Source organism: Gossypium hirsutum, chromosome D11 (assembly GCF_007990345.1).
Source record: "Gossypium hirsutum isolate 1008001.06 chromosome D11, Gossypium_hirsutum_v2.1, whole genome shotgun sequence".
Taxonomy (NCBI): Eukaryota; Viridiplantae; Streptophyta; class Magnoliopsida; order Malvales; family Malvaceae; genus Gossypium; species Gossypium hirsutum.
Window position 1 is genome coordinate 51,267,757 of NC_053447.1, and position 72,089 is coordinate 51,339,845.

At 32.3% G+C, this 72,089-nt stretch overlaps 4 protein-coding genes across 4 annotated transcripts in view; 3 read left to right on the forward strand and 1 right to left on the reverse strand.

Moving 5' to 3' along the window:
* LOC107913717 (uncharacterized) overlaps positions 1-1,513 on the forward strand; it is a 1,757-nt gene extending 244 nt beyond the window's left edge. The window contains exons 2-4 of the mRNA XM_016842390.2: positions 178-412; positions 514-569; positions 1,162-1,513. Coding sequence (XP_016697879.2) covers positions 178-412; positions 514-569; positions 1,162-1,332 — 462 coding nt within the window. The 3' untranslated portion in view covers positions 1,333-1,513. The remainder of the gene's footprint in view (positions 1-177; positions 413-513; positions 570-1,161) is intronic.
* A 14,621-nt stretch (positions 1,514-16,134) lies between these two features.
* LOC121223198 (uncharacterized) lies at positions 16,135-16,524 on the forward strand. Its single transcript, XM_041104317.1, has one exon. It carries the CDS (start codon positions 16,135-16,137, stop codon positions 16,522-16,524), a length of 390 nt encoding a protein of 129 aa, XP_040960251.1.
* A 3,006-nt stretch (positions 16,525-19,530) lies between these two features.
* Positions 19,531-25,357, reverse strand: LOC121223092 (cationic amino acid transporter 2, vacuolar). The gene is made up of 14 exons (XM_041104087.1): positions 24,851-25,357; positions 24,048-24,249; positions 23,806-23,890; positions 23,500-23,640; positions 23,268-23,386; positions 23,092-23,188; positions 22,837-23,009; positions 22,677-22,743; positions 22,205-22,363; positions 21,263-21,533; positions 20,835-20,943; positions 20,245-20,357; positions 20,067-20,142; positions 19,531-19,960 (listed from the first exon to the last, which is right to left on the reverse strand). Exons 1-14 carry the CDS (start codon positions 25,008-25,010, stop codon positions 19,804-19,806), a joined length of 1,929 nt encoding a protein of 642 aa, XP_040960021.1. The 5' UTR covers positions 25,011-25,357; the 3' UTR covers positions 19,531-19,803.
* A 1,531-nt stretch (positions 25,358-26,888) lies between these two features.
* LOC107904096 (uncharacterized) lies at positions 26,889-33,028 on the forward strand. The gene is made up of 4 exons (XM_041104088.1): positions 26,889-27,126; positions 27,285-27,349; positions 31,785-32,155; positions 32,231-33,028. Exons 3-4 carry the CDS (start codon positions 31,850-31,852, stop codon positions 32,357-32,359), a joined length of 435 nt encoding a protein of 144 aa, XP_040960022.1. The 5' UTR covers positions 26,889-27,126; positions 27,285-27,349; positions 31,785-31,849; the 3' UTR covers positions 32,360-33,028.
* The last annotated feature ends 39,061 nt before the right edge of the window (positions 33,029-72,089 follow it).

A 72,089-nucleotide genomic window follows, 5' to 3' on the forward strand; every position in this document is an offset into this window, starting at 1 on the left:
GCAATTATCTCCTATAACTGTGAAATTGATTCGAAAATTTGAATTTTGATGCTAGTTTATCAATGGGTTTTGTTAATACACTACATGTTCCATAAAAAACACGATTTTTATGTTGATTTTACTTTCCGGAAGCAGTCAAATCGATTATCATTTATTTATTTGTGTTCGAATGTGTAGTATTTAGAGGTTTTATGCAAAAGTTCCGGCAAGAAAACCCGGTTTGCAGCCGGTACTAAGGCCGGATTTGCAGTGTCATTGATAAATAGAAAGTTAGGTATCGGAGCTCCGGTTGCCTTGCATATTGAATCCATTAGAGAAGGGGAGGAACCCATTATTTTTGGCCCTGATGCTGTTCTTGTGAATTATGGCAATGGTTGGAATTTGCAAACTGTTTCTGAAATGGATTTTCCTGGTACTTGACTTCTTATCAGTTTAAAATATAATTATGCTTTTGGGTGTTGGGATTGTGTAGGTTCTCATTTTCTTACATCCTTGTCCGTGTTTCCTGTTTAGGCATTGGAAAAGGCAAACATGTTCGGGGATTTCCGACACAGATTCCTAATGGAAAGGTAATAACATCCTCTAGCATTCCCTTTAATGTATGTTGTCAAGCGGTTTTCAGATTGAACAATTGTCAGGATGATTTGATTAATGTTTTCATGACAAGGAAGAAATAAAATTTTGTAAGCATTACGTGCCTCCAGTAAGCTGCTTTACGTCTTCAGTTGCATATCTGCAGTTCTAAGACTAGTTTGGAATTATAGTGGTTGTGTCATTACATGGATGAAGTGTTGTAAAAAGGGAATGCCAAATTGAAAACCTTCCTAGTCCAGGTGCTATTTCCTCATGATCTAGTTGCTGTTACTGGAAATTAGTAATGAGAAATCAATTTTGTTTCAAAGTTTTTAACATTTTCAAATAACCATACAAACCCATATCATTTTCAACAAATATATGCTTATTATAAACATTAAACTAGATTATATTTTTAACAATAAAAATCTTGATTTACGTAAGTCATTTTATTGTTTCAACTCTCTAGTACATGTTCATCTCATATTCTTGATTGATATATATTTTATTATACTCATTCACTTTAATAGAATTTTGATGTCTCTCTTGGCTAACATGTTTTATTATATTTGTTTTCATTCTTAACAGAACGTTGATCTTACTAATTCTCGCAAAATGGTTTCAAAACCAGGAATAAGTTTTCTTTACATTGCAAAAGTTTCGTTAGCTTTTGTTTTGATGTTTATGTTGGCGGGAGTTTTCATGTTGGCTCTTGACAATCTTCCTAAACTAATTTTGCTCTTTAACTCTTCCATGTAACTATGTCAGATTTGAAAAAAGTTATATTTGATTTTTATTAAAAGCAATTAATGCTTGAGCATGTGTAAATGAAATATATGTAATTGCAAAAACTGAGATATATGTAATTGCAAAAACTGTTAAAGAATTTACTTCTATACTGCTCTTAGTATAAAAAATAAAAAATCTCATGATTCAGTTATTCTTTGGTTCAAATAATAGCATTTGGTTTGGTGATTTTAATTTGCTCTTATCATCTTTCTCTTAATTAATGGCTATTTATGTTATCATTTTCGTTGTTGCGGTTAGTGTTTTCTTTTTTCAACTAACACCATCGACTTACTCTTTTCATCTTTTCTAAGTTTAAATTGAGTTAAAATAAGTCTTGTCTTTTCTTTTTTGATTGATGTAGTTTTCATTTATTTTTTGGGTTTTCTTTTTAAAATTTTATTGATTTGGATTTTTATTTATTATTTGTTGTGTTTTTTGGATGAGTTTTGATTTTGTTACTGTTTAGAAGGTAGTTTTAGATGGTGAGATAAAATATAATATTTTGAGGTGGTGAGATAAAGCATATTTAGGCAATGGGGAGATTTGTTGTAATATAGATTTTTAGGTGGTAAGATTATGCTTGAGGATAGTTTTGATTGTTGGTAAAATATTATAGTAATGGTTAGATAATAACAAGGTTGATGTTTAGATGTTGAAGGTAATGATAGTGTAGGAGAATAGAGAGGTGTTTTAGAAGAAAATATTATGGCTTTACTAATTAATGAGAATGGTAAGAGATCATACAAGAAAATTTGGACGTTACAGAATTCGGGATATAAAGTTTAGATAGTTTAGATTTGATATTTAGGGGAATTGAGAAATAATTGAAGTGACTAGGTTTGTGTTAGCCATCTAGGTGTTTTGCAGTCTAAGTACAACTTTTGATCTTTCTCGGAGACGCACTCTCTAGCTTCTAGGTTTAGACAAACACAACAAAAGAGTACACCTAGACAAACACAACAAAAGAGTACACCTAAGCACGCAAGAGAGTTGGGAGAATGTTGGAAGTGTTGTTCTCTTAAGCTAGCTTCAATTACAAATGAGGGAGGGTGTCTTTCTTTATATAGCCAAGGCCTTTTGATTCAACTATTGAAATTGATTCCAATGGACAATCAAGATCATATTTCTAGAAAAATCTATGCAATTCTATACAAGTCTCTACATTTTTAGAGTATTCTAGACCTTTAGAAAGGTTCTACTCGGTTCCATAAGGTTTTGGCATCGTTTTTAGACTTTTGGACTCTTTTGGGGCTTTTAGAGTCTTCTCATATGTTTTAGAGACTTTTGGGATGTTTTAGGAACCTTTGGACTCTTTCTTGCACATGCACCATTCTGAACTTGTTCAGCTAAGGGGGCCTCCTTAGGCCCTTGATGGCCTTTATCTACACTTGGAGGCTTTTGCCAACACTAAAAGGGGTTTACTTCACACCCTTAGTGGGTTGCTCAGGAGCAGATTGTTGCTAAAGGAGCTCCACACTCTATTCTCTAAATTGTTTCGATGCCTATGACATGAACAACACCTTTGAGGTCCCGACTCTAAGTGCTCTACCCGCAAATTGTCTATGACCATGTTTTATCTCGATGGAACTTTCGCTCTTGGTCCCATCGTTCATTCACTTTTTGCACTTTTCCATTACACTCTTGCATAAGAGGGGTCAAACTTCACCACTTGTCTCGATGTAGCACTCTCCCTTGGTGCTTAATTAACCTTCGCCTTTTGAAACCCTAAAATGGTACCTAGTCTAAACACTCAACTTCTTGTGGTGCATAACTTCCACGGCTCTAATCACGCCAAGCCTCCCTACTCGAGGCTTTTAATTACTATCGCTACCCTCAGCTTTCGATTCGCTCAAAGATTTAATGGATGACAACTTAGCTTTGGTGGGGCAATCTCGCACCTTATGAGAGCCCTTACACAAGAAGTAGCTAAGGGGCTTCCTTTCGCCCATACTTGATCAACTGCTTTGGACCTTACCTTCTCACATTAGGGCTTCATTGTAATGTCCTCAAATTTTCGTTGTCGATAACAACATTATTTTAAGGTATGAATAGTAAATTTCAAAAATACTAGTAACTCTAGAATAAATTGCATTTGAAAGCTTTAAATAATGCCTTGGAATTATGTGAAATCTGGGACTAAACTGGAAATTTATTTTGTGCCTAATTGGAATTGTTGGAGGCTTTAAAGAGGTATTACACCATGATAAAATGAAATTGACCTTTAGACCATAAGCTTAAATTTGTTGTAGGAAGTTTGATAAGGGCATTTTGGTTATTGCACAAGTGTATATATTATGTGTTTTAGGTTAATGGGTAGTATCTTTAACGATAGTCGACTATATATGTTATATTATATTTACACCCAAAAAAAATATCTTTGGTTTTTAAAAATATTTACCAGGTTAAAAAATTATTAAATATTAAAGTGAAAAAGTAGTAGAAATTAAAATAATGTATTAAAAATTGTCAATTTGTATTTGTTTACCCTTTTATCGAAGGTTTTAATTTTTTATTGACATTTTAAATTTCAAAACATCAAAATCAATTAAATAAATTATTGAAATTTTTGTATCCCTTGATAGTGTTAGCCGATTTATTAGTATAATATTGAAATTAACTAATTTAATCTCCTAAAATTAAAATTATTTTATTTTATGTTTCCAAATTAAAACCAACTTAAATAATTCATCTTTAATATTTTTTTTATGAAACTCAAATTTCTTTTGATTATATGATCTTGAATCTTCGATGTAAACTAAAAGCAAAGGAAAATCATTTTAACAACTTTGAATAATTTATCAACTTAATAACTTAACTTTAGAATGATTTTTGAAATGGTCTTGAGGATGATTATGATGCTAGTTTTAATTATTTAATTCTTTTTATAAATGTTTAATGAATCTAGAGCATGTATTATGATTGTTGTGAAAAAAAAAGAATTGCAATATTAGCTTCTTAAGCCCAAATGTATATATTGACAAAGTCCAAATTTGTCAAAAACTGTCGAATCAAAGTGAACTGCAATTACCGCTATACTCTTATTTAAGATCGACTCTCTAGTTTATGTAGTATTACGGAATTAGCAAATGCAAACCCTTGAATAAAGGTAAGAAATGGACCAATATTATTTTAAGGAGATCTAAAATAGGTTGGAAGCTCATCCCAGCTACTAACGACATTAAGAATTTGACACAATTGTAGATGAATAAATTTTTTGGACCAATTATAAAGCGCCATTGATTGCTTGTAAACGCTCACTTCAAACACACAAATAATATTAACAGTGTAAGCACGATAAGCACAACAATGGAAAATTGTAATATAATAGTTATAATGGAACACTTAGACAAGTATTCCAAGGATCTTTCTTCCACAAGGATTGATAAGGGAATGCACAAGTCAATTAACCTACTCACATTGTAATTACTAGTTTAATCAATTCAAAGAATATTAGTGCCAACCACATAGGAATTATAAAGGTAACTAATCTATTTTAACGTGCAAGTAACCTAACTATTTACCATCTTCCTTGTTTAGACTATGCAAGTGATTAAGGCGATGGTCAATTAATCATTTAATTGATTATTAAGCCACTATGTGTGCTCGACTATCCTAGCTATTATTCATAGCTAGGAATCTCTTTTTTGTCTCATCCTAACACAAGAATCACTAATTAGGATCTCCACTCGTTCTCATCTTGTTAATAGCTCACCTCTCGATCTTACTACTTAGCTTGATTGTATCAAATTTAACACACGATAGGTTTTCTTCTCAATTTCACCTATCTAAGTTTTCAACTAGAGTCGTTAATTCTATTATACTGAGTACATCGAAACAATTGGACATTTGATCAAGTCAAGCATTTATGATAACATCAATCGATAGTTAAAATGACAGTCAACCATCATAAGAAATCAACTCAACACCATTGAAATGATACGAAATACCATTATAAACATATTATTAATGAAGAATATGAAGTTTGAATTTAGAATTTTCTCCAAAATAGCATGGAGTTGGAAATTGCATCAACTTCACCCTTACAATGTTGTCCACAAGAAAGAAATGAAGAAAATTGTAATGCCCCAAAAATCTAAGTTTTTAATTTTTGCATGTTTTGACACAAATTGCTTATTTGCTTTAATGGCTAAGTGATTTAGGTGTGTATGGGAGTGTTTAAGAAGCCTGGGTTCAAGTCTTGGCCTTGGCAGAATTTTTAGTTTTGCTCTTAAATGAATCTGGGCATAGGCATATAGGCCTTATAAATATTAGTGTTGGTTTTATATCACAAAAAGAGCTTGTGGTCAAGTGGCAAGGTGGCATGTTGTGTAACTAAGAGGTTTATAAGGTTCAAGTCTTGGGTCATGCAATAGAATATTTATTTTGCTGCTTGAGCTGTGTAAGTAGTGGAGTTGGACTGAAACACAACTAAGGGGAGTTTGAATGGAATTGTTAGGGGAGTTAGAGCAGAAATTGGTGGAGGGATAATGGGAGAGATTTTAGGAGAAAATCAAGGAGTTGTTTGTGAGGAAAGTAGTGCCATTTTGGGAAAACTTTAGCTAGAGGTTTCGACTGGGGGTTTGCTTGTGCTAAATTTGGTCAGTAGGAACTAAGGTAATTGATTTTTAAAGTTATTTACTTTCTGTCAGTTTTGGTTTCGTTCAGTTTCGTGTTCTTGTCTTTTCGCTTTTGGGTGCCGATTTTGCTAAAACTAGGTGTTTCTCTCGGGTGTGTTTGATATCTTTTTCTGCTCATCTCTTTTTTTTGTGTTGGCCGAATAATTGTGGTTGCCTCTGTCAAATACACTTTCCTCTTCCTTCTTCTTTTGTTGCTGAAGTTCCCTTCTCTTTGCTCCTCATCTCTTCTTTGTGGGCTGAATCTCTTTCTCTTTTCCTCTTCTTCCTTGACCGAATAACCCTCTCTTTCTGTCCTTGATTTTTACTTCCTATTATTTCTTTTTGATAGATAACTATCCCCCTTTATTGTCTGTGGTTCAATTGTATATCACTCTTCTTTATCGGTTCGAACTCCTCGAGGATTGAGGGAGTATCAAGTAATATCAAGTCGTCAAAACCTTTCTCTCTTCTCACGATCTAAGGTAGGTATGTAGGCTAGCATTCTAGGGTTAGGCCAAATGCTGGCTGTACTTCTGTAAGTTTTCATGAAGTGGATTTAAACCACATGATTAAGCAATCTTGTCTAATAAATTCGTTTGCAATGCAGATATCCGTCAAGAAGATTCTAGTCAACTTTCGTCAGTGGTATAGGTGGGCTAAGCCACTTTTGACAAGCAAGGCAAGTATTAATTTAGTTTTGGTTTAAGAATGTAAAAGGAGTTTAACCCTATTGTTTAGCGACTAATGGAAAACTTGTATGAATGTAGATTTTGGGTGCTTGTGGATCTTCGTGCGTTTTCACAATCAGATGTGTAATCGCCCCACTGCAACCGTAGATCGACGAAAAGCTGAAAAGTCGTAAATACGGCATTTGAGATCACACAGGCATGTGATCGCTTGAGTGGTAAGCCCAACTAGCGATTCGTGGGTAAAATGATCGAAATACCTTTGAAGGGTAAAATGACAAAAATACCCCCGAAGAGTAAAATGATCGAAATATCCTCGGAAGAGTAAAATGACCGAAATACCCTCAAAGGGTAAAATGACTGAAATACCTCGAAGGATAAAATGATCGAAATACCCTTGAAGGGTAAAATAAACGAAATACCCTCGGAGGGTATAGTGACCGAAATAACCCCGAAGGGTAAAATGACTGAAATACCCCCATAGGGTAAAATGACTATTATACCCCTAGGAGATGAAATGACCATTATAGCCTTATGATATGTATGGCTGATTTGTTCAATGATATATATATATATGATTGTTACTGAGTATGACGTTCTGCATTCACGTATGATTTATGACATGACATACTGCATGAGGTTGGGATATTGATATGGGGGAAGTATACTGTACTGGTGGCTTTGCCACATATACTGTTACTGGCAACTTTGCTGCGATTCTGTTACTGGCAGCTTTGCTGCGATATTGGTGTGTTGGCTAGGTAGGTCGATTTTATCCCTACATTGTGTGTTGGTGGTACGGAGTGGTGTGTTGGCTGGATTGGGATGGGTTGCATTATTGCACTGTACTGGTTAATGTATTGGGCTAAGGCCCACACTGTTACTATTTTGGGCTAAGGCCCACACTGTACTGTTACTGTATAGGGCTTAGGCCCAGACTGGTACTGCATGATTACTGATTGACTGTTAGGGAATTACACCCTGAGTTTCCTAAACTCACCCTCTCCTTTTAACTGTGCAGGTAATCCTCAACCTTAGGCGATTCGGTGCTACGAGATACTCGAAGGTGGCCATACGCTGCTGCTATTCACGCCTGCTTTTATTTTAATTTAAATTATAAGTTGGGTTTTGTTTTTGTAATAAGGCCTTTGAGTTGGTTTAAATTTTTTATTTTGCTTTTACTTACAAATTTTAAACTGCTAGTTAGGAGAAGACGATTTTTTAAAATAATTATTGATTTCAAAGGCACGAGTTTTAAACAATAGAATTTAACAAGCTTCCGCGATTTTGGACCAACTTATTAAAACAATATCAGATAACAAGACAAACGTTTTGTCTAGTTGATTTGATATTTAAATAATAAAGGGGTTTATCTTAAGCTTAGAAATAAACTTTTACCAACGAGTTAAATTTTTGAAAGACACTTCAACGTGACACGTCAGATTCGACCATAACGTCTAGGCCGAATTTGGGGTGTTACAAAAATCCACCGAAAATGAAAAATCTACAGTAGCTGGTAAGAATACTTTACAAAAAGACAAAGAAAATTCTGTTCAATCTCTATTTTTCCCTCTAATTCTCATCTTTATTTTTGATTTTGATGCCAAGAAGTAGTTATATCAGGAAGTTGAATGACTTAAATGCCCTCATTTAAGTTTCAGCTTAACAAAGGTTAAAGGGAAAAATTCCTACAAAATACCCTTGAGTAATCGTCATGGTCTTTAGAACTAGGACTTGGCATCGCGACATCACACTGACACGAACGAACATCTCCTAAGTAGGGTGCAGGGAATCCATGTCGTGGCCTCAATGTTTCAACTCTATCACTTCAATGAATAATATTGTGACTTTCAACATCTCCACGTCACGACATGACTCGTTGTCTAACACTCCTCTTGGAACTTGATCAAACCACATTGCACCTTAGGCTTCTCCAACGTCACAAAACTTTATGGAACCTTTAGTCGTTCAATTCCAAATAGTGAGTTAGGTGTAACACCCTATACCTGGCCCGATCACCGAGGTCGAATACTAGGACGCTACACTACCATTACGTATCATTTACTTAGCAAATGGCTTCTCAAGTAACCAGTCGTCATCTTGATTTAATCATATGCATGAATAATAGCCGCACAACCACTTCTTATCGTTAAAACATGCCATACATACACTAAGGGTACTAAAAATTTCAATCAAACTTGCATATGGGCCAAATTTCAAAATTTCCCAAACTGTTACATAGGTATCGATACTAAAGAAGCGATATCGGTATTTTCTTAAAGTATTATTGATACCACATGAAAAATTGATACCAAACTTGCATTCTATTTCTCACCAAAATTCTCAAACGTCGAAAACTATCGGTACCTTTCACAATGTATCGATAAATTTACCCCGAGTATTAATACTCGGGTCAAGGTATCGATACCAATTCGATATTTTATCTTACTACACTTTTGAAATTACAGAGGTATCATTTTTAAAGCCCCAATATCGATACCTCAGCTCCAGGTTACAAAAATTCAGCATATGCAAGCATTAAAACTATTCAACTTAATCCCTAAACATCATGCTTCATTCACCTAGTTTAAGAAAAATCAAAATATTCGAAATAGTAGTCCCAATATTATATTCAAGTCCACATACTTCCAAGCATAAATAACATGCAAACGAACTAAGAATTAACTTAGCAAAACCAAAATAAAATCTACCACATTGCCTTAAAGTCCCATATAACAAATAAACCAACTACACCTATTATAGCAACTAAAATAATGACTTGGACCAATTCCTCGAAGGCCACACCACTCACACCAGGAATGCAACTACTCTGTAAAGGTTAAAATGAAGTGGGTGAGCTTAACAAACTTAGTGAATGCTCAGAATAACCACTACGTAAATAAGCCATCATGCATCAACGAAACATGCATACATGATACTTACATGATATTTTACTCTTATGACATATTTTACACATTAATCATCTTACCAGACTTCATTCACACAATAGTCACATTAATACTTAAGCATATATTTCAGCATATAATAATAACATTTAAACACATTCAGTCACTTTTTATGATAATTTGGCTCTTGAGGTTATGAAACATAAAGTGGACTCTATTGCCATACATCAGATATGTGAATCTCCATCGCACCATAATGACTCAAAGAGTCAAACATGTCCCATAAGTGAAGCATATATCTAACACTTTCCAACACACCACACATACATATCCCGACGAATAGAGCTTAGCTCACATTCTCTTATCTCTCTAAAACTATCCGTGGGCCTTAACGCCCCACATATATCACAACATAAAGGTGAGTACTCATAATCCTATGGCATGTCAGCTATATCCAATGGTCTTATAAGGCCACAAGGCCAAAATATGCACATTATTATCATATATTTACTCACTGATTTTCCGCACATATTCACTACATATTCACATTAACACCATATAATCTCTGTCATATGGCATGGAAACAAATCCACATATTTACTGTCACATGACATGAATAACATACCCTCATATTCACTTTCACAATGCCCATTACAAGCTCATAGCATATATCATAACATCTCATATATGTTCATAATTTCACAATTTCACAAGTTCACAAGCAAACATATTTCACATTTAATTATAGGTGTGAGAACACTTACACTCAACATTTAGAGTAAGAGTTTAGGCTACATCTAAATTTCCAATTACACAATGAATCATCTACGAGCAACGATTCCAAAACACTCACGATTATCAACTTTCGTCGAAAACCAAGAGCTTAAACTAACTCTTCCTTCAACTCGTAGTAGGCTCTAATGAATCTGAGGCTTCACACATAACAATCACACAATATACACAGTCAAGTAACAGCCAAGGACTCACTTAAACCAACTAAAATACAAGTCTAAACTACATTCTCATGTAACTAAACACTTTAGCAGGACAAAGTTAAAATTTGAATAACTCAGCCTACACTTAATATTTTCGTATGAAACGAGCTTCATTCATCTACATGTTCATCTACGACTAATTTCCAACTTTTAAACTATACAAAGCTACACGTTTCAAGGTGTCAAATTTTTTTGAGAAGCTTTGGCCATAATAATGAAAATTCATTAAAACCCGAGAAATCATTCATAAAAATTTAAAGTAACTTTAGAAAACTTCTAATCAAGTTAAAACGAGTTGAAAAACACTTTAAAACCAAGTTTTAATCCACCAACCCAAAATCCACCATTAATGACCAAAATTTCAGCTTTTATTTAAAATATACAATTTCATAACTAAAAACTCAATTTAAAAGTCTAGATAACATTAAAAACTAATGGGAAAGTGAATGGTTACCTTTGATAGAAGATTAAATGAGTTTTCAATGCAAATTTGAAAACCCAAAAGTGAATAAGATGATGAAATCTATGAAATTTTGGGGTGCTTCCTTGAATATTTGTGAAGGTTTTATGCTTGGAAATGATAGGAAATCAAGTAATTATAGTTTGGATATCAAAAATAAATTAGAGGAGCAAGGGAGAGCAAGGGACAATACAAACAAAGGGAGGAACAAAGTTATCATGAAAACAAACAGGGAAGGTGGTTTTTAGGTTCAATTTTAAAAATTGGCTAAACTGCAACATAAATGCCCACAGTTTTGACCTTGTTACAAATCAGTCCATTTTTCTAAAATTAAGGCATTTAAAACTCATTTTCAGAAATTGACTCAATTCCGCAATAGCTATTGTCGAATCGAATACGAACCTTACGAAATTTCAAGCACATATAGGCTAAAATTCCCAAAATACCCTTGAAACTCTAAGGCCCTATTTTGGGGTGTTAGATTAGGTCGTGACCTCCAATCAATCAGCGTCACGACCTTCACCTTAGTCACCTTATGCCATCTTAGCCTTTCATGTCGTGGCACCAAGCAACCTCATGTCGCGGTGTGACTATTTGTTTCCACAGCCTTACAGCCGTAATGCACTTAGTCTTCACCTACACATTATCAATCTTACTCTTTCAGCATCCTATACTGCCAAAACTCTAAAGTAACATCAAAATGATAAGAAATGACACCAAAATACAAACATTGTTGGAATATTTTCAAAATATATATAGTGTTCCAATAGTTGCAAATGAAAAGTTATAAGTAACCAAAAGTTAAATCACTTGGTTATTAACCAAGAATTATCACATTTCATAGTGATAAATCATGCCCCTTAAATTCAAAAAATTATATCACTTTATTATTAACAATGAATTATGATTATTCAAAGAGTCATCTATTGAATAATTATGTTTATTGTTAAAATATGTGGCTATCCATTTAGATAGTTGTTTTCCTATGAAGATTCATGAGAACTCCTATAAATAAGAGCCAAATTTCATTTGCCTAACACACAAGACAAACACATCAAAAGTTTCGTTCTATTCTCTCACAATCTTTTATATTCCTACACTGTTCTATAAAGAATAAATACAGAAATTGTTTATAGAAATTGACATTCTTGCTATGCTCTGCTCAATGCTTAGTGGGTTATTTTCGTCAGTGCAAAACTTCGACAGTCATTGGGCTTTATTGTATCCTCGATGTTTATGTGCCAGTAACTTTTTTGCCTACCAAAATATAGGTGGGGCAAATAAAACCTTAAAGAAAGTGGCATTGATACACACCTTGAAGCCTTTATTAATTTCTCATAAGTTTATTTTATCCCCACACACCAACAAACATATCTACTAATAACCAAAAACTCAATTTAGCCCTAAAAAGAATCGGTTTTACTCAAAAGTAAGCTAAAATGAACATGAAAATGTTGGACGTAGTGCCCTTAGTGTAGTATTTTTGTCTATGTATACTTGTATTTTTCAAACAAGTTGGTTTAATAAAATATTCATTGGTTACATTAATATTCATTGTATATAGTCCTCAATGGCTTTTGCCTACAAAGCAAATATTGACTTACCAATTATCTAATATTTAACTAATACTAAACGATATTACATGATTATATCACAATACAAAAAGATAAATTATATTAGTAGATCATTTAAACATGTCATTTATCTAACCGGAAGCGAGTAAACCGATTGAAAGACTAATATGTCATCTATCAAGTTCAATTGTGGAGATACCTTAACTTGGGTATTGGAGCAAAGGACTCCTAGAAGATAGAGACATAGATGTGACTGTCTAGATTGAAAATACATCGAACATGACCCAAGTAGAATAATCTTAGATCCATTTAAGAATTTATTCACTTGTAATGTTCATAGTGTGACATACCTTAATCCTAAGTGGATGATGTACTATGTATGCGTGACTTGTATACTTCGATGTAAATGAAAGTCTGAGTTCAAATAGATAAGGAATTGAAAGCTATTACGTTGGGTATACAACTTTTCTAGCATGTAGCATCATTCTGCAATAGTGGAATTCATAGCTCAACTAAAGGGTCAATGATATTCTCTCATTGATAAATGATAGAAGAAAAGTAAACATTGTCATGCGTCAACTGTATTTGTGATAATTTATTTAATTACTATTTTATAATAATTGACTTTTCAAAAATTTATCCAAAATATATTAAGGATATCTTATGAGGGTAACACACTCATGATAAGGTCATTAGACCAGCGCTTATTAAGTTACTTTCGTAATGGTATATAATATGGTAAAGCTCAGTCATGATATTTTAGTGGAATGACTTTGTGACTAAATAAATTTATAACTAATAGACGAAAAGTCAAAACTTAATTATAAATTATTTGAGCCCTAATCATATATGTCCAATCGGTCCCTCATCTAGCTTGTTGAAATCATAAATGGATGGAAATGATGAAGTAAGAGAAATAGATCGCATTCGCAAAGACTATATTTTCTTATTAAATACATAAATGAATTGAGAATTAATTTAAGGTTTTTTGAATTATTATTTAATTGATTATAATTAAATAATTGACTCCTCAATGCCGCGACTTTGGCTCCAGTTTAAGCTTCTCTTCTCACTTTTGCATCAACTAAATACCTGAAACAAAACTCAATTTAAATCCCTATTCACATACACTTGCCATTTTATTCAGAAAAGTATGAAAATATAATAAAAATTAAAACTAAAATTCATTTAGTGTGAAAAATTAATAAAATATTTTATGAAGTACTTAAGAATAAACTCTTTTAATTACATAAAAAGTTTAATTAGTTGTATCGAAATGCGACACTTCAATAAGATATCTTGATGCTCCACTTTTGGTATATGTATATTGCCTTAGACACATTTTCAAGCAATTGATCGATTTCATTGGCATGCCTAAAACATCTTGCTTTGAAACATGTGAGCTTTGAGAGCTTCATCAAAAAATCCGTCAAAGTGGTAAAAAAATTGAACAAAGCTCGATTCAACAAAGAAGTTTCCAATCATCATGGCTTTTGATTTTCATCATGGTCCTAAAAATATAATGCAAAAAAAAAATCGCATGAAGAGTGCAAGGTGATTTTGAAAGTTGTGGTTATTATTTGTGCATAAACACGTGAAGGAGCAAACCAAAATTGATGAGAATTGCTATCCCACGATCACCTTCAATCTAAGATTTGTTGTGGATGAAATGTTTAGCTCTTAAAAAATTGTTATTTCAAAGCTTTTGAACCTGCAAATCTGTAGCGGCTACAAATGGCACAATCAACTTTAATCAAATTTTCAAAACCAATAAAATCTACAACATCTGCAAGTGGAAGGTGAATATCGATCAGTGCTGATGAAAAAGTCAATGCTTGGGCATTGCTTTATGTTTTATAGGTACAGAAGGATGAGTTCTACATGAATGAAGAATTTTTCTTATACAATTCTGAAAATTACCCATAACCCTTCTCCAACCCTTAAATAAGAGAAACTTGCTTCAACGCACTTGAAACTAAGTCATGTTGTACTAACAATAAGACCAATGCTAATAGAGCGAGACTCAATCGACTGCATCAATTAAATATTTATATTAGCACTAATTAAATTAAAATAATAAAATTAATAATAAATGTTTATTTTATCTCTAAATTAATTAATTTAATAAAAGATAAATAATAAATAAAAGAGTTTATATTTGTGGATCACTTCAAATGAAGAGTTTACATTCCACAAGAACTCTCTTTTACTCTAGTTATTGGCAATATAAAAGATAGTCACCTCCAAGCCATTGTACACATTCACAAGTTGAGAAGTCCAGAAGTTTTATAAAGAAATCTCTAAAGAAATTGAAGAACTTGAAGAAATTCTGACAAACGTCATAACGGTTCTAAAGAAATCTGCCTTCCAAACAAATCCAACCAAAGAAACCAAGTCAACATTTGTTTTTGGAGAAAGATGCCTTTTGAACATGTTCAATTGAAGAAAGGAGGTCTAAACCCATTTCAAGAGCAAGTCACCACAACACCTGAAGTAACCCACATTCATTTGAGATCAAGTCCAACCAACCCTTGGATCAAAGCCTAATTAGAGAGAAGAACCAAATGATTTTTTTGTATTTTAGAAATTTCTAGAGATCATACTCTTTTTCAAGTTATAAATAAAATTTAACTCCAAATTTTCCAAGTCAATTTTTTACTCAAAATTTATGTATACAATATGTTGGAAACTTTGACTGCTTGTATTATTCTCTTGTTTCACTTCATGTTCAAACAACAGATAAAACAACAATTTTGGTACAGTCAAATATTTAGTGTTGGCATGATTGAATTTTACATGACTTATGATTTAATATTGTTGAACAACAAATGATAAGGGAATTTCATGCTAAAGTATAATATGATCAACATTATTCTTTCGCTTTACTTTGAGGAGAAAGGAGAAAAGTTTGAATTACTCAGTGAGATTGTCCCAAGATGACTCATTTGTGGTGCATGATGCGATAGGTGTTGAGTTGATAGTTATACACTCAAGATCTTCTAGTTAACTAGCTCCCATAAGCTCTACTTAATTTAGAATGATGGTCAAATGTTACACTATTATTAGTATGTGTTAATACCTAAGGAATTAGGTTCATGTACTAATTGGATAAAAATTCATGTTCTTACTAGTTGATCATGATCACTCCACAGTGGCTTGATTCAATGGGTGTGGGAATTATCATTGCAATGACTTACAAATGTTTTCAAGGTTTATTATAAGACGCATGCATCATTTTAATAAATATCGTAATGTTCCAAAATATTTCAAACATTTGCTTAATACAAAGATATTAATATATGAATTTTTTATTTTCTGTTCAAAAATTGCACCAACTTCCTTAGTGAACATACTCACTGAAAACAAACTGAATGGAAACAATTATAAGAAATGGAAAAAGAACCTAGTAATTGTCCTAAGCTGTAAGAAACTTAAAACAATGCTTGATACTAAGCGCCCTCCGGCCACTCAAGCTGAGGCTAGAAAATGTTGAGAAGAGTTTGATGAGATAGCTTGTTGCTATATGCTGGCAAGCATGACCAGTACTTTATATAAGCAATTGGAGAGCTGTAAGACTGTTAAAGTGATTCTAGATAAGCTAGAAGACATGTTCACAGGTCAAACTGTCTTGGCTCGACAATCTGCTATAACTAGCTTAATGAATCCCTATAAAAAGCCTAGTACTCCGGTCAAAGACCACCTGATCACTCTTTTAGGTTACTTTTCCAAGGCCGCGGACAATGAGATCAATTTTGACCAAAAGACCCAAATAGAGATGGTGTTCAAAAGCTTGTCTAAGGATTTTATTAGTTTTCGAGGCACATATAACCTTGGAAACAAAAACTTGATGCTTACACAACTCATGAAGGAGTTACAATCTGATGAGTTTATATCGAACAATGGTCAGTCGGTCCAAAGAGCATAAGCGAATATACTCGTCACTTCTTCCTCAAAAGGGAAAGGAAAACACGCTAAGAAAGACCAAGCTAAGGTCTCTGGGCCACCACAAATGGAAAGAAAGAAAACCAGAAAGCTTAAAGACTTATCTAAGTCTAAATGCTTCTTCTACAGTAGGAAAGAGAACTTCAAGGCAAACTGTAAAGAGTGGAAAGAATACCTAGCTACCAAAGGCAAAGGTATGAAACTCTTGATGATAGAAGATTGTTTAGTGGGAAGACTTAATAGACCACTAGGTCATCAATTCGTGAGCCATTAATCATGTTTGTGTTTCCCTGTAGAGGTTCGAGGAGACAAAAGATCTTAAAGGTAAGAGCTTACCATTGCAAACCGGGAAGGGGACAAATGTGGCAGCTGAAGCAGTGGGAGATGTACATCTTTATTTTGATAATTTTAGGAAGATTATTTTAAAAAGGCGTTTTCTATGTACCAAGTTTTTAAAAAAAAACTTAATTTTCATTGCATGTTTATATAAAGACGGCTTGACCGTGACTTTTAATAATGGAATTGCAATATATAGAAATCATAATCTTATCTATAATGGATGGATGTCAAATAAAATCTATTTATCAAACCAAATATGTACGCAGTGTTTGAGATTAAAATATCAAATAAAAAAGTTAAAACTTCTCGCTCTAATTAGGCATACCTTTGGCATTTGAGACTTGGTCTTATTAATTGAGAAAGAATCACTAGACTTGTGAAAGATTACATCTTAAGTTCACTTAAAGAAGTTGATCTTCCACAATGTGAATCTTGCTTGGAAGGTAAGATTACTAAGTGATCTTTTAATGAAAAAGGAACGAGGGCTGGAAAACCCCTAGAACTTTTGCACACTGACGTATGTGGCCCCATGAGCGTTAGTGCAAGAGGTGGTTACGAGTATTATGTAATATTTATTGATGACTATTTTAGATATGTGTATGTATACCTGATGCACCACAAAAATGAAACACTTGATAAATTTAAAGAGTTTTGTGCGAAAGTGGAGAAACAAGTAGGTTTACGCATAAACGTTATTCGGTCTGATCGAGGTGAGGAATATTTATCTAATGAGTTTTTAAGGTACCTTATAGAGAATGGGATTCTATCCCAGTTAATCACACTAGGCACTCCACAATAGAATAACGTGGCAGAGAGAAGAAATCTAACGTTGTTAGACATGTTATGTTCGATGTTAAGTTATTCGAAGCTACCAATCTCTTTTTAGGGATACAATGTACAAACGGCTTGTTATATTCTGAATGATGTACCAACTAAGGCAGCATCGAAAACCCCATACAAATTGTAGCATGACAAGAAGTCAAATCTTAATCATTTTAGAATTTGGGGATGCCCAACCACATATTAGATAAAAATGCGAGGAAGTTGGGCACAAACAGAATTATACATAAAATATCCAAAGGGAAAAAAGGGTGATTTACACTACATTTGAAATTCTAATTAAGGCAGTCAATTTTTTCTCTTTATTTATTTATCAATAAATTAATGTAACCTTAATTTACCGAAACCAATTAATCATATGGGAATACAAACAGCAAATCCAATTCATTATTTAAAAAGTAGATTATCTGATTATCAAGCTTCCTTAAGTTTAATTAAGTTTTGAGTACTTTTTATTTAAGTTAAATTATGTTTACTGTAATTGTAGTTATTAACTCAAGAAAAACAGCTATAAGAAAAAACACACACACATCATGATCATCAATCATTTAAAATACACTTTTTTTTAATTATAATTTTTAATATTCTTTTTATTGCCTTTTCTGCAGATTTTTGTCTTTTTCTTCACGGTTGTTGAATTTTTAACATAATTTTTAATATTTTTAATAATTTATATTTATATTTAAGATTTTTTATTTTTAAGAATTATTGTTAAGAAAATTTTAAAAAAATAAATTTTAGTTATAATTTAAGGATTAAATTAATAATTAACCATTTAAATTAACATTCCACGTCACCATTTAACAGAAAAAAAATAATGAAATGATTAATTTGTATGTTTCTAAATATATAAAAGTTCATTTGTCCATATTTTTCAATAAAGGGACCAAAATGTAATATACCCCCAAGTACAAGGAGTTCCTAATACTTTAACCGGGAGATTCCGCCAACCTCTGGAGAGTTCATTGAAACATTGAAGTTGATTTCTTCTCAAATGGTTTACTTTTTATATTGGTTTTTTAGGGGGTGAAAGAGAATAAAATATTATTAGAAGTGTGGTTGGATGTTGACATTTCGTGATTGCTTGTGTAAGAATTGATTAGGTGACCACTTCGAATAATTGAATTTTATTTGAAACCCAACTGTGTTTTGATTTGTATTATAAGAAGGGGAATTTTTTTCCGCATGATATTTTATATATATATCCTCTCAAGTAATGGAGATTTTGTTGATGGAAATAAGAAGCCAACGACTACCAATCCAAAAGCTAAGAGAAGGAATTAAACTTTTTTTTTATAAAATTTTTAATATTTTTTAAAATCATTTATACGCTTTAAAAATTCCAAAAAGTGCCAAATTCAATCTATTTAAACCTACAAAAAAAATTAAACTGCATAAAAAGAAAAATATAGACAATTTATTTGACATAATATAACATACTTAATCAACTTAAAATATAATAAATCAAAAACATCAATGATTATTTCTTTAAATTCAATAACCAAAATGTAATTTAAAACATGCAAAAATATCTGACTGAACTCGTAATTTAATCTACTAAAATTATCGGTAAATCCTAATCCTAATCCTAATCCTAATCCATATCCATAGAGATACTTGTATGTGCTGCTAACAATAAAAGAAAAAACCACCAATTCCTAGCCCCCGCCTGCATTCTCTTCCCCCCTTCCAGCACAAGCTGGCTAAGACTGTAATGGTTCTTTTCTTTTATTACTTCATTATCATTTATGTGATTCATTACTTCAAAGGCTAAAATTTCATCCCTTTACTTCTTGAGAGAGAGAGAAGAGACGAAAATCCATACTTAATTTACATTTTTGAATGAGTTTTTCCAACCTCAGGATACATATATGCTATATACAAGCTAGGGAGTCATTTAAGGTCACATCTGCCATGGCTGCCACAACAGCTTACAAATACAAACAAATTGGGGAAAATGGGATATATAAAAATAACTAAAAATTACAAACATTCAACGTTGAGATTCGTCTGCAAATACCAAAGACCAACAACCATTGGTTCCGACACATATTCCACATTGTTTCCTGCATTCATGGTGGAATTAAGCCAACGAGTCACCCGAGGATCGATAAATTTCATCCGCATGAGCTGCAGGCACATAGACTGCATCCAGCAAAGAGCTGTGGGATCGACCGTAGAACACATATACAACCACCCCTATCAAAAGCCACACCGATACCCTAGCCCATGTTGCAGCCCTGATGATTGCAAAGAACATAAAGATGAGAATTCCGGAAAGACCAATTTCAGTAGCATCCAAAGACTCGGAAAATAAAGAAGAATTACACTTATTTTGAGACTTACCCCAAATTGATGAGCAGGTAGACATTGATGAGAATGCAAACAATTGGTAGAAGTGGAACAAAAGGGCATATGAAACCTGAAAATAATATCAAATATTGCCTCATAAATTGATTAAACCATTAATATAATGAGTACGGGAATGGCAAGCATCTATGAAATAAGAGTGCTGAAAGCATACCTCCGGTATGGCCGAAATTATGCCTTGCATCATCTTGATCTATACAGGTGAGCACAATCAAACCAGACAGAAGAAGAAGACCACCAACTCCGCAACACGTTAACCGAATAAGACTAGAGGAAGATACCAACAACCATCAAAGCCCAAAGAAGAAATTAGATAATGAAACAATTTGAGAAGATAAGATTCAATGCGAAGATAATAAAATAAATTGAATATTCTTCAGCTATATGTCACAAACCACTAATATGTTCATCTGGGCCTATTTTTCTATCATCCTGTATCAACGAATAGTGAACATAATACATGTCCTCCAGCCAAGTATTGGAAAACTGGGTTTCAATTCCCTTGATCCGTATCAATGAATAACACCAGAGCACGGTAAATTTCCTCTCTATCTCCACTTTTTCATCTTTTCTTTTGCATGATTATTGTCAATACATTGGGAAAGTTCTAAACCACCTTTCACAAACTTGCGACATTGAATGAAAAAGCTTAATAATGGTTAAGAGTAATACTAATAAATTTGCCTTGATTTCATCCTGAAAATAATAAAAGTAGCTCCAACAACACAGACATGACGAGCCTACCTTGGAATCCACACATTTGAAGCTGCAAAGGTAAGGCCAAATGCCCCTACACATAATAACATTATGGTCCAACCAGCAATTTTTCGCCTGTTCTGTTCAGTGAGGGTCCCTGCAATTATCATTAGAGAGCGAGAGAATCAAAACTTCAAGAAATGCCAGTTCACGAAAAACTTCACGCAACAAATGAAAGCTACAGATATTACAGGACAGTCACCACCCACTCCCCATTGAAAGGGGTTTCAACTGAAGTTCCAAAATATTCTATAAAATTACAAATAATCATTTCCTGCTCTTCTAAAAGCAAGGAGAAAGCCTTCAAGCACAGTGCTTGCAGAAGCTAGTGATCAACCTAGACATTTTGTACAGATTGCTGAAATGAACTTAACACGATATCTATAACAAAACATGTCAGAGAGCAAGGAACGTACAATAAGCCTGAGCTTCTTGTTTTTCAATAATGAGGCAATCAACTGCTACATTTTTATTGCCGAGCAAAGGCTGAGAACTGTCTACAAAGGTACTTGTCTCAGGGTTTGTCTCAGGGTTTTTCCCACTAATCCTCTGAGAATATCTTAATGTGACAGAATCAATAGACTCCTGAAGTGATGATGGAAATGGCACCTCATCAGGTGGGACATATCGAAGTATCAGCACGGAAATAGCTACCATAGTAAATGCAAGAAGTGTACCCACGCTGACCTGCAAAGGAAAGGCAACTTTTAGGAGTTCTGTGTTGGCATAAGCGTCCAAGGGGCTCTTGATAATATTGAAACTTAAGCAGGAGGAGCTTGATTCATGGAAATCATGTGACATTAATCTTTGTGATAAAGCAAAGGCCTTGTCTGTAGAATATAAAACAACGTAACAAAACAAAACGCAGCCTTCTTTGCATGGAATCAAAACTCAAAAGAAACTAGGTCAGTAATCAGCCTATTAACGATGTATTGCAAACTGTAAATGATCAAACAACTTACAGCAACAATTAGAGATGCATCGTTATATGGTAAAAGTTCCCCTTTTTTAAATGCTATGTTATGCGAACTCAGATGTGAGTGTCAAATGCATGTATGTTTGGTCTTTTCTAGGTTGTCCAATGTACTTGACGGGTCCTTGGAGTTCACAATGTCCAAATAAATGTCAGACTCATGCACTTCAAGAACAATGAAGAGCCAGAACAACAAACATTCAATTAACTAAGAATGAGTCACCATATTAACAAAATGCACTCAATATCAAGTAATGCAAGCATTGCAAACACACAGCTGCATGCTTATATCAATGTTTAAATTTAGACAATAATAATGTGATCCAGACCACAAAATCCAAATAGGGGGGAAATCTTAACCCAATTGCAAGAAATGCCTACTTACCATCCCTGCCAACTGTGAAACATCCATGAAGAATGACAAGGTAGCAGCAACTAGACCAGTTGCCAATGTGCTCTTGATAGGAACTTGGCTGCTTTTATTAACTTCTGAAAAAAAGGATGGCAGCAAACCATCTCTAGCCATTGCCAAAAGAATTCGAGGCTGAAACACACAATTAATTAATCAAATAACATAAAATAGAAAAAATTAAGATCTAAGATCCATCATGTAGGATTTAAGTGCTAGCAATTTATTAATTATAGATTAGGACCCTAAGCAGGTAAGTAGAAGTGTAGACGACATAGCATTGAATATTTAGTTTAGACATACCATTACATTTAACATATCTGGCTATCAAGTTTATTAGTAGTAAGAAATCCTTATCGAATCCAAAATGCTATACTAACTGAAAGGGATCTCAAGTGTAATTAAATCTTACATGGTTGTACTGGTACCAATAAAACTTGTTTCATACCTGAGGGAGAAGTGAGCCCATTAATGTTGAACAAAGAGCAGTAACCGCTCCAATGGTTATTATGTAACTGAAATCAGAACATGAAGGTTCCCCATGTAAAAAGGCTTGAGAAAATAAAAGACAAATAAATAAACACTTTGAATGCACCATGAATACTCACGCTGCCCATTGCATCCCATGGCTAGCAAAAGCAGATGAGATGGGAGTGTCAGGATCCATTGCATAATAGGGGACCAGACCAACAATCACTATAGAGACCAGCATGTACAATCCACAACAAATGGAGAGGGCTGTTGCAATACCCAAAGGCAAATCCCGTTGGGGATTCTTCACCTACAATACATGATTTCAAATATTTCAGATCACTAGGAAGACTACTTCAATATGGAGTAAACTACTATAAGAAACCATATACCTCCTCGGCAGTACTGGCAACCGAATCAAATCCGATATATGCAAAGAAGACTGTCGCAGACCCAGCAAGCATTCCATCCACCCCAAAGGGAAAATACCTATGGGATAAAAACATTACATAACAAATTTTGAACACTATCATATCAGCAAGGAAATAAAGCATGAAATGCCAGTTACCCAGTAGGAAGTTTGTATCCAGCCCATCCAGTGTTGTAACCCAGATAACCTCCCGCCACTATAACAAAGATCATGGCACATACATTTGCAGTGGTGACGATTCCTTGTGCAAATGTACTCTGCATCAGAGGAGCATAGAGGTTTTAAATTTAAGGTATCAAAGTGGTCATCACCCACACACCTAAAAAGGAAAAGGAGATGGAAATGGAAAACGATAGGAGATCGACAGCACCTCCTTGATTCCCACACACAAGAGCCCTGTCACAATGAAAACTAGAATTGCGGCACATGGATCTACCACAACATCAAGCCCAGGAATATATTGACGAGATAGAAAAATAGGTAGGCTATCTTCACCCCCAAAAAGCAAAGCCTAGATGCAAATATCAAAAGATAATTAATGAAATATAAATAGAAAATAATATAATGCAGCTCCCACACACAAAAACCTCAAGTACCTTGCCTCCAATCCCCGACCCAACAAACCCAGCCAAACGGGAAAAAAGTCAAAAAAGTTCTACCAAGTAAATTCACAAACCAGATTAGGTGAAATGCCACGAGCAACAGCTGCACCACCAATTGTGTACTCCAGTATCAGAGCCCAACCAATCAACCAGGCAACACTGCAAAATGACATTTGCTTGTATCAGAGGCTGGAAACTGATAAATCCATGAGAAACAACATTGTACCAATAAAGCCACTGTTTTTCCCCTTCTAACAAAGGAACATTTAACTTCTAAAGTTAAATCCTAATATCAAATTTTCAAATTGCAATTTACCCTTCACCAACACAAATGTATGAATAATGATAGGCACTGCCAGCAGACGGGCAACGACTAGCAAGCTCGGCATAGCAAAAAGCAGAGAGTGCAGCAGCAATTCCAGCTATTAGAAAGGAAATGGCAAGAGCTGGCCCTGAATGCTCTCTCGCAACTGTTCCAACAAGAATATAAACTCCAGCTCCAATTGTTGATCCAACACCTAATCACAAAGCACCAAAATTCACAATAAGCTATCTATTGTATATATAAAAATAAAAGCCGGTAAAAACAACATAATCTTAAAAGTAAAAAGAACTAAAACAAGGCAACCCTCCCAGCTAGAAGAAATAAAATCAAACCACACATAACTCGAAAACAAGAATAGTCCCAAATCAATATGAGGAAATAAGTTTTAAAAAAATGGTAATTAACAACAAAACTGTGAATAACGATCCGAACCCATCATACAAAAATAAAAATAGAACCCTGAAAATTTAATATAAAACAACTAAAAACATAAAATCCGCATCAAAATTTCTCCCAAAAAGAAAATAACTAAAAATAGATCAGATAATCGAATGTTCAGACTGCTATGAAGTTTAAAAAAGAACAGCAAAAATACAAAAAAGGCCATCATAATTTTCCCCGAAAAACAGCTAAGCAACACAGCCGATAATAAAAATAAAACACACACACACCACATAAAAAAAGTTCAGGATCAGATCCCCCACCCCCCACTAAAAACAATATTGAATTCTCCCTCCCCTTTCCCCCCTGGGCAAAAGACTACCCCAAAAGAAGTATAAAACATGAAATAATACCAATTGCTATGAGATGTGGAACTGTCAACTCTTTAGCCAACTGATGATGACCAGAACGCTTGGAATGAGCAGAATCTACTTGTTTTCTTCTTACCAAACTCTTTAAACCACCCCATGAAGATCCAAACCCTTCCTTTTGGGAATCAACCAAAACACCCATGAAGAATTTCCAACCAACTTTATCAAATTTCCCCCAAATATAAACTTTTTAATTAATAGTATTTCACAAACCTGGCTTTTGAAAAAAAAACAAATTTATGAACAATAAATTTCTAGAAAGCTAGAAAAAAAAAGAACTATTAACATTAATATCAGCCCCCTGAACCCTTTCAATATATAAATTTGGTTCAAAGAAACCTTTGAATTTTCTTATTTATTGTTGATGAAAGGGAAACAAGAGAGGCCGGTTTTAGAAGAGAGAAAAAACTTTTTTTCTCTCTGTTCAAGCTTTTACTTGGTGGTGCTTCTAAGAAATGATAAAATTTAGTTTTTAAAGAGTAATGAAACAGCCCGTTGCCCATTGATTAGGAACCAACAATAATCGGGCTACCCGAGAATGATTTTCTTAGGATAATAAAATACTACTATACCACGTTATTTATTTATTTTTATTATTTTATTGACGTGACATCCACGTAGAAGTTCAAGTGTAGCAAGTAATTAATATTTTAAAATTTTAAAAATATTTTTTTTATAATTCTTTAATAATAATTTAATATTTTTTAAACTTTTTTTAATAATTTTTTAAAATTTTTATATATAGACTGTTATGGTAATCTATGCGTATGTTATATTAACAAAGTTAACAAATGAGCTAAAAGAGATGAAATTTTAAATAGAAAGATAAAATAATTTTTTTGTAAAGTTGAAGACCAAATAAATTGTTATCCTTTAAATAAATAACAATAATTTATTAAATCTTATATTAAAGATGTCTTCTTTTAAAATTTATCAAATAATGAATTTTGGTGGAGTTATAACAAATTCTTTTATTTTAAGGTAATATAAATGTAAAAAAATACAAAAGTATTTATGGTTTGAGGAGGAGTTATAGATAATTCTAGCATTGCGTCAAAAAAATAAATATGTGCTTAAATAAAAATAAATATTAGATTAGATAATTATCTTCTCTATATAATTTTGAAAATAAATTTTCAAATTCATAAAGTATTATCTTTTTTTAGAGGAAAGATATTATCTATATTTTAAACTTTAAATATATATATATAGTGGCAAAGTTAAGGGCCTGGCAGGGCTCCGACCCTCCTAAAATAGAAATTTTTTTATAATTTATAAAATTTTAAATTAATAATGATAAAATTACACTTTGGCTCCCTCAAAAATAATAAAAATTTGATTTAATTTTTTAAAAATTATAAAGATATAGACTATTAAAATAGTAAAATTATATTTTTACCAATCATAAAAAGATAAAATTTAATTCTATCCTCCCAAAAATAATTTTCTAGCTCCACCGCTATATATATATATTAAATAGAATTTTTCACATGCATTTACTATGAATTCGCATTATTAAATCTAATATTTTGTAAGTTCATATCAGTAGCCTATCTCAATAAAAGAAATTAAATTATAAAATGGATACAATTTTATTAATTTTTAAAAATAGCATTTTAGTAAACTATACATCTTTTAATTTAAAAATACTTATATATTATAGCTTCTTTAAAAAATTAAAACTTTTTAGAACATAATTTCATTTTTTTTATATAAATTATCTAGAGAATGAGCCTACCAATTAAGAAAAAAAAATCAAGATACATAGACAGAGTCAAGGAGAAAATGTGTTTTATTAATTTGTATGGCTTAACTCTTTTTTTTGACAAGTATAATATTATTTTTATATAAATTGTATGTTTCATAATTTTTAGTAGCAAATTAAAAGCATAGAAAAATAATAGATTTAAATGTACAAAAAGTTTATATATAATTTTAGAATGTTTAAAAAAGAAAGACAGAAAAATCAAAATCCATGGACGGAGTCAGATAAAACGTGATATTAACTTTTAGGGGGCATTTGGTTGGGGGAATAGGCATGCATTCCCCCCCTATTCCGCGGACCCACAACCAAACAGGCGTTTGGTTGGCTGTAATGTTATTACAGCCCGAATCGGCTCCGCCCCTATTACCTCCATTTCCCGTAATAGCCATTACACCCCTCAGCGCCGATTAGGGATTCCGCCCGCATTTCATCTTTTCTATTCCATTTTTTGTCCTCATCAAGCTTCCGATTCTCCCACGTTTCCCTTCCAGGGGTAATTTCTTTTCCCTTCCATCGGTTCTACCATCGGTTCTTCTCGTTCGTTTCTTTTATTTTCTTCATTTTATCAAGAACGAAAAACCGATTTCCAGAGGTATTTTCACTCTTTCCTTAAAATTGATTCCCCTTTTCTTTCTACTCCTAACTCTACAGCAGCCTGACAGGTCGTTACCATCACTCTTTTAGCAACTCGCACTCTTCCCCGCTTTATTTTACAGGTTAGTTTTCTTTTGGCTCAAATCAGCAAAATTTGTTTTTGTTCTCCTAAATATTGATTCTTTTCTTATGAGTTCCATTGGGCTTTTCTTTGACTGTTTCTATTGCATGTTCGACTGAACAGATGAAAAGTTTTTCAATGTGGTTCTATACTTGTTTATTGTATTGCATGTTTGACTGATTCTATTATTTTCCGAATGGCTTGTGATTTCAATATATAGATGAGTTGTTTATTTGCATTTCTTGAAATTTCCTAATGTTAACATGGAGTTCATGTTTTGGTTTTATGCATTTGTTTTCTGTATTAAGTTGATGTTTCCGAATGGCTTGTGATTTCAATATATAGATGAGTTGATGTTTTCTTTATTAAGTTGATGTTTTCCGTTTGTGTTCATGGATTATCTCTGTTATTGTTGTTATTGTCTTTTTTTCACAGTCAATATCGGTCAAAATGCTTATTTAGTCAATTTCTTTTAGTTTAGAGATTTAATTGGATGAAAAAAATTAGGAGGGGTTTATTCATGCATTTTGAAATTAGTCCTGCTTATTTCGAAGAAAACACATCGATGATTTACATGGGTATAGATTCATAGAAGTAGTAAAATTATATTTCCTAAAGTCTCTCCTAAAATTCCTGAAACCAAGCTTCTCACAACAACTCTAGCTCAGTCTTACCCAATTCTCCTCCTCCTCCAGTCTCTGTCTTCAAGCTTCCGACAGATCAAACCAAATAGCATAATGTTAATTAAGGTAAATTTTGAAACTTAGTCATCAGATTTTGAGTTAGGGCTCGGTTAATGTTATCTACTCTCTGCCTCTGCACTCACTCTGCTATATTTGATTTTTCGTTTTTGATCCTATCACTTGTTACTCTCTTTGATCCAATATTTTAAATGGTATCGGTTTACAAACATAGTGGAATGCTATCAACACTATTTTCTTTTATACTATTATTAGCGTCTGCGGTCCCTGATGTGAAATTTGTTAACATTGCTATTGAGTTCTTTAGCGGCGATGGACGGTACAGCTACAACCAATAGTGGCTGCCAGTGCTATTTAACCTTGAAACCCAAAAATTTAGTTATGTTTTGTGGTCCATTACGCCTACTGAATCTGTTCACCTTATTCTGTTTTTTATATCATGAATCTGCTCACATTGCACCTAATGAATATGGAACTTGCCCTGTTTTTTATTTATTCATCATGAACTATATTGTTTTCTTTATAATGTTAAATATGTATGTGCATGTGCACACACGCAGATACCTCTTGTATGTAAAGATATATGGATTACTTTTGCTATGCAGTTCCTTTTTCTATGCCATGCAGAACATGAGGTTGATTAAGATTGCAATTCACAGCTCTTAAACTAATAACTTTGTAAAGTGTTTGACTATGGCATGTTTGAGAAAATGATAGCATAGGTCAATTAAGATCATCCTTATTAGTCTCCCAAATGACTTCCTTGAGCTAGTTTGATAAGCATGAAAGTCATATTGTTTTTTGATGATTAATGTGTTGTTTTTTAAGGATAATTGAATTTCTCAAACAAGTTAGGATACTGTTTTAATCGAGAATAGTCATATTGCTATATATCTACACTAGTAAACAGTAGTAAATTGTTTGATAAGCATGAAAGTCAAACTGTTAGCAGATGATTAATTGGGATTGATCAAGTTTTAAGAGCTGATTTCTACTGAGAAAATGCGCAACTACTGTTTTGACTAGCTTGTTTGTTTCATTTCTTGTTCGATTATTTCTTTAGGTGGTTGTAATAGTTAGTGCAAATCAGTTTTGAGTGACTATTTTGAGTGACTATTGTAATGGTTAGTGCAAAATAGTTTTTTTTTTATTTTAACTATTATTTTTCAATTATTATTCAAGATTTAATTTAATTGTTATGGATTGGTTTTTTGCATTTGTTTTTCAATTTACTAAATAATGCATTTTTTTTATTTTTGTAATTCAAGTACAGGTTAGATATTTTTTATTTTTAATTATTCAATTTTTTAAATAATGCAGCATTGGTTAAAATAAAAATAATTAAATTCATAAAAATAATTAAATTATATATTTAATTAAAATAATTAAATTATATATTTAATTATTAAATATCGTTTAATAATTACAAAGTCTTTAGTTTTAATTAAAAAAATATTGTTTTAATTAACTGTAATGAATATTAATAATAAATATGGAAACAACAAAATTTGAAATGAAAATAATTAAATTTATAATTTAATTATTAAATACCGTTTAATAATTACAAAGTCTTCAGTTTTAATTAACAAAATATTGTTTTAATTAAATGTAATGAATATTAATAATAAATAGGGAAACAACAAAATTTGAAAAAAATCTAAAATTACATTAAATTTTAATTTGATGTAGAATGTGATTTCAATTTTTTTTTTTGGTGCAATTGTATAAATATAAATTTATTTTTAATTCTATATATAGATGAAATTTTAATTTTAGCTCAATTATACATATACCTACAAATTTTAATTTTGAAGATGAAGAATTTATGCAAATTGCTCTAGACTATTTTCAAAATTTGTTCACCTTACAAATTTATGCAAAATGCCTTTTCTTTTCTTTTCTTTCTTTATTTTTTGGGTGATTGATAAAGAAATGAATTTCAAGTTGCAAAGATAATTTTAAGTTCTATATTTTTCTTCTAAGTTCTATATTTTTCTTCGTAAAGATTCTAAATTTGTATTGTTCATTTTTCTTTGATAGTGTGTTCTAATTTTAATATCTTGCAGTAATGGCTCGTCTGTCTTTAATTGCACAAAGTGTGAGGCGTAAAAGAATTGGTATTGCATTGACAATATGGTTGCAAATCTGTAGAATTGCGAGTTGGTTCTTACTTACATTGGGTGCCAGCCTTAGCCTACATACTTATAGACCAAGGATTAGGTCCTATATTTTAGATTTTTATGCAAAACGAGATTATGTGAAAAGGCTTGTATATGCTAGTGACGAAACCTATATTGAACAAGTTAGGATGAATAGAATTGCCTTTTTTAAACTATGTGAGATGTTACAAACGTTAGGGGGATTGAAGTCGTCAAGGAACATGCTTGTTGATGAGCAAGTGGCAATGTTTTTACATATCATTTCCGATGACCTAAAAAATTGAGTTATCAAGCATCACTCTAATAGGTCCAGGGAAACTGTTAGCAGATCATTTCATAGTGTTTTAAATGTTGTCATATGCTTACAATATGTGTTATTTAAAAAGGCAGAGCCAATTACAACTAATTCTTCAGACACAATGTGGAAATGGTTTAAGGTATTGGACTGAGTTTTATATATAGCTTGTACATAATTTAGTTGATTTAGATTTAAATTTAGTATCCTAACTCAAGGTTTTATATCATGTGATATAGAATTGCTTAGGTGCTCTTGATGGAACCCACATCTAGATTAGGGTTCCAACAGTTGATAAACCTAGATATCGGACGCGAAAAGGTGACATAGCAACAAATATGCTAGGTGTTTGTACACCTGATATGCAATTTGTTTATGTTCTTCCTAGTTGGGAAGGTTCTGTTGCTGATGGATGGGTTCTTCGAGATGCCATTAGTAGAAGACATGGACTAAAAGTTCCTCATGGTAAAGTGGATAGTTAGAGGACTTTGAATTATTCATTAAGATCAAACTTTTTTTCGAGAATTAATCATTTTAAAAAAAGTTTTTTTTATAGGTTGTTACTATCTAGTTGATGCTGGATACACAAATTGTGAGGGATTTCTTTCACCTTTTAGAGGACAACGATATCATTTGAATGAGTGGCGTCAGGGTTATCAGCCAAGTACTCCGCAAGAATTTTTTAATATGAAACATGCCTCAGCACATAATGTTATTGAAAGATGCTTTGGGTTATTAAAACTTAGATGGGAAATACTTAGAAGTCCATCATTCTATCCTATAAGGGTGCATAATAGAATCATTATTGCATGTTGTTTGCTCCATAATTTTATTCGAACCCATATGAGTATTGATCCTATGGAAGCGGAGGTGGGAGAAGGATTACCTAGTAATGTGGTAGATGACAATGAACCAAATATTGTAAATATTCATCCATTGGATGCATGGGCTACTTGGAGGATGGAACTAGCCAACCAAATGTTCGATGAATGGCAAGCATCTAGAAATTAGTTAGGTTTAGGGACAAAATGAGTTTGAGTTAATTTGTTTATGTTATTTTATCTATCTAGTTTTTGAAACTTTTGTGGTGTTTGAATTGTTTTTTGTATTGTACTAAACTTGTTGAATTATAATTTAATTTCTTTTCATTCATCATGTGTTATAATTTTATAAAGTGTTGAGCTTTTGATCCATGATATTGAACTTAATTTTAATTTTATAAAGTGTTCACCTTTTGGTTTATGATATTAAACTTAATTTAATTTGTTTTTTTTCCTTAAGATAATTATGTCAGGTGTTTCAGAATCAAATGTTTCTTCCCAAGCTTCTCGAAGAATCAAAAGGAAATGGGTTCCAGAAGAAGATGCAACATTGGTTTCCTGTATGATGGACTTGCACAATGTTGGAACTTTAATACTGATACGGGGTTCAAAGCCGGTTATTTAAATGAGTTGGAAAAAATGTTAGAAAAGGCTTTACCCAATGCAATATTGAAGGCTAGACCTAATATTGAATCGAGGATTTGGATACTAAAAAGGGATTGGTCAATCGTGTATGACATGCTTAATGGCCAAAACAATAGCGGTTTTGGTTGGGATGAGCATAGGCAGCTCGTTGTTGCTGAAGATGCGGTTTGGAACTCTTATTTAAATGTAAGAATTATTTCAAGTCTTTATTATCTTATTTTTACCAAACTTATAACTAATATGATTTCCTCATTTTTATAGAGTCATAAGAAGTCGGTCAATTCAGACATCGTAGTTTCCCTTACTACGACCAACTTACTGCCATCTATGCAAGAGATCGAGCGACTGGGAAAGATGCACAAACAGCCGCTGATGTTATTAAAGAAATAAATGTTGAGGATGTACCTGCTACAGATATTAACGAAGAAAGAAACGAATTCTATGACTGTGAAGCTTATGTCTATTTGGATGACATAGATGTTTCTGCTACGAAACCGCAACCAGATAGAAACCAAGGGGGTTTCACATCTTCAAAGAAGAAAAAAAAGAATTCTGATGCAAGTGATCATATTTCTTCTTCATTTCATGATGCTGCCACCTTATTGGCGAAAAACATGCGGGCCATTGACGAACAAATCAGTAGGAGTATTGCCTCTGATGTGATAGTTCAACAAAAGTCAGAATAATTTCAGACCATCCAAGAAAAAGCTACAAATTTATATCCAACCTTATGTGAAATAGAAGGTTTAACTGTGGATGAGCGTTATCGAGCATTGAGCAAAATTCCAGATCATCCAACTTAAATGCTCGTTTTCTTTAGTTTACCTTCTGATGTGCGGTTGGAATGAGTCAGAAGATTTCTTGCTGACCATTAAAAATCATGGTTCTGTTGATGATATTTTCGTAACTTTTTCTGTTTGTAATATTTGGGATGGTATGTCATTACAATGTTCTAACTTTTTGATGTTGTAAAACTGTATAACATATGGATTACGACATGGAATTTCATGAATTTCATGTAACCTTTTGGTAATATATAAATATTATGTTTATGCAAAATATAATTCTCAAGTTATTTATTACTGCTAATTTTTTTATTGTAGAATAATTATATTATTTGTTTCACTAATGATATTTTAGCACACAAATATGTATTGCAGTTTAAAAATAATAAAGTAGATTATATATTATTTTTATAGTATTATATATTGTGATTTTAGTAAATTCATATAAGAATAATTATATTGAATTTTATTAAATTATATGTTTTTATTAAATTATATTTAATAATAATTATTTTAAATTATATTTTATAGTATTATATATTATGATTTTAGTAAATTCATGTAAGAATATTTAATATTAAGAATTTTAATAAATTATATATTTTTATTAAATTATATTTAATAATAAATATTTTAAATTATATTTTATAGTATAATATATTTTGATTTTAGTAAATTCATATAAGAATATTTAATATTAAGAATTTTATTAAATTATATATTTTTATTAAATTATATTTAATAATAAATATTTTAAATTATATTTTATAGTATTATATATTTTGATTTTAGTAAATTCATATAAGAATATTTAATATTAAGAATTTTATTAAATCATATATTTTTATTAAATTATATTTAATAATTATTATTTTAAATTATATTTTATATTATTATATATTATGATTTTAGTAAATTCATATAAGAATATTTAATATTAAGAATTTTATAAATTATATATTTTTATTAAATTATATTTAATAATAATTATTTTAAATTATATTTTATAGTATTATATATTATGATTTTAGTAAATTCATATAAGAATATTTAATATTAAGAATTTTATTAAATTATATATTTTTATTAAATTATATTTAATAATAATTATGTTAAAATATGATTAAATTATTTATTATTTATATTAATAATCTTATTAAAATTTAATAATAATAACAATAATCATCTACCTAAAAAATTATGCTAAGGGTATTCTAGTCACTTTAATTTTTTTTCCTTATGCAATTACAATATCATTTCATTCAACCAAACACAAGAATACCATTACAGTTCTATTCCATTCCATTCAACCAAACAATTGAATTACTATTACGCATCTATTCCATTACACCTCTATTCCATTACAGCTCTATTCCATTACAGCGAACCAAACGTGCTCTTAGGGTTTAAATTTTTTATTTTGATATTATAATATTGTATTTTAAAACTTTTATTTTTTATAATTTTTAGTAAGCATCAATGCTAGGAGAAAATTCGTAATATTTTTTTTCTAAATTTTCAATCTGTTATCAATTTGCTTCAGTCATTAACCGCATTAAAAAAAGACAAATCTGGCAGCTGAGAGTGCATCACATCACTTAAACTCTATTTTTCGAAAATAAATTTAAAAAATAAAAATTAGAAAATTTCTCAATTTTTTTAAAAATTACAAAAAAAATATAGAATTATATAAAAATATCAAATTTTAAAAATATTTTTTTTAAAAAAATACATAAAACAAAGAGAGAAAACAAAAAAAAATTATCAAACAAAAAAATACAAACAAATCATCAAACAAATTCAGAAATTTCTCAAAAATTTTAAAAAATCATAAAAAAAACATATAGAAAGTTATATAAAATTTCTAGAAAGTAAAAATATATTTTTTCTGTTTAAAAAATATAAGAAAATTTAAAAATAAGATCAAAATTTTTAAAAAAATTATAAAAAAATTCATAAAAATCTAAAAAAACTAAAAAATCAGAAAAAAAATATTATTAATTATACGACTTAGCTAAAAAGAAAAAGAATTGAATTTTTTTCTCCCAATGGGAGAAAACTAAAAAACTATTTAGAAACTATTTAGTTCTAAATGATATGAATAACAAAGCTCACCTCTTAGTTTATTTATAGATTTTAAAATACATAAAAAATAATAAACTAAATAATTTGTATATTTATCTAACATATAAATAACTATGAGAGAGAAGGCAAACTTGTTGTCATTGTTTAGGCTGTTACAATCGTGAGAAAGAGAAGAAAAAGTAAAGGAAAAATATTTTGAGACATAAGTGAAGCCAGAATAATTTTTTAGGAAGGCCTAATGAAATTTTAATTTTTTGTAGTCTATATATTTATAATTTTTAAAAGATTAAATCGAATTTTTATAATTTTAAAGGGCCAAAGTACAATTTTACCTTTACTAATTTAAAATTTTAAAAAAATTAAAAGCCTAAATAGCAATTTTCCATTTTAGCCCCCCTAGATTCGCCTTTGTTTTGAAAGTGTTTCTTGTGTTTATACATTATGTTACATAGCATAGTTATACTAGTATCAATATATACAAATATGGAAATTTACTTAACTTTATGCTAATCAATCCCTAGAATTATGACAAAATAAATCCTAAAGATACTAATACTATCATAACACTCCTCAAGTTGAAGCATATAAATCACAGGCTCCTAGCTTGTTACATATATATTGGGCACAAGGTTTTCTAAGAGCTTTAGTTAAAACATTTGTTAAGCGGTCATTTGAATGAATGAAGCTAGTAGCGATACACCCAAGCACAATCTTTTGCCTCATAAAACAACAATTAATTTCTACATGCTTTGTTCTTTCATGAAACATTAGATTCGATGAAGTATGCAGTGCTGCTTGGTTATCACATATTAACTTCAATGGGTTGACTGTTTCTTGTTTTAATTCTTGAAGTTATTGTTTTAACCAAACTAGCTCACGAATAACTAGTTTCATAGCTTGACATTCAAATTTTGCATTAGATCTTGCCACAATATTTTATTTCTTAATCCTCCACGATATTAGATTGCCTCCAAAAAGAACAAAGTATACTGAAGTTGATTGTCTATTTGAAGGAGATCCTGCCCAACCAGCATCTAAATATCCAACAATTTGTGTACTTCCATAATCTTCATATAGTCCATTTCTAAGAGAACCTTTGACATATCGAAGAATATGTATCGTTGCATCCCAATAACCGTCACTTGGATTTTAAAGAAACTAACTAACCACACTTACAACAAAGGAGATGTCTGGTCGAGTGGTTGTAAGATAATTAAGCTTCCAAACCAACCTTTAATACCGACTAGGGTCTTCTAAAAACTCCTCCTAATATGGAACAACATTGATATTAGGATCCATAGGAGCTTCCACAAGTTTACAATCCAACATTCTAATTTCTTCCAGAATATCCAAACCATACTTTCTTTGGGAGATAATGATACCTTTTTTTCCGACCAAGCCACCTCAATGCCAAGAAAGTGTTTCAACTTCGCCAAGTCTTTTGTTTAGAAATGATTAAATAGATGTTGATTGAGACGTGAAATACCTTCACGATTATCCCCTGTAACAGTACTAACATCTACATATACAACTAAATAGATATACTTTACGCAATTATTGTGACGATAAAAGACTGAATGATCTGCTTCACTTAGCTTCATTCCAAACTTTTTAATAACAACACTGAAGTGCTCGAACCAAACCCTAGGAGATTGTTTCAAGCCAAAAAAATTATTCACATAATCGACAAACCAAACTAGGCTCCCCCTAAGCAACAAAACCTAGTGGTTGATCCATATATACTTCCTCAGTTAAATCACCATGAAGAAAAGTATTCTTAATATCCAACTAAAGAATATGCCAATGATGCGTCACAACAAGGCAAATTAGTAATCGCGTTGAAGCAATCTTAGCAACCGGTGAAAACTTCTCTTCATAGTCAAGACCAAGAATTAGTGTATACCCTCATGCAACCAAATGAGCCTTCAGCCACTCTATCTTTCCATCAGAATAGGATTTAACTGCGTATACCATTGACAACCAACACCATTTTTATTCAATAATAAGGAAATCAAGTACCAAGTATGATTAGCGTGGAAGGCATCCATTTTCTCCACCATAGCTTGTTGCCAACTATGATTTGCCTTTGTTGCACTAACAGTCTTAAGAAATGACATATTAGATAAAAAAAAAGGTGAAAGCATAGTATGAAGGTGATAATCAGTTATAACTCATAAATTATAAATTGGATGAGGGTTACGAGAAGAATATATATCTTTCAAAGGGCAATAGGTTTGTCTGCTTAGGGCATGACCGGATATGGAGAAGATGACAGTTGAAGAAATAAGCCACTTGGATTACACTCTCGTTCAATACTTGTAGAAGTATTAGTAAGACACATAATTGATTGTCTATAGTAGACTTGAGGAGGTTTTGAAGGAGGGGTATAATCATGAATGGGAAATATAGGAATAGGAAGAGTTTCGTCAAAAACTTTTTGATCAATGGATTGAAAAGAAAAATATAGAGAAGTTTCAAAAAAAGTAGCATTTGCAAAAATGAAATATTTGTTAGTAGTAGGATCATAACATTTGTACCCTTGTTTATTGTGAAGTACCCTAAAAAGATACATTTAATAGACTTTAGAATGAGTTTTTCTTTTCCTAGAGTATGATTGAGAACAAAACAAGTGCACCCAAAAACTCATGTAGATAAAGGAAAAGGTCGTTGACATGGAAAAACAAGAGAATGATGATTTTGATTATGCAAAACAAAAAAAGGCACATGATTAATAAGATAGCGGGCGGTAAGAACAATATCACCCCAAAAATGAAGATAAACTTTTTGATGAATGAGCATAATTCGAGTGGTTTCAATGAGATGAAAATTTTTGCATCTTGCCACTCCATTTTTTTGTGGGGTATAAGAACAAGATGTTTGATCGATGATTCCTTTAGATTTCATGAATTCTTGTAGCGGAATAGAAATATTACATTTTCGTGCATTTTCATTGCGTACAATTTTGATTAAAACACCAAATTGATTTTGAATTTCATTATAAAATTTCTTTGAATATATCAAATAATTCAAATATGTTTTTCATAAGAAATAACCAAGTGCAACAAGAGTAATTATGAATTAAGGAAACAAAATAATTAAAACCAAAATTTGAACTAATATGACTAGGACCCCAAATGTTTGGATGAACAATACCAAATAAAGAAGAAATTTTAGAGTTTATTCACTTTGGGAAGGAAGCACGAGTATGTTTCCCAAGCTAACACGATTGGCATTTTAAAAAAGATAATTTTGAAATACCAGGAACCATCCTTTGAAGCTTTGAAAGACTGGGATAACCCAAATGATTATAAAAGAGATCAACAAATAATTGAAGGCCAAAGTTGTAGGTGTAGTAGGTCTAGAAAGGTAGTATAATCTATGTTAGGGATAAACCCGATTAAGCAACAAACAAGTAAAATAACAAAGAAATTGAAAAGATCGAACACAAATATTTTACGTGAAAAACCCATTCTGAAGAGTACAAAAAACTACGGGTAAAGATAATTTCACTATAACGACAAAAAACGAAGAGTAAAAATATGGAGATAAAACTAAACCCTGAAATAAGAACCCTCAAAACGTAAATACAAAATTCGCTGAAAGCTTCTAAAAGCTAATACTTAAATGTGTAATGGGTTATCTTTCTAGGGTGGAAAAAGGGCCTATTTATAAGCTAAATTTATATGTTAAATAATATTAAAATAACCTACATTAATCAAAGTTTAAGTGGGAAACTAATATTAAAATAATCTACACTGATCAGAGTTTAAGTGGGAAACTAAAAACATAATTTATGTGACTCAAGTCCTTCTCCAATCATCTTCTTTGATCTTTGATCCTGCACAAAAATAAAATGAGAAAAAAAATTACTCGACAATCAAATTGTTTAGAAAGCTTACTAATGGAGATCAAGTTATAAGGACAATCAGGGGCATATAAAAATGATGTTAAAGGCAAATAAGAATCAGGATAAAATTTTCCAATACCTTGTACAAGGGTTTGGGATCCATTAGCTAAGGTAACAATAGAAGAAAAAAAAAGGTGAAGTAAGGGTAAAGAAAATATTTTTGTTACCAGAGATATGATCGGAAGCACCAGAGTCAAGTATCCAAGGTCCATTTGAAGAAGACTGAGTTAGACAAACAAAAGAATTACTTGATAGAGCAACTGAAGCAATGGTAGACATGTTTGTCTCGAAGCTTGACATTGTAGATACTCATCAGAATTTGATCTAGATAACATGACAAATTTGGCACCCTAAGTATTAGTAATTAGAAGAGGAAAAAGCTCATCTCTTTAAACTTGGGCTACATATGCAATTGTTCGATTTTTGCGATAAGGTTTTCAATGTAAAGCCCAACAATTGTCACATATGTGATCATTTTTGTCATAGTAAGTGCAATGAGGCCTAGACCCTTTTTGCTGTCATTTTCGATTATCACCTTGTGGGTCACTTTCCTAAGCTGCTAATATGGAGGATTCTGCCTCTAATTGTGCTTGATTTGAATAGATGTGAATTAGTTAAGCAATCACCTCATCAAGAGTAGGAATGGTTGGGCATGTAAGAATTTGATCTCTCACTGGAGCTAAGTTAGTTCACAACCCAATCAATGAAAGCACCATAAAGAATTTATCCTTCTACTTTTCCTGATTCGCAACATTCTCAGTAAGAGGCATAAGAACAATGATTTCATCTTTCAAAGATTTAACTTTCCCCAAATAACTAGCCATATCTTGCTAATTTTGTTATAGATGGACCATATCAGAAACAACTTTATAGATGCACTAAATATCATTAGTATATAGGTTTTTGGCAATATTATTAGTATATTTGGCCTTAGTCCAAACTTTCTAACAAGTTTAGCTAGATTGAAACAATGTAACTTTGGCTCAAGCAAATGACATAACAAATTCATAATTGAGCATCAAGCTTAGCTTAAGAATTTTTACTCTTTACACCGGCAACATTAACTTCCTGTTCGAGATAGTCTTTATAGCATTGCCCCATAAACCACAATTCAATAGAAGTGGCCCAAGAAACATAATTACTACTGCCCTGGAGTTTGACAATAGTAATAGTAGGAGAATTGGAAAGTATTGAGAAGACGAATTTGGTAGAAGGATCTATAGTAAAGGTAAGAGAAAAATAATTAAAAAAAATCGAGGCCAAATCAAATTGAGGACAAGACCACCGTAGGTGGATAGATGACAGAAAGATTTGCGGGGAAAAATGATGGCCAGATGGGTGGTCCACGAGCTTTTATGTGCCGGTGTGTGAGAGTGAAGCAGAAACAATAAGTTGAGGCATGTGGCTCACATGCGCGATTTTTTATGAAAACTTTTCGGTTGGAGGGTCAATAGAGGCTAAGTTTTTTAATGATATAAATGGTAAGAATCAATAGGCTCTAATACCATATGAAATCGCGAGAGAGGGAAAATAACATTGTTGTCATTATTTAGGTTGTTATAGCCATGAGAAAGAAGAAGAAAAAGTAGGTAAAAAGAAAAATATTTTGAAAGTATTTCTTGTTCTTATACATTATGTTACATAACATATTTATACTAGTACCTAGATATATAAAGAAGGAAAGATACCTAACTTTATGCTAATTAATCCTTACACTACACCAAAACAGACTTTTAGCGGCATATTTTATGGCGTTTGGACGGAAAACGCCGCTAAAAATTGAGCATTAGCGGCGCAAAAAATAAAACGCCGCTAAATATCTGACATTAGCAGCGCTTCAAGAAAAATGCCATAAAAGAACATAAGTAGCAGCGTTTTCGGTTATGCGCCGCAAAATCTCAAGACCAAAACGCATCATTTTTGTATTGATGTATACAACAATTAGTGGCGATTATGATAAAACGCTGCTAAAGCAAGTAATAACGGCGCATTGTGGGAAGCGCCGCAAAAGTCTTAACAAAAATGCATCGTTTTGGTATCGATGTATATTAGAATTAGTGGCGCTTACAAAAAAAGCCAGTAAAACAAGTATTAGCGGTGTTTACTAAAAGCGCCGCAAAATATGATAACCAAAACGCAGAGTTTTGATCTTGACGTATATTAGAATTAGTGGCGCTTAATAGAAGTGCATCAAAAAATGTTAACCAAAACGCAGCGGTTTGGTCTCGATGTATAATACAATTAGTGGCGTTAGTTAAAAACGCCGCTAAAGTATAAAATTAGCGGCGATTTTCTAGAATCACCGCAAGATATGCACACCAAAACGCAGAGTTTGGTCTTGAGGTATATTAGGATTAGTGGCGCGTTTGGAGAAGTGCCGCTAAAGAGTATTATTAGCGGCGCGTTTGGAGAAGCGCCGCTATATTTCTTAACCAAAACTCAACGTTTTGGTCTTGATGTATAATATAATTCGTGGCGCTTACAATAAAATGCCGCTAAATATCAGTATTAGCGGCGCTTTCAGTTAAGCGCCGCAAGATATGCACACCAAAACGCAGAGTTTGGTATTGAGGTATATTAGAATTAGTGGCGCTTATTGGAAAACGTCGCTAAAGTATACTATTAGCGGCGCTTTATTAGAAGCGCCGCAAGATATATTAACCGAAACGCTGCGTTTAAATCTTGATGTATACTGGAATTAGTGGCGTTCACGAGAAATCGCCGCTAAATCATATTATTAGCGGCGCTTTTTTATAAGCGCCGCAAAAGATCTTTACCAAAACGCACAGTTTTGGTTTTAACCATGCATTAATATAATGTAGGCTATTATATATTTAGCTTATCGTATTTGGGTTACGTTTAGGGTATTAGGGATCATTATACAATGTTTATTATTTTGGATTATAGTTTAGGGTTTAGGGTTTACTATGTAGGTATATTGTTTTTGGTTTAGGGTTTGAGAGTTTAGGGATTAAGGTTCAGTGACTATTATAAGTTAAAAAGTTTATCGTATATAGTTTAGGGTTTTAGGGTTAATCATTACATAATGTTTAATATTTTGTGAATATTAGAGTATTGAGTTTAGGGTTTATGATGTGGGTTATGGTGTTTTGGGTTTAAGGTTTAGAAGTTTGGGGTTTAAGATTTAGGGTTTGGGGTTTAGACAGCTTTAGTCATGTTAAGAGGTTAATTACTGCTTTAGGGGTTTATGCTTGTGGTTAACGGTTTGTAGTTTATAATTTAACGTTTACAATGCATGGTTTTGGGGTTTGGGCGATTTAGGGTTTAATGACTTTTTTAGTACCAATTTGAAAAAAATGACAAATACGTATTGTTTTTTAATTATTATTATGATACTATAGTTCTAAGTGACACAAATGACTAGTTTACTAATTAATGACGAATGACATATTTATATGTTATATATGATGAAATAAATTATTTTAATATTGTGTTATTTACATATATATATTAATCATTTATATATTCACTTAAAAATAGAGTATATATATAATTTTAAAATTATAATACATTAATTGAATAATATAAATAATTAATAATTAATAATTTTAAATATTGATAATATTTAAATTATACAGATTTATTTTTAAAATTTATAAAATTTTAACAATTGAAATTAATAAATCTATATAAAATTTTTAAATAATATTATTAATAATATTAATAATGTCATAATTTTAATGTATGAATTAAAAATAATGTCTACAATTAATGTAAATAATTTATAAAAAGCTAAATATTAGCGGCGTTTGTTAATAAAACGCCAAAAAAATATATAAAAAAATGAAGTAGTAGGACACCGTTTCGTTGACAAGTTGTAGGTTAGTGGCGTTTTCTTGTGAAACGTCGAAAAAGTTGTGAAATTAGTGGCGTTTATGCGTAAGCGCCACAAACATTATAATATAAAACGATGCCGCTTTCATAGCAATGATCGAATAAGTTTTCGGAATGCGGCGCCGTTTCAGTGTTGGCAAAAATTTTATAGTGGCGTTTTTGAAGGGAAACGCCGCAATAATTAATTAAATTTCCGGATTCGGCGCCGTTTCTGTTCTGGAAAATAATTTAATAGTGGCGTTTTGTTATAAAGCGCCGCAATTATATATAAACTTTGCCAATGCGGCGCCGTTTGTGAGCTTCATAAAATCCAATAGTGGTGTTTATTATAAAAACGCCGGAAAATGCAACGCAAAACGTTGCCGTTTCGCTTACTGAAAACAATTTTGGGGTATACCCCCGAAGTAATCTTCCCCCAGCCCCAAATTCGTCGCCCCCAAATCCCTAAATCGCCTTCTCTCTGTGAAATTCTTGCGTCCTTCTTGGCCAATTTCTTGAATTCACAAATCCGTAAATCGCCTCATTCTTGCCGAATTTCTTGAAATCCGAAATCCCTAAATCGCCTCCTTCCTCCTTCCAGAGAAGACGAACGTCGCACAATAGGCCTTCAAAGGTTCGATTTTGTTTCGATTCTGCGTATGTAATCTTTGGGTTTTGACTTGTTTATTAAATTTATTTTGTTTTTTATTCGTCAAATTTATTTTGATGTTCCTTACTTTAAAAATTCTCTCTTCTCTGATCTGTATAGGGTTTTCGTTCATTTTAGTTCATCGTCCTACAGGTACTATACTTGTTTGTTTTTACTTCTATTTGGGAATGGTTTCATTATTGGGTATGCAACTGATGTTATGTTGTTTCAGTGAAAGTTTTTAGGTTTATTTCATTTCGCCGTTGACAGTGGTTTTCCTCATCGTCCTGCAGGTCCACTGATTTTCTTTATGTTTGAAATTGTTTTTCTCGAAATGGTTTCAGTGGGTGTCTTTATTTCATTTCATTTAACTAGTTTTAGGCAACGTTTCACACACCATTGTTGTTGTCTGTCGATGTGTTACTGTTTTGCTGCATTTTTTAGGCATACTAGTCTGTTACTGTTTTCTATCAATGTCATAATTTGTAGAAATCTTAAAGTATGCAAAAACATGAAGTATCTAGCAACAGAGCCTGGATTTAATCTATTTTATTTTTATTAAATTATTACATGTACTTAGGTTAAATAAATTTTTAGTATAATGTGTGATAAGATACAGAAATTGAAGCTAAAGTTGGTAATTTAGAATTGCCGAAATTAACGGATCATGAAATTGAGTATGTCATGAGATTTGAATTGCTTGAAAATGTTGTCATGTTAAGATTTGTTTGAGTATTTACATATGGTAAATGTTGTGAGTGGATTACTATGAAATGAGCCTTTGTATTGAATGGTAATGATGTATGGTATTTGTACAGTTATGAATAAAGTAGTACTGCTTACAATTGAATTTGTTAAGAACATATTTGGCCAGAAATGTGGTATAAAAATGTGAATGGGCTGATTATGTATTTGCAGGTTGGTATCGAAAATTTGGTCTTTTGGGGCTCCGATTTTGTATACATTTTTTTGCTGGTTTTCCTTTCAAATATTGGATGATTTTACTTACTTAAAATTGCCATCTAGTTTTCTGCCTTATATTTTCTGCTATTATCTGGCATCCAGTTTGCCATGTTTTGATATTAAATTTTTTTGGTCCTTCACAAATCAAAGACGGTATATCAATGTTTAGGGACTAATTGATGATACTTTGTCTAAAGGAATCTAAATATGTCTCGATGTGTTAGTGCCATCACCATTGCCGTTAATTACAACATAAGTTACTGCATAGGATTCTAATGACCCAAATATAATACAGCTCGTAAATTACATAATTAGATAAAATTGAAAGTATCCTTTTTGAATCTACTTTCTTCTCACATTTAACTTTCATTAATAAATAATTAAATCTTCTTCCATTTCTCAAGTAATTCATTTTGAAAATCCCATTTGAAATGTGTAAATAATATTAACATAGATAAATAAATTGGTCCAAACTATACAAATATTTATATGTTTTTCTTTTTCATTATCTTTTTATTTTAATTTTATGCTATTTTCATCACGAAAAATATATTTTGTTTTATTCTGTTTTATTTTTAATTTACCTAATTAAATAAATGGTATTTAAAGTTATATTTTAAATATTTTATTTTATTTTAATCACGAATTTTTTTAAATATTTTATTTTATTTGAATCACGAATATTTTTAAATATTAAATTTTTTTAAAGTTCAAATTTCATAACTTACGTAATTTACATATCTTACATAATTCATAACTTACGTAATTTAAATTTATAATACATAACTTACATAACTTATTAATATTTATATATATATATATTTTTATAAAAATTGATACATTACATAACTTACATAACCTACATACATAAGCTTACATATAATACATAACTTATATAACTTAAATTTAGCAATCATATCATAACTTACATACATAATTAGTAATCATATCACAACTTACATAACCAACATAATGACTTACATAATAATCTACATAATAACTTACATAATAATACATAATAATACATAACATACATAAATTAAATAAGTTACATAATACACAAAAACAAAAACTTACATAACTTACATAATATCCTACATCCCTACTTACATAATAATACATACCGTACATAAATTAAATAAGTTACATAATAAACAAAAACAAAAACTTACATAACTTACATAATAACTTACATAATAACTTACATAATAATGCATACCCTACATAAATTAAATAAGTTACACAATACACAATAAGGTTAAAAACATAGTGTAACCTACATAATAACTTACATAATAATACATACTCTACATAATAATACATAACTTACATAAGACATAACTTACATAAGTTTCATAATACACAACTTACATAACTTACATAAGACATAACTTATTCCTAAATCCTAAACCCGTGCAATTTATTGTCAATGTCAGACTTCAAGAATTAAGAAATAGACCGTTCTTGGATGAATTTGTCAAGAGTTAGCGACGGTTATCGAAATGGAGTGCAGAGTTTTCTAAATTTTGCATTTCAATATGCAAGCCAAGAGAACATGATTCTTTGCCCGTGTAAGAAGTGTGTCAACATAAACTGACATTATCGTGAGGTTGTATACAAGCATCTAATTGTTGATGGGTTTGTTCGGGGTTATAAGCAATGGTTTTTTCATGGAGAATGCCCGCCTAGTACTTCCTCTTTAAGGATGGATGTATCTTATCCTGGTACTGCCAATTACCATCAGTCTGAAAGAGGGGATGACATGGAAGATATGTTGCGGGATGCATTTAATATGCACAATCATGGTGTGCAGTCGTTCACAGCGGATTTTGTGGCATCTGATGACTGTAATATTGGTGGAACTGCATTTACCGAATCGGGCAGTAGTGTACCTCATGAAGAGTCGAATGGAGAAGCGGCGAAGTTCTACGCGCTACTTAATGAAATGAATGAAGAACTGTATGAGGGATCAAAGTTTTCAAAAATGTCATTCTGTGTTCGTCTCTTCCAGTTAAAATGTTTGGGAGGGTGAACCGGAAACTCGTTGACAATGCTGTTAGAGTTTTTGAGAAAAATGTTTCCGTTTGCAAAAATCCCTCAGTCATGCAAAGATATGAAGAAAATGATAAAAGATTTAGGCCTTGGGTACAACAAAATCCATAGTTGCCCAAATGACTACATGTTGTATTGGGGCGATCGAAAAAATCAACAATGCTGTCATGTATGCGGCCACTCCCATTGGATTAGTATAAACACAGAAGATGGGAACGACGATGAAAATGATGCACAGGGGAGAAAGAAGCCAGTCAAGATTTTGCAGTATTTTCCACTCATACCAAGGCTTCAAAGGCTTTTCATGTCGTCGAAGACAGCGGAGTCAATGACGTGGCACCATGATGGACGAACCGATGATGGATTACTAAGGCATCCGGCAGATTCTTTAGCTTGGAAATCATTTGACAATAAATTTCCAGGCTTTGCAAGCGATCCTAGGAGTGTGAGGCTTGGGCTAGCATCTGATGGATTTAATCCTTTCAAGATCATGAGCACTACGTACAGTACTTGCCAGTAGTGCTTGTTCCTTATAATCTACCTCCGTAGATTTGCATGAAGTAATCTTCCCTTATTTTATCTATGATTATCCCTGGTGAGAAAGGGCCCGGGAATGATATCGACATTTATTTACAGCCACTTATTGAAGAGTTAAAACAATTATGGGCTGGTGTCGAGACATACGATGCGGTGAGAAAAGAGAACTTTAATTTACGTGCGGCTCTGATGTGGACCATTAATGACTTTCCCGCTTATGCCAATTTATCCGTTTGGAGTACCAAGGGTCGTTATGCGTGTCTTTGTTGTGCTGCACAAACATGTTCGCAATGGTTGTACAATGGGAAGAAGTTTTCTTACATGGGGCATCGTCAGTGGTTACCGAAAAATCATAGATTTGGATTTCAGACTTCTGTATTTGACGGCACTGAAGAGTTCAGAGAAGCTCCTTCCCAGACTAGTGGCTCTGAAATCTTGTTCATGTTGGAAGATATGAATTTCATTTATGGGAAGATGAACCAACCGCCAAATACACAAAGGAACAGAAGATCAAATGATGAAGCTGATGGAAGCTCCGATGAAGAGGACAATCCTAATGAGGCGGACTTGTGGAAAAAAAGAAATATTTTTTTTGAGTTGCCTTATTGGGAGCATAACCTTTTATGACACAATCTTGATGTTATGCATATTGAGAAAAATGTTTGCGAGAACATTGTGGGTACAATTTTGAACGTCGACGGAAAATCAAAAGACAATCTTCAGAGTCGACTTGATTTAGTCCAAATGGGAAGTCGGCCTGATCTTCATCCCAATCCACTTCCGAATGGGAAATATCGGTTGCCGCCTTCTATTTTCTCAATGTCCAAGACGAAGAAAGAACTTTTTTGCATGGTGTTGAAGGATATAAAGGTTCCGAATGCGTATGCATCAAATATATCTTGATGTGTTAGTGTTAAAGATCGAAGATTATATTCGCTAAAATCACATGACTATCACATCTTGATGCAAGATTTACTGCCAGTTGCTCTACGATGTTGTATGTCCAAGAAGGTGACGTCTTGTATCATTGAACTATCCAACATAATGAAAGCCATTTGTGGTAAAGTTTTGGATGTTCAAGAACTTTAGAAGGTACAGGATCGAGCCGCTTTGACTTTATGCAACATGGAGACAATCTTCCCACCTTCCTTCTTCACCATTATGGTTCACTTAATAATTCATCTCCCGCACGAAGCAATTCTTGGCGGACTCGTTTTCTATCGATGGATGTATCCCATAGAAAGGTGTTAAAGAAGTATTTTTAAAATTTTCTTCATTCACCTCTATGCATTTAGTTACAACTTTTGATAATGTTTTATTGTGTTTAGGTTCCTATCCAAATTAAAGTCTTACTGCCGCAACAAGCGATATCCAGAAGGATTGATTACTGAAGGCTACTTGGCAGAGGAATGTATGACCTTCTGCTCAAGATATTTGGAAGATGTCGAAACAAGGTTGAACAGACCAAATAGGAATGCTGGACTCACGGACTATAACTTAGCCGATACTTATTTGTTCCAAAGTTTTGGAGAACCAATCGGCAAAGTTGAAATTGTAGAATTAGATCATTTATCATGGATACAAGCACATCGATATGTTCTGTTTCACCACGAATCATTGGAACCTTTACAGAAGTAAGTTCTACTTACATAATAATATTTATCAAACTAAAAATTGTTTATCTTCTAACTGATAGATCACATTTTTTTAAACATAGTGAGTACAAACAAATATTGAGATCTCGTTCGCGCTCCCAAAGAACACAACATCGAGATATCAATAAGTTGTTTACAGAATCTTTTTATGAATGGTTAAGCCAAATGGTATGCAGTTGGAGCTTCCGCTTACAAATTATAATGCTTTCTCATAACATTTTTAATTACTCAGTTTACTTTCCATTCAATAGGTTTGGAGTGGGAAGAGCGTAAACGATGAAGTTAAATGGCTCTCCCAAGGTCCAAATCGAGTGGTTAAAAGATATAGTGCATTCTTCATCAACAGTTTCAGATTTCATACAAAATATCGCGAGAGGTTGAGGAGAACGCAAAATTGTGGAATAGTTGTTAATTCTGCAATTACAAGTTATGCTAGTGCTAGGGACAATAATCCTGTCGAGGGAAATGTGGAATATTTCGGACATCTTACTGACATAATTGAGTTGGATTACTACGGCAAATGGAAAGTTGTCTTATTTCGAGGTGATTGGGCCGATGTTAATACAGCTCGTGGAATCAAGCAAGATCAATTTGGTTTTACAATGGTGAACTTTGACCGATTGATTCACACAGGACAACAACTGATAGATGAGCCGTATGTATTCTCATATCAAGTCAAACAAGTTTTTTACTCAAAAGATCCAACTGACGAGGGTTGGTACGTTGTACTCCGTAACATCCCTAGAGACTTGTTTGACATGGGCAGTGGAAGTAGAGATAACATCGACGACAGATCAGAAACTTTTCCATTTCCAGAACAAAACTTAAACGATAATATCCCTAGTACTAGTGCACAATTTCAATGGGTTCGTCAGGATACGGATGAAGATATTTACGAATAATGATGTAGTAAGATTTTACGATTGTTTAATTATATGTAACTTACATTAGTATTAAATCTTGGTCTTATTATATATTTCAACTATTTTAAATGTGCTGTTATTGTTGTAATTAGTTATTAAGTTTAATTACATTTTATGTGTATTACAGATAAAATGCCTAGAAGAAAAATTATAAGGGAAAGCATTGTTCAAAATGATCCAAACTCGATAGAGTCAAATAGTACTGAACAACAGACAACAATTGGATCTTCGAATGTTCCGATTACACCTGAGGATCCTACGGAAGTTCAAAGTAACTAACATTAATTACATGCGTGTTGACTTATAATTGATTTATTTTTCAAATTCTTATATTATAATATACCATTTGTAGCTGAAAATGGTGGGACGCGCAGAGGTCGAGGACGTATGCTACTTAGAGAGTTATACGAGTTAGATCCAGTCGAGCGTGTCAAGGTATGCAGAAACAGTTTTGGCCAGCTTGTTGGATCAGAAGCTCGACTTTTGGCAGGATACATGGGCATTTTAGCTCGAAATGCGAATATGTTACCTATCAACTACGAGTCATGGCGTCAAATGCCCGATAGCAACAAAAACCAAGCCCTCGATAATATTAAGGTAACAAAATGTTAATGTCATTTGTAATGCTTGGGAAATAGTTTCATTTATATTTACTTTATTAACTTGTATTTTTTGTAGGCGAGGTTTGCTTTAGAGGTATCGGATACTTATGTAAAGAAGGCATTGGGAAAAGATGGAGAGACAATAAGAGTACTTTGAAGAAAAATTATTATAAGACAAAAACAACCCTCGATGAGAAATTGCAAAATGGCCCGCCGGGTATGTTCAGGTACCAATGGGAAGATGCGGTTAGATTTTGGCATTCTCAGAAAGGCGAGGTACGACGTACTTCCAAACTATTGTAATTATTTTGGTTTATAATATTTACTATTTACGTACTAAAAATTTTAGAACGTAGGATCGTGAACGAGTTGGAAAAAGCAGCCGGCAGCAACAAAAATTCACTCACACAGCCGGGTCGAGAAGTTTTGCATGTGTAGCTGAGGCAGAGGTATTTTTAATTTTTCAATATTCTCAAATATGTATAACTTTCTATTAAATAATATTTTTACTACTATATTGTAGGAACGATCGTCCGGTCAAAAAGTTGGATGCCTTCAACTTTTTGAAATTACACATAAGAAGAAAGATGGATCTGCTATGACTCTTGAAGCTGGTGAAATTATGGTACGTTTGCTTAATACGATTTGACTTGTTTTAGTTATTTATAGTGTTTATTTTCTAATCGTTTAATTTATTGCTTGTAATACGACTATTGTTATATTGCATTTGTTTTTTTAATATATAGTGCGTTCCTAACTATGTGATTTATTTATTAAAAAAAACTAAAGGAAAAAAAGACGGAGTACGAAGCGATTGCTTCTAGTGATAGTTCTGTTCATCTTGAAGACATTGATAACCGGATTATTACTGAAGTTTTGGGTCCTGAAAAGTATGGTCGGGTTCGATTTCAAGGATCTTTTATCAGCTCAACCCAATATTTTGGATCCAGCTCGCACCAATACATGGCTTCGGGGAGTCAATCTCAAGCTGAAGTTCAGAGGTTAAAAGACCAGATGGCTCAGATGCAAGCGACCACATTTGATGTTCAAAGGAAATATGAAGAACTTCAGCAACAACTTAAAGCAGAGGCGGCAGCGAGGGAAGCAGAGGCTACAGCGAGACAAGGAGAGGCCGCAGAGAGAACAAGAGAACCAGCGATAGAAGCAGAGGTTCAAAAGAAATATGAAGAACTACAGCTACGACTTCAAAAAGATGCGGCATCGAGAGAAGTAGAGCAGAGCAAACAGTACGACGAACTTCAACAGCAGCTTCAGATTATGATGAAGATGTTTCAGCAGTCGCAACTTCCGCAGTCATAGTGTATATTGCATAAATATTTTTATCATTTTAACTTTTAACGTTTTTGTAAAGAAAAGTATGAATTCACTTTTATTTATATCAATTAATATTATTTGTCATTTAATTTGAAATATTATATAAATTTATTGTTTTTGGTTAGTTTAGATCTGGTTGCTTTTGATTTGTTGTTGTAGGAGGGCTGAAAAAAACAGAAAATTTTATTTTTAAAAAATCCCAAAATTAGTGGCGTTTTTTAAAAAAGCGCCGCTAAAAGTCATATCAAATAGTGGCGTTTGTGAAATAAGTGCCGCTAAAGAACACTACTTTTAGCGGCATTTTTGACCAAGCGCCGCTATAGAACATTACTTTTAGCGGCGTTTTCTTCCTAAGCGCCGCTAAAGAAGATGATTTTTAGCGGCGTTTTCTTCCTAAGCGCCGCTAAATAACATGATCTTTAGCGGCGTTTTCTTCAAAGCGCCGCTAAAGAACATGATCTTTAGCGGCATTTTCTTCCAAGCGCCGCTAAAGAACATGACCTTTAGCGGCGTTTTTCCCAAGCGCCGCTAAAGAACATGATCTTTAGCGGCGTTTTTTTCAGTTAGCGACGTTGTCCTTAGCGGCATTTTTTGTGGCGCTTCTTCAAGCGCCGCAAATGCCTTTAGTGGCGTTAAAAAGCGCCGCTAAAGGCCTAAAAAACGCCGCTAAAAACCTGTTTTGGTGTAGTGTTAGAATTATAACATGATAAATCTTAAAGATACTAATAATATAATAATAGATACTAATACTATCATAACAATAAAAAATACCATCTAAGTGATTTATATAAAAAACTGATAAACTTAATTTTGAGATAACAACTAATAAAATGATAAAGTAAATATATTCCTTTACACTACCCTATTAATTCTCTTTTCCTTGTAAAAATTAACCATCTATTTTATCCTCAATATATATCCTTTATGTAACAACTCTTCAACTTTCTTTCATAAAACTTCATTCTCATTTGGATTCATCTGATGATTTGGAAAGGAATCAATTATCCTTTGGATTCATTCAATAATTTGGTAGGTTTCATAAACTTGCCTCAATCATAGGCAATAATTTTGTAGGCAAATATTTGGTCTTGAACTCTTCAAGTAACAATTATAAATCTTTAGAAAGTAGTTTCTACCATGGATCCTTCACAGTAATCAAAGCATCTTTTGCCACAACACAAAGGACTATTTGTGAGTCTTCATGATAAGTGTCAAATTCATTTTTCGAGTAGGCTAGTGTTATGACGAACTTACCTTCCATTTTAGGAGCTTTGGGTTTAAATGACTTATTGATCAGCAACAAGGTCATCTTCACTCCATTAGTTTTCAACTTGTATATGTTCCCTCATCCAAAGTGTTAAGCATTCTTATCAAACTACCAAGGTTTATTAAATAATAAGTAGCAACCATTCATATCTACCATGTTTAAATGCACCTCATTTTTATGTTTCCCAATAGAGAAAAGGACTTTGCAATGTTTAAGAACTTGCATATTACCCATGGATTTGATCTACCCCATACTACAAGGATAGGGTACTTCTCCACTATTAGTTGCAATCTTTCAATAATACTCTCTTTGATGATATTATCCTGGCTACCATTACCAATTATCATTTCGCAAATGTTAACATTAGTGGTAAACCTTAGTTTAAAAAAGTTGATGGCATTGGGTAGTATCTTTTTTCTTCAATGCTAACATCATCCTTAGTATCACCAAAATTTGCCCATCCTTTAAATTATTTGCATCATTATCACCATTAGATCTGGATATTACAATTTTTCCATCCTCTGATTTTTCTTCATATTTTCCATGCTCTATAATATTAATTCATTTTCTTCTTAGACAATCATTGGAATGACACCCAAGTTGGTTACATTGGTAGCATTTTCCAAGAACTAGCTAAGCATATGGATTCATTCGCATTTGTCCTTGTGCATGTGTCTCAATCATCTCCATCACCTTCTTTCCTACTTCATTGTTATAACTAGATTTCTCTCTTTGACATTGTCAATTACCGATTGACTTGTTTTTCTCCATATTCACTGATGTAAACTGAAAATAATTTCTCTTGAAAAAATCCACCTACTTGTCTTGCATTATCAACTTAGCATTTAATGTCATGTTTTGAGCTTCAATGAAAGTTTCTAATATTTTCATAATGATTTTTTCATGAATTGCAACCTTCAATCCATCAAGATATCAAGCCACTTGTTAACTATATGATTCCATCAAATTATTTTGCTCAGAAAAATACAAGAACTTTTTGGTGTATTCAAGTACCGACATGTCGACTTGAGAACAATGCTAACATTATAAGAATATGATACATGCATGGATGGGGTAAATTTTATTAAATTTCATTCACTAAATCTGCTAATTTTCAAGTTTGAAAAATCAATCAACATGCGACGACTTTTTTGATGAAATCCAAGCATTTCTGGGTTGATATGTCTTCATAGCGTTCGAAAACCTACCTTTTAGCTTCTAAACGCACTTTAAATCACTCAATTTCGAGTTCAGGAGCTCAAGTTATGATTTTTTAGTGAATACTACATAATCAAAATTTCTGGACGGGATTATTACAGAAATTACGAGTTTCGGGCTTTTAATTCAAGTTTAAATCATATTGTATTTGATTTTTAGACTTAATTTTTATTATATATAATCCCAAATTATATTTTTTTAGGTTTTATTATTTTATTATTTATTTATTCCAAATTTTGAATTATTTTAAGTTATTTAGGAGTTTTATGTTTCTAAGTCAACAAGAAAAATTAGTTTAAAACTACTCCTTATTTAAATTAATCAGAGTCTCGGTATATTTGAGAGTTTTATTTGGATTTATTTAGCTAGTCTATATAAAGGCCTTTTCATTGTTTATTAAAGATACAATTGTTTTTCATTAATAAATTTTCAACTCTCGGAGTTAGTTTCTTTGTGCAAGATTGCTTTGTGATTTTTAGAAGCAGTTTTCTTCTTGATTTTCTTCAAGGAGTTATGGGAATTCATTCCTCATCCTTTAATTTGTTAAGGATTATTTCTTAGAGTGTTGATTAAAATTATTAATTGAATTTGTTGGGGTTTATACCTCAAAGGGTTCAATTGGGACACTTATCCATCTATCCATCATATCCATCGGTTTATTCGATTCATTTTTCACTTTTTATTCTATATTTTCTTTATTTATTTAGTATTTTGAGCATTTATTCTTAAATTTATTTTTATTTTATTTTATTTGTTTTTCTTATTTTCCTAAATCTGTTTGGTTTCTTCTTTTTAGGTTAGATCCGAATCTTTCTTTCTCGAGTTGAACGACTTGAATACGATCTTCTTCCGCCCTCCTTATCATTTGTGTCAGACTTGGGTGTTTTTGAGTTGTTTCCTTGTGCTAAATAAAGTGTTTCTTCGATTTTACTTAAACAACCTCTAAAAATATTTGAACTCGCGACAAAAATAAATAAAAATTCGTGGATGAATTTTTTTGCCGAAAATTTTCAGATATTATATTTACCATATAAGAGGCTCCAATTTAATTTTTGTGATTTTAGCACATCAGAAACACCTTAAACAAAATATTCAAGTTATTTTCCATTGTTTCGGGTTTTCTGTTGGGTAGTTTATTTTCTTTAATTCTAGCCTTAGATTTTCTTTAATTTATTTTCTTTTCTTTATTCTATTACGTATCTTAACACATTTAAAAGCATAAATAATGGGAACAAACTTAAGAACTTTTTGATTCCATGTTGGCTTGTCATTGAAGTCTAGATTATGCTTTTTTTGACATTATGTTTGGGTCAATTCCTCTACTTCACACCTATCAACATTTTCATTTGTATTATGGGTATCTATACATAATTCCATTCCTCACATTCATTGTTCTAACCGTTGAAGGTAGTCTCTAATCATAAAAAACTCTTCTCAAAAAGTTTGATTTCCTTGAGGATCCTTACGTCCACCTACATTAGTCATCATAAAGGTTACATCTAGCTCTGATGCCAAACTGATGCAACACAAATCAAAAGAGAAAAAATTAGTAAGCACGCGATTTAGCTGAAAAGAAAGAAAACAAATGAAACTTTCTCTTACCAAGAGAGAAAACTAGAGAATTCTAAATTAATTAAATTGAATTACAAGATTCACTTACTATTCTACGATTTCAACATACCTAAAAAGAGATAAACTAAATAATATGTATATTTACTTAATAGATAAATAAAAATACTATCTAAATGATTTTTTAAAAATAAATAACTTAACTTATAAAATAAAAAAGGATAAAATGATAATCTAAATAATAACAAACTTAAGAATAAATAATAAATTAATAAAAAAATTACCTATCACAGAATTAAAAGCGTAGAAACATAAAAAGATTTAAATGTATAAAAATTGTAATTTTAGAGCATGTAAAAATGAAAATTAAATAAGAAAATGAGATAAAAGAAACATAACAAAAACCTATAACCCTAATTAAAAGTTATCTCAAATTATTGTCAAAGCTAAATTTAGGCATGGATGAGCTGTCAACTCATTAATGTCAATAAAATATGCATTGAGAAAAAAATTATTAAGTTAAAACTTTCAAAACAAAAGGGTGAAAAAATATTTTTGTAATTTGTATTTATATTATTTTTGTGTAACTAAATTATATATTTTTATATGTTAATAATTTATTATATATGTCGAAATATTATATTTTTAATTACTCTTTTGTCATATTATTCAAGAAAATTTTATGTTTTCATTTATGAGATATCTTGAATAATTGAAGCTTAGGTAAAAGTTTGTTGAGCATGACGTGTTGAGCGTTGATATTACTTCTTGTGCTCAATGTTTCAAAATCTTATACAAATTTATGAGAAACTCGTAATAATTTTCTTTAAATTTTAAATCCATTTAATAGATAAAAAAATAGGATAATAATTTCCAGCAAGGTGACATCAGATTAATTACAGCAATAAAAAAATATTGAAAGTTGAAACCAGTAAGGGAAGAGCCTTACACAACTTGACATCTTTGTAGGGAAAAGAAGAATATTATAATACTTGGCAATGACATTACATGCAGAAAGAATAGAATTAAAATAGCTGTGGCAGCAAATAATTGAGGTCAACTTGGATATCCTTTTAAAGAAGATTTGCAACTTAATTAATGGTTTTAGGCACAGAACACAAGATTTGAAGGAGAAGGTTGGTCCAATCTTTGCCTAACAAATGGGCAACTGCGAATTCCGATGCCAACCATGCTTTTGGGCGGTGGTCTTCGGGATCTCATCCCTGCAATTTTGGAACTATTATACTCCGCAATAATTAACGACGTGTGGCATGGCGGGATCATGGGCAATGCAACTTCACCTATAACACCCCATCATATCTCATTTCACATCCCGCTGTTTGATTCATCACATCAACTTGATTGAAAATTAATTGAAATTTCAATATAGAAAAATATCATGATCAACAAATTAATATGCATTAATTCAATCGAGAATAGATAATTAAATCAATTTTTTTATTTTTTAATAATCTATTTTATCAAATTGTTAAAATCACTTAGCGATTTTAAAATTTTTAATTGAGAGTGACATATGATACTTGTGATGTATTAATAAGATTGAAGTTTTGGGGTTTTGATGGTTCAAATTCGAGTTTCACTATGTATAAATATCATATGTGATTTTTTTTAAATTTATTTTAGGTCTAAACCATATTTCAATTTTTAATTTATTATGTTTTATATTGAGTTGATTAATGTTCTAGTTCATCAAACATGTATTATTATTATTATTTGTATGCCATATTTTAATAAAATTAAAAAGATAATACATATCCTTTTATAAGTCCAAAAAAAAAACTATTAGACTGACAAAAATAAATTTTATTATTCATTATAGCATTAAATTAATATTAGAATAATAATTTATTAATATATTATTCATTATTATGTGATAATAATAAAAACAATATTAATTAACTATTAACCATTGAATACAATTGAAAAAATTTTAAAATAATAGAAATCTTTACCTACATCATATATAAATATTACATATATTATTAAATAATAACTAAAGTAATCTAATTATTGATGCAATTTTTTTACTTTTATGTTTTTTTTTCAAATAAACATGATAAAAGATTATAAATATAAAATAGCAATAATTATTAATAGTATTTTTATATAACATATACAATAATTTTAATTATATTGATAATTTTTCTTTTTTAGTGTTATAATTGTTACCACTTAAATAAATTTTGTATCCATATTAAATTATACTTATTATTTTAATCAGTGTTACAATTATATATCCACTAAAGTTAAGATTTAGTACTATAAATATATATATTTGAAACCTTCCCAACCGGGCCTATAATATCCCAAACCCGACCTGGACGATATGGCCGAATCTGACGATGTCACATGAAAGCGCGTTTGAAAACCGTATCATTGCTAAAACCATTTCCATTTAGAACTTATCATTATCTCTCATTAATTCTTAAATCGTGATTCAATTCCAAAATGCTATACTTTGCGGAAGCTTTTATAAATAGTTTACGTGTGCGTGGTATTTTGATAAAACGTTCATCTCTTTTGGAAACCCGAGTTTTACCTACTTCTGGCAGATATAAACAGAAAACAGTATAAAATCTAAATTTTAGGTAAAAATCCATAGAGGCCATTATTACAGAAAAATACCCCAAAATAAAACTCATAATCGTAAATAAGTATCAAATAGCAAAAAGGAGTCATATGGCCACTGCTGAGTAGAGGTGCTCATGGGCCGGGCCCATAAAAAATTTCAGCCTGGCTCGAAATATGGGTCTGAAATTTTGCTCAGGCCCGGCCCGGGAAAAAAATCATAAGCCCGGGCCTGGCCCGGCCCGGCCCATTTTTTAATAAATACCAAAAATTTATTTTAAAAATATTTTAAAAATATTTTAAAATTAAAATTTATTTTAAAATTTATTTTAAAAATATTTTAAAATTAAAAAATAAAAAAATTTATTTTAAAAATATTTTAAAATTAAAAAAATTTAAAAAATAAATATATTTATTATAACGGGCCGGGCCGGGCCGGGCCCGGCAAGAAAAGTGGTGCCCGAGGCCCGGCCCGTTTTTTAAACGGGCCTCATTTTTTTCCCAAGCCCATATTTCGGGCCTATATTTTTACCCAAACCCTCCCATATTTCGGGCGGGCCGTCGGGCCGGGCCGGGCCGCTCGGCCCATGAGCACCTCTACTGCTGAGTCCTCTGTCGTACCGATCCGCCTATGTCTGGGGATTACCTGTACAGATTAAACAGAAAGGGTGAGTTTACATAAACTCAGTGTGTAATCTCCATGCAAACAAACAGACTATAACAGATAATCTCAGTTTGGGCCTAAGCCCTTTTTAGTATCAGTTATCAGTAAGCATTAGGGCCTTAGCCCATTACAGTACAGTAACAGTGACAGTTATGCTGTTATAAAATCCTACCCAACTAGCCTCTACAGTCCATCTTCGTCTAACCCTACACACCATGTGGGGATATAATCAACCCACCTATCCCTACACTCTAAATAGTACCGAATGCGACACTAGACAGTAGTTGCAGCTGTGCTGCCAGTGAGTTAGGCTTCAAGCCTTTTAGTACACTTCCTCCAATCAATATTAATCCCCAACCCAATGCAATGCATCATACAGACATGTCATGGTATCATGTATAAACAGTACAGTGTATATAGCATGCTCAACATACAAATATACATATCTATCTCATATAGGCATATAACAGTCTTTCAATCATTTCAGTCAATTAGGGGTCTAGGTAAACTTATCGACCCTTCAGTAGGTTCCTAGTCGACTTGGACGACTCATGCAACCTTATTAGTCAAACAGTGAAAATGGGCCCACGACCCATGTTGCATGCTCATGTGGGCCCACACGACCCAAAATAGCCTTGGTCGTGTGGATCTTACGGCTTGGCCTAATATTCCCACACGCCCGTGTGGTTCACCTGCGTGGGGCCCACGCACCCGTGCGGCCCATACAGCCAAATTCGGCCTGGTCTATGAATCGCACATGGCCAGCCTCGTCGATCACACGCCCATGTTCAATCACACGACCTACCACACAGGCAACCAAACTCCCGTGTGACGTCGATAGTTTGGTTTTTAGCTTTCACTAAAACCTCGTTTTCTGCACAATCAAGTACACACCTATTATAATTTCACTCCTACACGTAATCCCGTATCTCTAGAACTTGTAATAGACATTACCAAGGCCGACTTAGTGATAGTAATAGACCTTAAACGAAATTACCACGAGTTATTCAACAAATAGCCGTTAGAAACCTTACCCTCGAACAAACACATGAATTCCACATGCCTAAAATGTCGATGGGCGATCAACAACCCCTTGATTAGTTCCTAGCACCAAACGCAAAACCCTATTTAACCACTTAACCAGAAAATATTTAAAATAATAAGGCCAAAACTCACCAACTTACCAATAACACACGAACGATATAGAAGGGACGAAACTACGAAGTTTGTATTCAACACAGAAGCAAAAAGAAGAAGACGGAAGGCAAAACAAAAGAGACCGACAGAGAATAGAGTAGGAAGAGATAGATTTTGGCACAATAAGGAGAGAGAAATTAATGGAAAGTCGGCAGCAACAGAGGAGAAATGGTAGAGCAAAAAGAAAAGAAGAAGAAACTATACCAAATGACCCAAATTGGAAGAAAGAGAGGTGAGAGCCAAAATTATCAGTACACCAAATAGGGATAACTCCACAATTTCATATATTCCTCCTAAAATCACTCCAACACTCAAATCCCATATTATCCTCCTAAAATCACTCCAACACTCCCCCACTACGCCACTACTACTCAGAAACCCAGTCAAAACAACCTCTTGTCGAAACAAAGAGTAAAAATTATCCCCTTTGCCCATGCAGGGACTCAAACTCCAAACCTCTTGCAACATTAGCACTCTGTTTAACCACTAGACCAGCAGGCCATTCTGACATATTTCACCAATATTTATTTATAAGCCTACTTAGACACTCCCAAAACACATAACCATTGAAGTAGACATATATTTGTGTCACAAACATACAAAAATAGATATATAAGAGATTTTTGGGGCGTTACAAGGCCTAGATGTTAGACCCGAATTCGAAAGACTACATCAGCCACTGGGATGGCCTAACAAGATTATCAAATTTTTTGAAAAGAGTTTATTTAGAAAATTTATTTAGTTTAGTAGAAAACTTAGTTTAGATATCGATTTATTATTCCATAACGTTTTAATTATCTTCTAGTAGCGGAAAAGATGGTATTTATTTAAGTTTTTAATAAAAATCGGGGTTAATGCATCATTAATTAATAGTAAAAATTTGATGTCCTAATTAAAATCATAACTAAATATCATGCAACAATAAAAACAACCTAAGTCCTAAATCCTATGCCACAGTTCAAATAAAACATTATAGACCTCAAATAATAAAATAAATCAAAAGAATGTGTTTTAATAAATTGAAAATAAGTAGGATTGTGTGGAGGTACTTCAGGTGCCGTGCCCGCATCCTAACTTGGTGGGTTATTTGTAAAAATGAAATTAAAGGGGGCAGTGAGCTTTGACACTCAGTGTGAGTCCATTTACAACAAAATAAATGCGCCATTCATTAGGACAAATTTATTAACAATGCATAGAATAATCAAAGATAGCAATTCAGTTCATAACATCGTTTTTTCAAATTCAACCATCACTGTTATATCAAAAATAATAATAACAGTTTTCAGGATAACAGAATCACCACAATAATCATATTTCATTCAAATATATAAGCATATATATAGATTCACGCATATGTATCATAACATAATTTTTAAATTTGTATGCACAATATTAAATGTTGCCATACAGTTTCAGGTTTTAAACAGAATAATTCCTACCCCACCGCTGCATACCACAGTAGGAGTTCCCCAGAACTCTTCTACCTTTATGCCACATTGTGCATAAACCACTATTGGTTCACAAATAACAACTATCATGTGGGCTGTGGACACATAACAAGTCTTCGCGATTGGAATTCACCTTCCGTTGTGGGTTCACAACAAAAGTCCTATAGATAAAACCTATTTTTGTTGTTGTAGATTCTGCAACATAAACCTGCCATTGGAAAACCAGAGATGAAATCTACCATTTAGTTGTGAATACACAACAATTTGCAAATAAGAACTAATGCATGGCTATGCTTTGCACTTTTCATTTTTCTTGCAGTTATACTATTTGATCTTCTTTCGTTCATATCAACCCTACCTATGTAATGCATTAAGGCATATTAAATAATCTAACACATAACCAATCAGTAGCAATTCAAGCTTTTCATGTATTTAGTATTGATAATAATATAGGAATGTCATTCATATGATTGTAAGTATATATATACAAAGGTAACATATACTATTCATAATTCATACAAATATTTATAAATATAAATAAATATCATATTAAATTGATCAATCATGAATTCTAGCATATGTCATATCACAAAAGGCCTATTTGCATAATCTAATTCAGTAAAAATAGTTCAGAACCTATTCAGTGACTAATTTGATCAAAACATAAAATTTTGGGTCAAAATTATAAATTCTTGGTTACATGGGACACACGGTCATGTGACCGAAACGTGTGGAAAGCCTTGGACTATGTGGGAAGGTTTTACGGCTGTGTACCTAGGCTGTGCGAGAGACTGGCCTTGTGACAATTTGAAAACTTAATCTAGATGGGAATACACAACCATGTGGCAGGTCGTGTGGAAGTTGAACATCCTAAGGTTTCAAGGGTGGCATGGTTGTGTATGCGGTTATGTAGTCTACACAGGTGGCCCACACGCCTGTGTGGTAGACCGTATGGTCTGGGCTAGGTTCGATTTTACCTTGATTTTCTTCTAAAAGAACACACACCTGACTTTCGAGGTTTTAAGTGACGATATTCATGTCCAAAACTAATCCGAGATACCTATAACTAGTCTTTTGATCAACAAATACGCAAAAAATTAATATCAACTTTCAATATTTATTGAAATTATCAAAGATTTTTGGGAAAACTTGTAAAATATTTGAAATTGATTTGAAAGATTTTCAAGAACGATGTTATTCAAGAATTCTAAGGTTCTACAAAATTAAAAACAAGAATGCTTATTGATCTTGGCACGTTAGAAACAAAATTAGACGGTGTTAAGCTAATTCAATTAGAAAATCAGTTGAACGGGCTTGATTTCAATCTCAGGATTAAAATAAAATTTCCAGCAAAAGTAGATGAAGATTTTTATGAAAAGGAAAAAAAATGAATAAATGAAAATGATGTATTTAAAGAAGGAATAAGTAAAATTCTAATTAAGGTTGAAAAAGAAATAAAAATCCACATGTAATTAGGAAAATGGATTAAATAGTTATGGTTTCAAAAATTTAAGGGGTTGAATGGTAAAATACCTATATTGTCAAAAATGGAAAAAAATAAGAGAAAAGGCATGGATATAACTTAGGATAAGAGAGAAACAAAAGGCCTTACCACTTGGCTACTTCTCATTCTTGATCATTTTCTACCACATTTATTATATATACTAGATTGAATTTGCACCTTAGTTGTTCAAAAATCATGAGGAAAAATAAAAAGACTGGGGATTGAACATTGGTTCTCTAGGCAATATCCTAAGCTCTTAACCATCATGATACGGGGGTTGCGCGCAGACCAAGATCGAGTCGTCAAGTCACGGGAAACTCCTACGAGAGCTCTAAATAATCAGATCTGAAACGAAACAGAAAATTAAAAGATTAGAACTTTGAATTTCTAGATTTGAAATAAAATCCCCAAATTAGCAAAGAATCAAATTGAGAATATAAATAAGTGTTAATAAGGGTTCTTGAAACCCTAAAAGAGATTACGATTCTGCCCAATTAAACACCAAGATAGTTTTCCCCAAATTTTGGCAATCTAATTTCACCCAAAAAGAGTAAGGATGAATCGGCAAGAACCCTAGAAATTGGGGATTTTTGGCTAATTCTTTAAGATAGAAAAAAAGGCTGGAAACACAATAAGAACAACAAATAAATTAGATAAAGATTCGGCACAAGCAGAAATAAAGAAAGAAGTGACAGTAAGAAATTAAAAGATAAGTCCTGAGAAGCCTTGAAATCCCGAAAGATCTCACAACTCCCTTCAAACGGCTCTAATCTCCCCTCCGAAGAATATCAATGGCAAGAAGAAGGCTGAAGATGGCTCCCACAATCAAAAGATTGTTAAAACAACTTCTAAAGAAAACCCAAGAGAGAATTCTTGGAGAAAAACTAAACACGAGAATTCTGCACTTAAACAAACCACAATCAAAAGATTGTTAAAACAACTTCTAAAGAAAACCCAAGAGAGAATTCTTGGAGAAAAACCCAAGAGAGAATTCTTGGAGAAAAACTAAACAAGAGAATTCTGCACTTAAACAAATCTGAAATTTTTGATATAATTGAGAAGTATCTAACAAGGTGGCTGGCCAAGCCTTTATATAGGCTTTTCAAATGTTTTCCTAATCTAATTAGAAAACTAAAACTAAAAAAACTCCTAATTATTTTAATTTTAAATGGAAATTCGGCCAAGGGCTTTTAATTGGGCCTCTTGGACTGAATATTTACATAAAAATTTAAACTAAGTATTTAAAAAAATAAAACTTTACAAATTGGGCCACTTTGACAATTTGGCCTGATTTTCAAGTAAGTATGGTTTGTCTTCTTGTTTGGGCTTGGGTTGGGCCTTTGTGACTCGTATCACATCAAGACTAAGGCTTATTTCCTGATGATTCTGATTGAACATTGGTTCTCTAGGCAATATCCTTAAACTTCCTATGGCCTTTACTATGGTAATATCCATAATGATTCTTTCTACTCTGCCATCTATTTTATTAGGCATATTATTAATAACTTATGGGTGAGTGGGTCCTAAATCTATTAGGGTAGAATAAATGTGATGTCATCGATCGTATCTCTATCCTCATAACATCTGACGACATAAGTAAGAGCGGGTTGTTTAGCATTGGTTCGATTCGTGCTAGTAGATACATTATTCGCGACCTTATTTTGACCTTGGTCCCTTGAAGGTAACTGGCCCAATATTTGATTTTGGGCTTGGTTTTGGGCCGGAGCTTGCGTCTGTTCATTACGTCGAGGGCATTCTTTACCCAGGTGCTCCATCGACCCTCATTTAAAACAAGCGCCCAATTTCTTCCAACACTCACTTGAGTGTCTCTTCCCACAAAACTTACAAAAGTTGGACTCATCCTTAGTGTTATTCTCCACAACCCTCTGCTGTGGTTTACCCTCTCTAATCTATTTTGGGGAATGGGAATTTGACCTAATGAAACTATAGTCTCTCTTAATCGGGGCCTTACTTTTCTCCCGTTTATCGGGTTCCACCTACTTAATCTTCACTACGATTCTAGCTTTCTCCACTAGGGTTTCAAACACCCGTTCTTGGTGTGGAGCAACTTGAATTTTGAGGTTGAAATGCAACCCATTTTTGAACTTCACACAATAGTCCTGGCCTGAGGTAACCATTCCTTAGGTATACTGGCTGAGTCTAAAAAATTCAACCTTGTATTCCTACATAAACTTATACCCTTGTTTTAACTCAATGAACTCGAGTCTACGGTCCTCCAGATACCTAGTACCCACATACTTCTTTTGGAAAGCTTCCTGAAAATGTTTTCAAGTGATCCGTTCAGCCTATGTACATCTTACCACAGACTGCCACTAGTGATAAGCCTCCTCTCTAAGCATGGACACAATGCCCTTCAGCTTTTGCTTGGGAGTACAATCTAAGTCCTTTAGAATTCTATCGACTCCATCTAATACTCAGCTACGGTGAGAGTCGTACCAGTTATACCCTTAAATGATTCTGCCCCATTCGACTGAAGTTTCTCCGCAACAGATTCACAGCTCTTTAATCTATTTTAGGCTTTAGCAACCCTTTGCAAGACCTTTAACATTGTTTGTATCATGGTATCATCGCAATTCTCCTAGCCTCTGCCACCGTTGATGGTGGAGTTTTCAACATACTCCTCTTCAAAGACTGGGTCCTCACCTTAAATGGTGGGCGACTCTACAGATGCAACCCTACAGGTCTATCCCTACCATGTCTACCTTGAGCATTCATTCTAGTTGCGATAGTTTAGATTTCTAAGGTATATTTATAGTTTCCATATAAAATTTCAAGCGTTAGCTATTGTGTATTTGTAAACTAAAAAGTTAAGTTCATCCAAAATCTCATAAGTAATAATAACTATAGGATGACCGACACCAGAGTCTCAGAGTTCATTTCATGTAGAAAAATAACATTCGAAAAGAATTTTTTGTTTTTGGCATGTATTTTCCCAAAATACCTTTTCAATGCATACATACAATTTATTCAAATTTCTATTGTCCGAGTTTAAAAACCTAGAATCTAATACCACCAAATGTAACCTTCCCAACCCGACCTAGACGTTAGACCTGAATTCAAGAGACTACTTCAGCCACCGAGATGGCCTAGCAGGGTTATCGAAATTTTTGAAAAGAGTTTATTTAAAATATTTATTTAGTTTAGATGTTAATTTATTATTCCTTAACATTTTAATTATCTTCTAGTAGTGGAAAAGATGATATTTACTTAAGTTTTTCATAAAAACTAGGGTTCATGCATCATTAATTGAGAGTAAAAATTTAATGTCCTAATTAAAAACATAATTAAATGTCATGCAAAAATAAAAACAACTTAAGTCCTAAATCTCATGCAACAATTCAAATAAAACGTTACAGGCCTCGAATAATAAAATAAATCAAAAGAATACATTTTAATAAATTACAAATAACTAGGATTGTGCGGAGACCCTCCGAATGCCGTGCCCGCGTCCTAACATAGTGGGTTATCTGTAAGGATGAAATTAAATAGGGTAGTGAGCTTTAACGCTCAGTGTGAGTCCATTTACAACAAAATCAATGCAACATTCATCAGAGCACATTTATTAACATTGCATAGAATAATTAAATATCACAATTCAGTTCATAACATCGGTTTTTCAAGTGTAACCATCACTATTATATCATATATCACAATAACAGTTTTCAGGATAATCAAATCATCAGAATCGCCACAATAATCATATTCCATGCAAATATATAGACATATATAAATAGATTCATGTATATGTATCATAACATAATTTTCAAATTTGTATACACATGATTTTAAATGATGCATGCAGTTTCAAGTTTTAAACAGAATAATTCCTACCTCACCGCTACACACCACAGTAGGAGTTCCCCATAACTCTTCAACCTTTATGCCACGTTGTGGATAAACCACTACTGGTTTGTAGATAACAACTGTCATGTCAATTGTGGACACACAGCAAGTCCTCACGGGCGAAATCCGCCTTTGGCTATGGATTCATAGCAAAAGTCCTGCATATAAAACCTATTTTTTTTGCTGTAGATTCTACAACATAAACCCGCTGTTGGAACTGACCTTTGGTTATGGATTCAAAGCAGTACCCACAGATGGAATCTGTCATTTAGCTATGAATGCACAATAATTTGCAAATAAGTACTGCCGCATGACTATGCTCTACACTTGCTATTTTTCTTGCAAATATACTGCTTGACCTTCTTCTGTTTATATCAACCCAACCCATGGAATGCATTAAGGCATATTAAATAATCTAACACATGACCAATCAATAGCAATTCAAGCTTTTCATGTATTCAATATTGATAATAATATAGGCATGTGATTTATATGATCGCAAGTATATATATACAAAGGTAACATATACTATTCATAATTCATGCAAATATTAATAAATATAAATAAGTATCACATTAAATCGATTAATCACGAATTCTAGCATATCTGATATCACCATGGGGTTATTTTCATAATTTAATTCACTAAAAATAGTTCAGAACCTATTTAGGGACTAATCTAATCAAAACATAAAATTCTAGGTCAAACTATACATTATTGGTTACAAGGGACACACAGTCGTGTTACTGGATCATGTGGAAAGCCTTGGACCATGTGGGAGGGTTACTCGGCTGTGTGACTAGGCCATGTGAGAGGTTGTGGCTGTGTGACAATTAAAAAATTCAACCTACAAGGAATACACGGCCGTGTGGGGGGTTTTAAGACGTGTGAAAGTAAAAAATCCTAGGGTTTCAGGGGTGGCATTGTAAGGACCCGATAGTTAGGGGTGTTGAAAAATGTATTTACAGGACTCCATTTTCATAAACAGAACTCGTAAATATTTTTATTAAATATTTACGAGGCTAGCTTAGTAGCTAATTAATTTTTGGAATAGTGAATTTTGTGAAATTAGGAGTTATTAAGGTACAGGGACAAAATCGCATAAGGGTTAAAAGTTGAATTATAAATTGAAATAAACTAAAAGGGCTAAAGTAACAATTAAACCATTTAATAAATGGTTGTGTATAGGTGGCCGAATATGGTAAGTGTAAATGCATATATATATTATATATGTTATATTGTAAAGTTAATAATAATAATAAAAAAATAAAATAAAAAAATTAAACTAAATGTATAATAAAAGAAAGAAAAAGAAATGAAAGTGGAGGCATGCAATTTTTAACAAAGAAAAGAAAGAAAAGAAAGAAGAAAAGAAGAAGATAGTCACACACGGCTAGGGACCTTAGGGTTCAAACTCAAATTGGTTAGTGCAATTTTGTCATTTTCTTGTAACTTTTAGTATTGTTCAAGATTTTAAATGTTGACATTATTGAATAGTTTAAGTATTAGGGATTAAATAGATAGATTTTTAAGTTAGAAATGGAAAAGGACTAAATTGTGGAATTAATTGTTGAATTTTGAATAAGAGGGACTAAATTGTAAAAAAATCAAAATCAAGGGGTCAAATTGGAAAATAGGAAGCTAAATGTGGTCTAGAGTGAAATTAGTATAAAAATATGAATTTAAAAGTGAAGGTTAAAATTAGTCTCGGTTTAGTGACTAAATTGGAATTTAAGCAAATATTAAGTAAAAATTGAAATATTCAATGTGGAATTGAAATATGTAATATTAATGTGATTTAATTGTTTTATTCCGTAGCTAACGTCGTACCGGAATCCTCGAGTAAAAAGGGTAAGGATAAAATCGACGTCAGTAGCTCAGAATTCACCGTTTGTGTTTCTATAATCCGAATTAAATAGTAGATTATTGCATATATACTTGTTTACATATGGTAAGCATTTGAGGTGAGTACTTTGGTACTTTGGAATTGAATTAAATTCATAACTGAAATGAAATGGATTGATTTTGTATATTATGAAATATATTGATTATGAATATATGTGTATTGAGAAAAATGTGATTACTATCAAATCAAATATATGCTTATATGTGATGATTATATATTCATGAAACTGAGACATTGGTTGTATTGAAAAGTGAAATAAATTCCTATTAACTATATCGGGCTAAGTCGGATATAGATGGCATGCCATAGGATAGGAAGAGTTCAGGAATTACTTCGACTTCGAGTCGATGAGGCACTGGGTGCCAATTTGTTTCAGTTTAACCGATGAGACACTAGGTGTCAATTTATATAGCGCTAGGCGCAGTTATTACTTCAGATTTATCTGATGAGGCACTGAGTGCCAAACTGGTGTGTTGGTTGGATCCGTGTATCCGTCCAAGTCTGTGTCGTGTTGATAGGAGAAAGTAAAATAATAATATATGCGATTGATATTGAAATGACAAAGATGAGAAATGAATACGAGAAGAGAAAATATTAAAATGGAAAATATGATAAAATATGAAAAGATGATAAATGAATACGAGATGAGAAAATGTTAATAAGATATTGAAATCTATATGAAATGAGAAATGAGATATGAAATGATGAACTAAGATGCGAAACTTGAATGAATTCAAGTATAGATCAAATATATGAATCATGTCATTGCATGAGATGATGTATTCAAATGTTGAAATGCCATTGATATATACTTATATATTTGAACATGTGAAAATCTTAGTAGATGTGAATAACGAATGAGCAAAAATTATACTATTGAATTGAAACACTTGAACATAGCTTACTTGTTGCATTTTGCATTTTAAATACTTATATCAAGTTTATGTTATTCGGATTATAGAAATACCACGGAGTTTTACTCAGCGTACGGTTTTGTTTTCTGTGCTCAGGCTAGGTACTGTTCGAATTATTGCCGACTCAGCATCAAATCACAAATCCCGAGGTCAAGTGTGGTAATATTTCATTTTGTAATGGCATGTACCTAGGGATTCTTTTGTTGATATTGTTTATAAAATGTTGTTAACTTAGTTGCTAGTGAAATGATGGTTAAATATGTGTATGGTTGTGGTTGAGGCTATGTTGGCATGTTAGCCTAATTTATATTTTGGTATGTGATAGTTTAAAGTTTGGTAGTTTAGCATAATGCTTGGTATGTGCTTAGCTTCATATTTGGTAACTTTAGAAGTTGAAAATTAGTTCAAATATGGTAAATGTGATATGAATGAAAGTCTTGAATGTTTGATGTGTTGTTGATGAATTTGAACGTATAAAATGTGGTACCAATGAGGGTACATTGGTTAGGCATATTAGGTGATGAATTTGGTGTATTTTGGGTATGTTTAATCGTGTTTTGAATAGGTTAAACGATTGGTAAATGAGTTGCTTAGTGCCCAAGTAAGTAGGAAATGGTAAACTTGAGTTTTAAGGTACTTTTGGGTTGCACACGGCTTGGCCACACAGGTGTGTGACCCCTAAAATTAAAATTTTTGTAATTATTTATTAAACTTCTAGAATTGTTTCAAATTAGTCCCTGCCTATTTTTAAACTACTTTTAGGGTCTCGTAGACTCGTAATAAGGGATGTAATAGTAACTTTTACTCTGAATTGGCGGGGATTAGCAAACCTAAATTAAGTGCATTCCACTAAGATCATCGAAGATAAATTAAAAGAAGAATTGTAGACGGAGTATGGACTAATACTTTGATGCTAATAATTGGAATAGTCTTGTATGTATCAAGATTCTAACATTCTAGAAGGGATAAATAGTGATAAGAGTGTAGACAATGGAAGACCAAGTTTAACACTGCATAGCATGAATCATTATTCGATTGTATAATATACTAGTATGATATAATTGGATTGTTTGTGACTTGCCCCTGTATATTATATTGTTAATGGCTAGTATGTATATGTGTGATTATGATTGATTAATTGTTTGAAGTGTTAGTAATGCCCGTGACCCTAATTTGACGTTAGAGAGGGGTTAGGGGTGTTACAAGCATGGCTGTGTATGGCGCCTTATAATCCACATGGGCGGCCCACACGCCTGTGTGGTAAGTCGTGTGGTCTAGGCTAGGTTTGGTTTTGCTTTGATTTTCTCGTAAAAGAACACACACCTGACTTCTAGGATTTCGAGTGTCGATATTCACGTCCAAAACTAATTTGGGATACTTACAACGAGTCTTTTGATCGAAAAATACGCAAGAATTAATATCAACTTTCAAGATTTATTGAAATTATATAAATTTTCGAAAAAAATTGTAAAAGATTCGAAATCGATTTGAAAGATTGTCAAGAACGATCTTATTCAAAAATTTTAGGGTTCTACAAAATTAGAAGCATGAGTGTTAACCGATCTTGGCACGTTAGAAACAAAATTTGACCGTGTTACGCTAATTCAATTGGAAAATAGGTTGAACGGGCTTGATTTCTATCTCAGGATCAAAATAAAATTTCCAGCAAAAGAATATGAAGATTTTTATGAAAATGAAAAGAGGGAATAAATGAAAATGATGTATTTAAAGAAGAGAGAAGAGAAATTCTAATTAGGTTTGAAAAATGAGTAAAAATTCACATGTAATTAGGAAAATAGATTAAATAGTTAGGGTTTCAAAAATTTAAGGGGCTGAATGGTAAAGTACCCATATTGCCGAAAATAAGAGAAAGAGGCATCAATAGAACTTAGGATAAGAGGAAAATAAAAGGCCTTACCACTTGGGCTAGTATCCATTTATGATTATTTTCTACCACATTTATTATATATACTAGATTGGGTTTGTTCCTTAGTTATTGAAGAATAATAGAGATAAAATTAAGAGAATAAATTTGAACCTTAGTTCTCTAAGCAATAGTTTAATGAATTATTCCATCTAACCACCTAAACTTGTGACGTTACAGTATCACCAATGCATTTTCATTTAAGAAGTGTTGACACCATTTTCTTGACAAAACGAGTTGACTTGGATTTTGAAAACGAAAACGGGAGTCGCTACCCATCCTTTTTGATAAGGTGTGATCGGATCACCTTGAGAAGTGGTTGTTTTTAATAAACGATTTGATTTTATTAAAACAACGATTTTGGTCCACGAAATTCAAAAAAACGGGTTTGGGAGTCGGTTACATATGAGGAAGGATTAGCACCCTCGTAACGCCCAAAAATTGGTACCTAGTTGATTAGTTAATGTCTTAATGTCGAAAATTGAAAACTTTGAAGAATTTTAAAAGTACGATCCTAAAAACTTTCGAACAATATGGGTTGGAATTTAAGATTCTCTTGTTCCGAAAGAATATCACATCCAGCACATTAGGATACGATACTTTAAACTCTCGAAACCAAGATCACCTTATGGTTTCCAAAACCCATACTTTGAAACCTTAAGAGGGTATTTGGCTATTTGGCCGAACGAGAAATCAAAACCCAGCACATTAGGGCACGCTTCCTCGAAT

Coding starts and splice junctions, on each gene's coding strand:
- LOC121223198 (XM_041104317.1), top strand. CDS start 16,135: ATGACCAGTACTTTATATAAGCAATTGGAGAGCTGTAAGACTGTTAAA.
- LOC121223092 (XM_041104087.1), bottom strand. CDS start 25,010: ATGGGTGTTTTGGTTGATTCCCAAAAGGAAGGGTTTGGATCTTCATGG. Junction 24,250..24,850: donor TCCACATCTCATAGCAATTG/GTATTATTTCAT, acceptor CTTTGTGATTAG/GTGTTGGATCAACAATTGGA. Junction 22,364..22,676: donor TGGGCTCACTTCTCCCTCAG/GTATGAAACAAG, acceptor TGTGTGTTTCAG/CCTCGAATTCTTTTGGCAAT.
- LOC107904096 (XM_041104088.1), top strand. CDS start 31,850: ATGGGTTCCAGAAGAAGATGCAACATTGGTTTCCTGTATGATGGACTT. Junction 32,156..32,230: donor TTTGGAACTCTTATTTAAAT/GTAAGAATTATT, acceptor TCATTTTTATAG/AGTCATAAGAAGTCGGTCAA.